Source organism: Panthera pardus, unplaced genomic scaffold (genome assembly GCF_024362965.1).
Source record: "Panthera pardus isolate Hobbes unplaced genomic scaffold, ASM2436296v1 HiC_scaffold_2, whole genome shotgun sequence".
NCBI classification, from domain to species: Eukaryota; Metazoa; Chordata; class Mammalia; order Carnivora; family Felidae; genus Panthera; species Panthera pardus.
In genome coordinates, this window is record NW_026526765.1 from 87858387 (window position 1) to 87930475 (window position 72089).

The window sequence follows — 72089 nt, forward strand, 5'->3', positions numbered from 1 at the left end:
GGATAGTTGTGCCTCACTTTTCTTTACTTTGAAAAAGAATGTATCACACGACAGTTTTTACTGATGATTAGGATTCCGAGATGTCCTAGTAAAATGAAGCGCATGTGTCATACCTCACTCATATCAATCCACAAGGACATTCTAATAACAAGTTTGCATTTACTTATGTTCATAATTATACAGTTAATACTTTACATTGTTTATTTTTTAGCAAATGTCCCATTTTATATAGAATAAATTGTAATCAGCTTATAGTGCTATAATATTAATAACACCAGCAGTTGCATTGGCTCTCCTTCCCACAATACACTCATGCCAGTTTTCGATATTGCTGTTCTTTGCTGCATACACATCGTTGTATGTTTCTCACCAATCAGAATCTTCTCTCTTTTCTATCTCTCTCTCCCTCTCCACCCTTATCTCTCTTCCTTTTCTTCCTCTATTTCCTCCAGCCTTTCCTTTTCCCAGCCCAGTTGCCTGCCTTCCCTGCCCTCAGTTCTTCACTACAGAGGACAGTGAACATATTAAGAACATTCAGTTGTGGTTGGGCTTCTAACCTTGCTCAACTCCAGCATTAGCAAAGGGATTCAGTTTCTTGAATTCATTAATAGTGTTTTGCCACAAAAGGCTTTGTAGTTCTCTCCTGAATATTGAGCCTAGCTTAATAACATTCCATTTATGTTAAAGACACATTTAATCTGTAAATGTGACCTTTAGAAGAATTCTCTTGTTTTTCATTAAAGAAACACTGCATTACAAATATTAATTATTCCTTGATGCCATATTTTAATTAACTAATCATGTGCTATTTGCAGCAATAAAGAGTGTAGTAATGTATGTACGGTAATGCTGTGTAATGCAAGATCGATATCAAAGGATCTGTTGCTGCAGAAAAGACATGTTTTGAGTATCTTCTCTGGATGAGTTTGCTTATATGAAACATTTAGTCTAGAACGATGCTTTGTTTTGCTTTGTTTTTTGTATTTTTAAATGCCAAGGCATGTCTGATTAAAATGCTGAACATATCGTTAGCCCCATCACTAATAAGTGAACGTTCACTGATGCATATTAGCAAGGTCTAGCAATGTGGTGAAATTGTCACTTAAGTGCTGGGAATCTGAACACAGAAAATGACAGGCAATGCCGAAGGTCCGGCTCCAGTGCATGTCTTCACTGTAGCTAGAGTCACTGGAATGGTGAAACCAGTTTAGGTTCAAGGTCGCTGCTGACATTCAGCTGTCATGGCTTCATTGTCTGCAGGCCTTCTCTCCATTGACACATTCAAGAGTACTTTATAGCAACCACAAAGAGCCAGTCAATTGATACCATTACACTTCATGCACACACAAACCACAAGCCTGTTCAGGACTGTTGATACAGTCTAACATTTATTCATTAAGGGATCTATTGAAAATGCAACTTGCCCAGCCCCACTCTTAACAACATAGACTTACTTGTTTAGTCCAAACATTTAGCTACGTCTTTTTCAAGTTTTGCACAGCATTCTCTAATTGAAGTAACATTATCTGCATTTTAATGCTACACCATTTATGTCCAATGAAAGATTACCTGAACAACCCTGCCATTACCACACTAGTTTAAATACGGGCAGTCGTATAGAAAAAATATACACAAAAGATGTAAGCAGGGGGAAAGGGAGATATTTATTTGTTCTGGGAGTGCCACGGAAATCCAATTGCTCAGAAATGAAATAAGAGTCTGGAGTGAAAGGAGGGAAAACCTAAGCTTGGGTCAGGGAAGAGGCAGTGATTAGCTCCATTGTTAGGAGCTCTTTGAGCTTCGTTGGTTGTAAAGAAAAACCCACTAATGAATCTATTGAAGCTTGCCAGAACTTTGTGTGGAAGACAACTTAAGTTATGGTGCTTATCTAAAAAATGGTAGTAAAGCATGTAGATATATAAAACAGCACATATGTCTCTTTATTAACAGCTTGCCCACAAAGACAAAAAAAATTGTTTAAAGGTTGTATGTTCAGCCTTTTTAGCACATATATGTTTAATTCAGTATTCACTGGTCTTAAAAAAATCACCTCAGTGATAAGGAGATATAAGAAAATATATTCAATTTAATAGTTAAAAGACAAGGATCTAGGCAGAAATATAATGTAGCTAATCTTTTCTTGGTGTTCTACCACTGTTTGTAAAGAAAGATGTATTTAAAAGTCAACTTAGCATGCTAGTTCATGTTTGCATATTTTAAATATGCAGAAACCATTTCATTAATGAGCGTGATCAACTGACATTAAAAATAATAGACTTTGGGAAAAAAAGATCAATATGTCTATGTGCTACATTTAGTGAAAAATGTTTATCATGCTTCCATCATATATGGCATCTCCAACATAAAATTGAGTCCATTTTTGCGATTCAATTAATATTAATTCCATATGCCTATTTAATTCTACAAAACACGTTGCAGTGTCTCAAATAAGGCTGGTGTTAAAGTAAGGATTCAGTGAGGTGGCAGTATACTAGGAAAAACAATTGTGGCCAACGCCTTGGTTAAGATCATTGCTAGTACCTGGAAAACCTACAATGTATAACAAGTAGAAGTGGAGCATCTTCTTCCAAAAGTTTTGCCTTAAGTTTTTCCAAATACTTTCAAGTGTTATGTTGGTGAAGCAAAGTTCAAACAATGAGAAAAGATCCTCGTTCTCCCCATGTCCCACCCCTCACTGTCAAACTCATCCAAATTCCATGATTTTTCACCAGAATGAAGTTTGTTACTTGGGAAGCATGACTCTCTGCCTCTGAGAATTTGTTTTATAAGTAAATGAATGTTAGGTCAATGAATTCACTCATTTTTTTCATGATGACCAAAGCATTATTTGGACAAAGCATATTATTTTGGGGCAACAGGAGTAATCACAAGCAGAATTCTTTCTTAGAATACTATGGGTCTTTTTCCTTTTGGCATCTCAGATTTCTGTCTAAGGTCCTGGGAGACTTCTTGTGGAGATTATCTTGTAGTTATCAGAAAGTTGTCTCTTCAAACCCATGTCCATATAAGGGAAAGTACCATTGCCATGGTATTGAGCAACTTTCTTCGGGTCTTTATTAATTATTCAGTGATCAAACTAGGATAAGCAAAGGCTAAATACACACTAGATAAAAATGAGTGATATGTCTCAGGTCCAAACCATCAGGAATCCATTATGTTAATATTGGTTACAAAGACTGTCTCTATTTCTGTAAGATTTCACGTCAGGAATTTTGACTTATTATTGATAGTAGGGCAATGGGAGGATGAGAATTACAAGAGCTATATAAAAAAATTGAAGCGATAAAGGGAAGCAATATTTATAGGATATCTACTACATTACAGATGTTATACTGGGCACTTAACCTATGTTGTTTAGTCTGTACAACAACGCTTTATGTGTGGGGATTATTATTTTTTTATGTTATGAATATGAAGAGAGAAGTTCCAAGATTCTTTAAAACTTACCTGAGGCTACAAAGCAAGTAGTAACGCTGCGATTTAAACTCAAGACTATATTCTCCTGAAGCTTAAATTGCATGAATACTTACTTCAGCCAAAGAACTTTGGTAAAATCTGGCAGATATTACTGATGCCATTTATGGTGAATATTGCCATTCTCCTTCTCCTTTATAATGCCTCACTTTATTTTTTCCAGATTGATTCCCTACAATGAGCTTTTCATTTTGACCTTCTTTTTGTGTCTTTCCTGTGCTCCTAGAGAACATTGAAGGTCGATCATCTTCTTTATGAGACGCCTTCCATATCAGCTTAATAGAAGCAACTTCACTAATAAATGACAATGGTCAGCTTATTTACAACATTTCTACTGGATTTTTTTTCCTCAAGTAAAGAATATGAAGAGAAATCTGTCAGTCCAAAATTCTGGGTCCCTGTAAATATTATATAATCATTCAAGCTCCCTTCCAAAACTTTCATTTATTTTTGTTAATTTAACACTTTTTTTCTAGGAAATTTCTTTTGAGATGAGGAAATAAACTTTATAGTAAGTTACCCTATATTTTCAGATTTTATGTGCAGACATGTAGGTTAAGTTTATAGTCTGTATGACAGTATACTTCTGCATATTTTGTTCCTGTGTGTGTGTGTGTGTGTGTGTGTGTGTGTAAACTTTCAGGCATATCCTACCTAACATCTAACCATTCTCTATTCTCACCACTCTTGTATGGAGGAATTTTTAATATGCTTACAACATATTTCTTCTAGAAAAATAAGACTATTTAAATGCAAAGTTATCTGTAAAATATCTTTTTCCATTTTTTGAGTATTCACTCATTTAAATGACAAAGAAATTATTCCACTTGAAAATTATAAAGGATATAGTGCTTTTGTCATAGACACTTTTACTTTCCCTCATAATGCCTTTTTTTTGTCTGTCCAGGTCTATTTCCAAAAACTATCCTAAATTGGACCTTACTAAAAATGACACCAAATAATAGCAGAAGGCGAGTGGTGAGCAGGACAATTGACTTTCATTTTCAAACTTTGCTAAAACTAGATGTATATTTTTACTTTTCATGATGTACCTTGGTCAAGAACATTTTGAAATTATATTAAATTATCTATTAAAAACCAAAATTATTTTTGGGAAAATCTCCCCCTGTGTAATTTTTATTTTTACTCTTCTCTGCTAGTACATAGTTAAAGCAAATATTATGTGGCATGGTTACTGTCAGTATTTCACCCATTTTGGTGAAAAAAATGTAAGTCTTACAAATAGCTTACAGAAAAATAATAAACTCTTTTAAGAAAGTGAAATATGCTTTTAAGATATGCTTTCAGTTAATTTCTAATCTAGAAGGAGGCTTATTTGGTGGTTGTACCCTATAATTAGGGAGATCAGTAATCAAGACAACTGTGATTTATTTTACTAGGAGAGCTCAGAGACTGAAGACATCTGGCCTAGACCAGTCTGCTGGTAAAATTCAGAATACACCTAAATTTGCTTTTACAGGATTCTCTTCAGAGGAATAGGAGGAGAGGTTATATTCTCTGCATGAGGACAAGTCTACAGTGTCAAAATCAAGTAATATTTGTCTTCTGACAGCAGAACGTTGTATCATATTTCTAAGGACTGTATGCACTTGGGTGAACGTCAATGAATACTAAACACTAATTGGTCTGATACATCCATATGCACATACGCAAATACACATGGTGGCCTGTAATGGTTGAAAAATTACATTTTGCTTCCATGAAGAGATGTGTCACTTTTAGGTCAGAGAGGGATTTTGGAGGGGTAATCTCCCACAATAGAAAACTATCCTGACAATGGTGGTGGTTGAGCGTTGTTTGTTGTTTGGCTTGTTGATGATGCTTAGCCAAGGAGACACTTCCTTTCAGATCCTGTCTTCCAAACCCCAGGGCTCTGTTCTGGGCAGTTCAGCCTAATGGAATTAAGCCTGACACGTTTCAACTCTATTTCTTTATAAAATAAACATAAAACAATGGTCTCGATTTCTAATAAAACTCTTGAAGCATGTGGGACTCCAACTTTCCCTGTTCTTTACACATCTGTAAATAAAGCGCATAAAAGAGGAGCACAACAGGATAAATCAACATAAATTTGAAATCCACTGCAGCATATTAAATGGCGCAGTCTCAGTCAAAGACAGGCTGACCCCACGGCTTCGTGCAGTTTGAAGCTAATTGTTTTCGTCAGGATGGGAACGTCTGGAAGTCCATGGCTGTATCCCACCAGTAAGGCTCCAGTAACTGAGCCGGCCCACAGAGAATGGACCCACTTTGTAGCGACACAGCGGGCTCAGACACCACCTATTCTGCTCTCCAAACTGTCATGCATAACAACTTTATTGTGCTAAATTGAACTTGAAAGCAACCAAAGGCTATGAGAAGGAGAGGCTATGAGAAAAGTGTGCTGTCAGCGCTGGCAAAGGCTGACCTGGAAAGTAGGCTCAGAGACAGGGGAATAAAAGACCAGGCCCCATGAACACCGCATATTGTTTCATTTTAAAGTATGATTCCCATACCAGAGAAAGTAGCAAATGTGATGTAAATTTATTTAAATAGATTCGACTGCTTAAAAGTTTGCCAGCCGCTCTTATCCAACTTTCCCAGCTCTCTGATTCGTTACTTACAGTGGGAATATAATGACATATAGTCATCATTGTAACAGCTTCTTTGCAGGGGCACAATGATGATTAATAGCCAGCAGCAAATTTTCACATGGGCTCTGAAGCACTATGGCATTAAGCAGCCAAACAGTCCCAAATCCCCCTTTTCTGTTCCGCTGAAAAGTCCCCTCCTTGTACCTTGCAGATAGGAACAAAGCCTATCTTAATTCCAATCAGCTTTTCCTCATTCAAAGGGACCTTCTCTTTTTCATAATTGATTCATGTGCATTTTTTAGTGTTTCACTGAGCCGAAGCCACTTTTCTCCTTTTTTCTGTTCTGCCCCCATACCCGCGCCCCTCTTTTTTTTTTTGAGGAGTGGGAAACATTTCAACAACAACAACAACAACAATAACAACAACACCAATAACAACAATAAAAAACAGTTCGTTTTTTCTTCCCCAAATATTTGCTAAATACATTTCTCAATTAGTATTCATTTGTGTTTTACATTTAAAGGGTTTAAGACAAGAATTAACTCCTGGATTACTTCATCCTTGGAAAAGGTTTTAGTTATAAAAAGTATGAGCTCACTGAAATAACTCTGGGTGGGAGCCCCCCAGGGATGCCCTGTTTGGTTGGGGGAGTCTCAAGACCTCTCATTCCCACGAGAGACTCGCAGTTGGAACAAGGACAGACTCCCTCGCTCTGGACAGATCCTTTTTTCCCCTGTGTTGGGAACCATCAGAAAACGGACAAGTGACCAGAGGGGAAGGCAGCAAATGAAAACCTCCTAACCTGCTCTGTCCTCAAGTATCATTTTACCCCAGAGTAATCTCGCATTATAATTATTTGCAGAAGCACTTTTGCTATTTGTAGAAGCGTTCTCTCCCGTCTACACTTTCTGCCTCCTGTGAAAACGACAAAAATGACATCAACCAGTGCTGTCGTAGAAGGGGATTCCCACATGCATACTCATCTGTGTGTCTGTGACAATGCAATGACCACCGTGTGCAGAGTCTTTGTAGTTATACTTTGCATTTTACTTACGGTTCTTAAAATTCTGCCCTCATTTTATAGGGAACAGGGTGACTATATGCCCCTGTTTGTTCAGCACACGCCTCAGTTATGTCTGTTGTTTTTATATAACTATTAGCAGTGCTCTCATTCACTCTCCGTTTGATTTGAGCAGTTTGCAAAAGCCCTACCTTTTTGTTATTAAAACTGTCCCAAATGACACACAAACCGAAAGGCCAGGTTGTCTCTTACCCAGGTGCTGTAGACTGATTTACCGCATTGCAGTTTAGGGGAAAGGATCTGACTTGGAAACCCTGCTGCCCATGTGGCAGCACTGACTTTTGTCTCGCCCACTTTTAAGAGGTCAGCTGACCCTTTACAGCTTCTTTGATACGTAGCAGAAAGGAGGTCATTTGCTGAAATGAAAGACACATTGCAAACCAGATTTTAAGTGTGACACTCTTCTTCAGCTGGGTCACGGTTCTCAGTGTGAACCAGAGCAACACAGTTCGCTGGTCAGATAAAAATACTATGCCATGTTTTTGATTATGACCTTTCTCTTGCTTTGGTGTCTTCAAATGGTTAAATGAAGACTATGTCAGATTGATAGGAGGGATTCTGTTCATCATTTTCACTCTAGTGCTTATAAAAAAAAGTAATGTGAAAGTGGCATCATGTATCTATGTTGCATTTTTCATACAAAAAATCTCATACAGAAAAGTGTATTCTAGTCTTTTGGTTATAGAACCAAAGTGTCTCAGGGAGTGTTAAAAATCCATATGGTAATATTCCTGAAGTCTGGATTTTGTATTTGGATTTCAGAGTTAACAGAGAGATGTGTAACATCTTCTGTGAGCAGAGAAGTCTCTACTCACTGAGCCACCGAAGAGGTTCACAAATGTTGTTTATTACTGAAAGTACATGGAATTGGTGGATTCCTGATATGCTAGTTTCAGAATAACTTAAGTAAGAACCTAAAATTTCTCACTTGCCATCAAGTCACAACCCATAGTCAAATATCAGAAGGACATGCATAGAAGAATTATGACTCTGTTCTAAGTTCTTTTTACAGGAGCACTGTCCTTTAGTGAAACTGTCGTTCTTAGCCAAATTTGGGCCTATCCAATCTTTATGGGTGCACTTTTTTCCCCTTTTAGATAATTCTTTCAGAAATGAAATGAGTGGAGTACATGAATGATGTTTTCTGACGTACTCTTATGTCTTTATTTTCTCATTATCTTACTATTATGAAGAAGTATAACTAAGACTTTGATAAAAACCATCAGTTTTGTTAGATTACGGTGTTGTGTCTGGCTGTGAAACTCCCACCTTCATGAAGGATTTTGCTTTTTGCTGGCTAAGACAGAATTCTTAAATGCAGTGACCTGTGGGACTCTCATATAGGTTGCTTCTTCATCCCTGAAGTTCTCTGATGAATTGCTAGGGACACACAGAGGATGGACCCAACACTGTGCTCATCTTGTGTACTGGCACCATTTGAGGAACTGGATGAAAGTCAGGGTGCCTCTTTAAAACTTTGATTTGAGATTGTAATGCTGCCCGTTGCGTTGCTCACCTTCCTTTAGAATGTCATAAAGTGCTTTTGTGACAGTAGAAAAATCTCTGTATACAAAATATGTAAACTAAGGCCCACTGTCATTACACACGCAGAGCTTACTTCTTTCCTACCCAGACCTAATTCTTCCCGGATGCCTAAGATATTTACTTTATGTACATATACTCCTGACTCTCTAATCTCAAGCCAGTTAAACAAATATGTCATTCCCAGGGTGATTATTTCTTATTACATGATGTGTACATTTAGAAATATAAGATCTCTTAATTGATTTCTATCCTGTTCTTTGATATAATCAAGCTTAAGCCTCTACTCTGCTTTTCCAAGTTTTTCTTTCTTTTACTTGCTAATAAAACTCTGGTTTCTTTTCCAGTTATCATGGAAAAAAGGGCATAGAGAGAGTGAGCACATATCCGTGAAATGAATCATGGTCAGTCTAAATTTTTCATTATAATTCTATTCTCCTTTGCCAGTGTTTGAGTGAGAGATGGGCATGTCCCTCACCACACTAAGGCACATCATAATCAAATTGCTCAAAACCAGTGGTAAATAAAAATTCTTAGAACAGTCAGTGAAGAAAAGTATATTATATAGAGGAAAAGTATAGTATATAGAGGATGACAGTAGATTTCTCTTTGGAAGCAATCCAACAGAGAAAACAGTGAAGCAGCATCTTTGCAATTTGAAGGAAGGAAGGGAGAGAGAGAGAGGAAGGGAGAAAGAAAGGGAGAGAAAGAGAAAAAAGGGAAAGAGAAAGAGAAGAAAGAAAGAGGAAGAAAGAAAGAGAAGTGAAGGAACAAAGTAACAAAGGAATGGAGAAGTCTGTTAACCTAAAATTCTATACCCAGCAAAAATAGCTTTAAAAGATAAAGTTGTTTCAGACATACAAAATGACCTGCAGACCCCACACTACAAGATATGGTAAAGAAATTCCTTAAGGAAGAAAGAAAATAAGTCTACATGGAAATGAAAAGCACTAGAAATGTCTATTTCATGAATATTTTATTTCATTTGTTTTAAGGCTAATTTAAATCTGACAACTGACTTGTATATGCTATCTAAAGAACTCTTAAAACTCAACAGTAAAAAAAAATCAATTAGAAAATGTGCAAAAGATACAAGTAGACATTCTGCTGAAGAAGATACAGAGATGGCAAATAGGCACATGAAAAGATGTTTAATATCCATTAGGGAAATACAAATTAAAACTACAATGAGTACATTGATCAGAATGACTAAAATAATGAAAATAGTGATAGCATCAAATGCTAGATATGGAGAAACTAGATTATTCATACACTGCTGGTGGGAATTTAAAATCGTACAGTAGTAGTTTTTAAAAAGCTAAACATGCTCTTAGCATATGACCCAGCAATCACACACCTGGGCATTTATCCCAGAGTAATGAAAATGTACATCTATACCAAAACTTGTATACAAATGTTCATAGCAGCTTTGTTTGTTAAACCCCAAATTGGAAACAACCCAAATATCTATAACATATGAATTGATAAATAAATTGTGGAATAGTCACAGGAGGGAATAACTATTGTTATGCACAACATTGTTGTGAACTATTGATATGTATAACAACATGGATAATGTCAAAGTACTTATACTGAGGGAAATATGCCATATAAAGAGCACATCTTGTAGGACTTAATTTATATAAAAATCCAGAAGATGCAAACAAATCAACAGTGATAGAAAACAGATTAGTAGTGCCTGGGATTGGGGGGGAAATGAGGGAGGGGGTATTGCCGAGGAGTATGAGAAAGCTTGCAAGAGTGATGGGTAAGTTCATTACCTTGGTGGTGGTGATTGTTTTATGGGTTTATACATTTGTCAAAACATCAAAAAGTTCACTTCAGTTTATTGCACATCCATTATTCTTCAAGAAAAAAAAATATAACAATAGAGGGAGAGTCTGTTCCCCTCTCCCTTTGATTAAGACTGCCTTAACTAAGAAAATATGGCAGATTGAAGGTTGTGTGGTCTCTGAAATTAGGTAAGGAAAGTCCATGCAGCTTCTCCCAGTTTACTTCAAGATGCTCAACTTAAGACTTGCTGATCCACCACGTGGGAAATATGGCTACCCCGAGTGCCCTCTGCTGGGGAGACCACATGGAGAAGACCTGAGACTAGGAACAGATGAAGAGCTGCTCAGCCAGCATCCCTTGGTCAAGCTGTCTCAGCTGCGGCCATGATCTGCTTGTACCTGCAGAAGAGAGATCCCAAACCAGAACCATCCAGCTGAATGCTGAGAGTTAATAAAGGAGTGTTGTTGCTTTTTGTTGTTGACTTTAAGTAAAGTCTGAGCCCAACATGAGGCTTGAACTCAGGACCCGGAGGTCAAGAGTCACGTACTCTACTGATTGAGCCAGCCAGGGGCCCCAGGAGTGTTGTTGCTTTACATTAAGTTTTGTGACAATTTGTTACACAGCAGTAAATGACTAGAATCCTACCTACCCTATATTTTCCATGTTAATAGTATAACTTCCATTCTTTTCAGGAAAGACTATTTTGTGTTAACAAATGACTAAATGTAATTTGTGCTTTATACATTTTTTAAACTTTCCATATAAAGAAATTTGCAGATCAGAAAGAATTGTCATCATATACGTCCTAGCTTTTAGTTTAGAAAAAATAAATAAATAAATAAACCTCATCTGTGAATTAAGAGAACTACTTGTTTCAGTCAAAAACCTTCAAATTTAGTTAAAATCAGTCAATCAATCAGCAGACTACTGAATGTTGGATTTTGTTGAGGATCCAAAAGATACCTGGCTTGTCATGACCTCTAAGCATATATCACCTGGGTGGTGAAGTAAAGCCTTTTTGTGGCAGGATGTGGTAGAAGGTCCTCATGGAGGAGGAAGAATTTGAGCTATAAATGATGTTATAAATTTCAAAATTTTAATGATTTTGAATTACTTCATTTTGTCTCAAAGAAAAATTTATTGTGCGCAATTATCCTACTAATATTAGACATCAGGAAATACAACCTGGGAACTCTTATTTGCTAATCAGGCAATTTCCTCCCACAATTTATCTATTTCCTTCAACTCAGGGTTATTCCTGAATGTATATTTTTCAAACACTTTGTCTGCTTTAATTTGAAATAATCTTAGCAATGGGACAATTGTAATACAGCTAATGGGTAAACAGGGGTGCTGCTTAATGCAGTCACGTTGAGAGGTGATGGATTTGATATAAATAGTAGCTAATAGCATTAACCTGTGTTAGGTCTAGAAAACAATTTACAGTGTTTTTGCGTTCAAAATTTATATACTAGAAATATATATTGGAAATGTCTTTGGTTTGGCTCTCATAAGCTGAGAGTTCCAGTGGTGTGCTGGAGCCTACCTGTACTGGCTTGCATGGGCCAAATGGTATCACCTCTTTTCAACTCCAGCTAGAGTGGGAGTTCTGACACTACAGAAATGGCAAATGTTGTAAGTCAGGCCTCCCTCACCCTGGCTCATCCCACTCCAGAACAGATTGTTAAAATTTATCAGCACAAACCTGGTTAAACTTCCAAGTCTTTGGATAGACATCAGTTTCAGCAGGTTTCTCTGACTAGGAGCAGGTCTGAAAACTGTGTTTGTAGGTGAGGCCAATGCCAAATGAGAGAGGATGAGTATGAGTTACTGGGAAGGAAAAGAAGCAGGTAATAAGTTTTCAAGAAAGTATTTTTTTTTAAGTTCACTTATTTTGAGAGAGAGAGAGAAGGAGAGAGAGAGAGCATGAGTTGGGGAGGGGCAGAGAGAAGGAGAGAGAGAATCCCAAGCAGACTCCACGCTGTTAGCACAGAGCCAAACATGGGTCTTGATCTCACAAACCACAAGATCATGACCTGAGCCAAAATCGAGAGTCAGACACTTAACCAACTGAGCCACCCAGACACCCCTCAAGAAAGTATTTATCACAGTAGTGTGAATTTTTTCTTTTCCAGCTTCTGCGCATCCTTGAGGGACAAAAATGTGACTTCCTGACTTCTCCAAGGGAGGAAAGAGGGAAATAATGGCCAATGAGGTAATGGGAATTCTCACCTTTACTAGTTCCAGAAGCATGACAGAGGTAAGCCTGAAGTTTCTGTATGGGAAGGATTGTGCTGATGAGAGAGAGATTTGACCATCAAGATCCCAAAGGCCTGTCTTGGGAGGTTGTAACACTAGGAAAAATACCAGGTAGTTTGGTGCTAATCCATTTTTTATGTTTCATTTTTTTGAAAATCCCTTTAAAATATAATATGCACATTAATAAACATCAAGGTTTTTATATCATGATTTTAGAAAACAATTTTTAATATAGAAAATTTTACTCTTATTCCTCAAACCACCCCTGTGGTAAGCCATGATAGAAGAAGTATCCATCAGCTTGTGAGATGGTCTGATCCTGCCTACTGGGAAATCGGTGGCCTCAGAAATAAATCCAGACCTACACAGGGTGACATATGATGGAGAGAAAGCACTTAAATTGACATGCTTGTAAAATATGACTTGTAATTTAAGAACAAAAACCACTTTGTGGGAGACTTAAACTAAAAGACAATGAAGTATTTGAGAGAACTGTTGCTATGTGAGACTTTAGGAGGGTGATGGAGATATGGCCGGTTTGCACCATGATCAGAGATAAACACATGTAATAATCACCATATTTGCATTTTGAAAATGTAAAATATGATTCTCATTGTATTGCTCTCCAACCCCCCTTTTTAAATAATGTTTATTTTATTTATTTTGAGAGAGAGAGAGAATGAGAGAGCAGGGGAGGGGCAGAGAGAGAGAGAGAGAATCCCAAGAAGGCTCTATGCTGAGCATGGAGCCCCACACAGAGCTCCATCCCACCACCATGAGATCATGACCAGAGCCAAAATCAAGAGTTGGATGCCTGACTGAACCACCCAGATGCCCCTCTCCAATCCTGTTTTAATTGACTCCCCATTTACCTCTGTTCCCGGGTTGTACTGTAATATGTGTTTTCTGTTGCACTATTGAAATCCAATCATCTCTACACTCTAAAAAGGAACCATATCAGAAGATTACAAACCTTGGCCCTTAAAGTATACACAGTGTAGTAACGGGTGTAAGAGCGAGTATGTGGTTTGCAAACCTTTACAAATAGTTTTCCAGTTGACAGGCCTAGTAGACAACATTAGTCTTCCATGTCTCCTACCTATTTCCACGTGGCGCTTCTCTGGGCTGTTGCCTCCTAATACATGTACTTCCCTACACCTCTGCACTATTTCCTCTTCTCATTGGCATTTATAACTCCCAGGTTTGTATCGTTTATGGATTTCATTCATGTACCATTTACCTTTTTTTCCAAATAATTAAGCTCAAAATTACATTAGAGCTTACTCAAGCTGCTTGCCACTTGGATAAATTATACATCATGGCTCCTCTAGTCAATCACCATCTAGCATTTTCAACATTCTGCAAGTCACTTAGCTTTATTAGTTGTATTCTCTGGCAGCCCTCAGGAGAATGAGGCTTATCCAGGGAATCACAATAAGAAAAACATGCAGCAGTTGATTTTTGTTTTCTTTTAACATTTCAACTTGAATGTGTTTCCGGTGTCTTTTTTGTGAAAAAGAACATTACTATCCTCTTATCCTATGCTAGTCAACACTATTATTTTGGAAACCAGTAAGATGGAAATACTTTCACTTATGTTTAGCTAAGGTTTAATATATAGAGAGACATGTGGAAATCATCTTCTTACATATTGCACCTTTATGAACAGTTCATGTTTTAAAATTCAGGTAGATACTAGTTCTATTAATTATGTTTAAGTTATTTTTCCCCTTATTTCGGACTTGTCTAACTTGTAGTAAATATGGAGTATTTGTTCACTGCTGTATCCCCATTACCTAGAACGTTATCTGACATAGTAGGCACTCCATAAATATTTGCTGAGTGAATATTAATAAAATTGACTAAAAATTTAATAACTATATCATCCTTTTATGATAAATATTGGAATATAAATTTAATGAACATAGAAGCCCTGCTTGTACTTTCTGTTGATCTCTAGTAAGCAAAGTGCCTTGGCAATATAATGTGTGCTCAATAAATGAGTCTTGTCCAGTATTTTTAATAGATATCACCCAAGTAATGTGTCTGTCTATCTTAGTGTGAGCTCCCTGGCAATTTACATAGTCAGTTATCTGAATCACTGTATCATTTCTCCAGATATTCTAGTATATTCAGTATTTAAGGAAAGGTGTATAACATACGTCCTGTGGCTTCAATACTTGGCACACCTTCAACTGTGGAGTATCTGTGTTTAAAACCATAATTTCATAAGTGCAAAGATTCTTAATTACTCTCTTTTCAGTTATTGTGTTCTCATTACAAAAGCAGTACATATTATAGGAAATGTTATTTTCTTATTATAGAAAATTTGTAAATCAGTGATGAAAAGAAAAATCACTCAAATTTTTTCCACTTAAAAATGGCCATTGAAACTGCGGTATCTAACCTTTCAATTATATGTTTGATGTACATGTTTATAGATCCTATCACTATATTACATGTGATTTTGAAACTTGCTTATTCCCATTAATTTAACATGAACATCTTCCTATGTTTTATATATTCCTTATGGAATTATTTGAATGATCAGAATCATCTTTCCTTGAGTCATTGCATGGTTGATTTCTTCTTATTCTTCTTTCTCCCCTTTTTCATCTCCTCCTGAGTGAGGCTTCCTTGATTACCACCACAAGTGGCCATGAGTCCCCACCCCCAGCTTTTTTCTATCATGTGAAGCATGAAATGTGTCTTTATTCATTATTGTACTCCCAGTGCCTAACCAGTGTCTGACATTTGGTTAAATATTTTTGAAAAGAAATGAATAAATGAATGAAGGAAAGGATGAAGAAAAGTCTGCTGATAAGTCCACCATAGTGATATAATGCCCCTACTTTTATACATTAGATTATTTATGTCTCTTTTATTATTATAAATATCAGTTTGACATATTTCCCTGGATAATTTTTCTCTACACATCTATGATTATTTTCTTAGTTTATATTTCTAGAAATAAAATTGCTGGGCTAAGGATAAGCAAAGTGTTAAGATTTTAAGTATTACCAGAAAGTTTGTGACAACTTACACTCATCAACAGTATTTCAAATTGCCACATTAGTCCAGTCGGAAATAGATTTTTGTCATTTTAAAACAACATTATCAGTCAAGAAATTTTACCCCATTTTAAATAAAATGTCTTTGGTTGTTAGATATATCTAATATTTCATTGCATAAGCACACAATTATTTTCATGTGTTTACTGGTCATTGTCATTTCTTCTTTTCCTTTGGTTAATTGTTCATGTACTTGCCAATTTAATATTTTAAGGTTTTCTATGAGTTCATTATATACTAAGAAGTCATTTAATTTCTTTTTATTCATTTTGTAAGTATTTTCAGAGTTCATGGTTTTTCTATCACTTTTGTTTATTGTATTAAAATTTCCATGTGATGTCAACTTGAAAACATTACCCAAAAAGTAGAGATAACATATATATAAATCTATTTGTGCATCCCCCAGCTTCCACAATTATCAATACATGCCTAATCTTGTTTTACCTCCCTACCCTCAGTTCCTCTTTTTACCTCTTCCCAACTCCTGATTATGTTGAAGAACATTATATCATTTAATCTGCAATTATTTCAGTATGTATCTCTAAAAGACTGAGACTGTCCCCCCTTTTTAATTTATTATTGAAATATGGTTGACCTATTTTTTAAAGACTCTTCCTTTTCCATATAGTCTCAAAACTAAAATAATAGTTTATGGTATAAAACAGAAGACTTTCAATTGTTATGTAACTTTAATCTTTTTCCTTAAGGTTTCTGCTTTTGTTGTTATTCTTAGAAAAATTTCCCTTCACGATCTTATAAAAATATATCTAGCTTCCTCTAGGATTTTAATGATAGTCTTTATAGAAAGTTTTGAAAATACAGCTGAATTAATTAAAAAAGAGTTGAATCTCATATGTCATGCATATCACTCTCAATATTATAGTGTAGAATATATTCTATGTATATAGAAATATTTTAAAATGTATTTTTATAAAATTAAACCATATTATTTTTTAAGCTGATAATTTAGTCATCCCATGTCAATGAAAATTGACCAACATTATTTTCTAAAGGTGTATAATATTCAATAGTAAAACTGTATCATAATTTATTTTGCCCAATGTCTTAATGCTGAATATTTAGATGGAGTAAGATTTTTTGACAATGTAAATCATTAATTAGGTTAATTAAATAAATACTGAATCCCTCTGGTATGCCAGACACTATATTGGCACTGAAGATGCAAAGGTGAGAAAACACACACACACATACACACACACACACACACACACACACACACACACACACACGCATGCACACAGTGCAGGTTCCTTTGTGGCATATGGCTTAAAGTAGTCATGAACATTTTTGTTCACATATCTTTGCATTTAAAAAATTGTTTATTTTGGGGGGTAGGGGGGAAGGGCAGAGAGAGAGAATCCAAAGCAGTTTCCACACTCAACATGGAGCCCAATGTGGAGCTTGATCTTATGACCATGAGATCATGACTTGAGCCAAAATCAGGAGTCAGATGCTGAACTGACTGAGCCACCTAGGTGCACATTTTTGTGCCATTTTTAATTGTTTTCTTTGGATAAATTCCTAAAAAATGAAAAATACTTAAAAAAGTAATTTTCATAAAGACTGTTAAATTTTCCTACAGAATGATTTTGACATTCTACATTAAAAAAAATTAATGTTTACTTATTTTTGACACAGAGAGAGATAGAGCATGAGCAGGGGAGGGGCAGAGAGAGAGGGAGACACAGAATCAGAAGCAGGCTCCAGGCTCTGTGCTGACAGAGCCTGATGCAGGGCTTGAACTCACAAACTGCGAGGTCATGACCTGAGCCAAAGTCAGAAGTTCAACCAACTGAGCCACCCAGGCACCCCTTGCCATTCTACATTTTAATCTGCACTATATTAGTGCTAGTGCCAGGTATCATTGCTTTTTTCAATCTTTGGTAATCTGATAGGTGAAAAATGATTTGTCACTGTTATTTTCCTAACACTAAATGGTAAAGTATTCCATTTATTATTAATGATATTAACTACTTGTTCATATGCTTATAAGACCTTTGTATGTCTTCTTTTGTGAATTACCTGTTCATGTTCTTTGCACATTTGTTTCTTATTGAGGTGTCTGCCTTCTTACCTTTCATAGTTTTGTTTTTTCAGTTAAAACATTGAATGTCTCACAGCAATGATTACTTATGGAGGTTATAAATGTAAAACCATTAAAATATTTTGGCATTTGAAGTCTGTAGTACCAATGCAATAATAGTACCAATGCAATTTGGAGACTTTTCTAAATTGCTCAACAGTGTCTACATAAATATCTTTATATGGGAAGACTCAATTGAAGGCACCAATTCATGCATAGGTGAAATGCTTCTTTAGAGTTAAATGTAAAACAATGATAGTTTTGTGTTGGAAGATAGAAGAAATGGTGATTATGGAATTGCTAATGGGTGATAGAGGGTTCTGATTTAAAAATGGTAGTATTGATGAAAAATCATTGCTATCTGTCCGCTGTCATATTATACAAAATGATGTTGAGAACTCAGAATAATTCTTAACGTGTGTATAACAAAAGTCACCAATGCAATTAGCACCCTTGTGGGCAATATCAAGAGAAAAGCTCAAAGATTGAATTATTGTGGATATAAAATACATTTTCACCTGTGACACAAATTGGCTTGGAAACATAGACTTCCTTAGATTAGACTCTCTCTAGTTGGTGAATAGGGAACTGATTTCAATTTCTAGGACCATTAATCTTTTACCTTTTATGGGTACTAAATTATCTTTAAATTAAAACAAACAAACAGTATACCTGTCAGACTGTATCTCAGAATAAACACAGGCTGCCAACAACTTGTAATTAGGACCTCTAACCTGATCTACTTAAATGGCTTTGACAAGTAGAGGAACATAAAACCAATTTTCATTTTCAAAGAGGAAAATAACTTTTAATCAAAAATTTGAAAAAAATGACATACTTTCAATTTTTTTTATAAATAGTATATCACACTGAATTTAACCACATTTTTATACATAAACTGAGTGATTATCTCTTTTGTCTGTGTCACATTTTTTGTTGTATTTGTTTTTATTTTTGTTTTAATGTCTTATACCCAAATTAAAAGTAGTAGTTTGAAGGTGGAAGTACTAACATTTTCAGCACACATGGAATCAGTAACACTACATTTTAAACCATATTAATTGTCAACCTGAATGACTAATGTCTTGAGAATGTTCTCCATGTCCCCTACCCAGCATGCTTTGGTGGAAAGCGGCTTTAACCAATGGTAAGCTACCAACCACATAATTGCTAGCATGAAGGAGGGGCAGAAGTCATCTTAGCTATTGTGGAAAATCTACTAAATTTATTGTTGTTGTTGTTCTGCTCATTTGCACTGGATAGAGGGAGGCCATCTAGATTTTTCCTCTGCTGTCACTTAAAAATATTAAGGAAATAAAGGCTATGGAAGGAAGTCAGTTAAGATAATTTAAGTAGCATGTGATGGGATGGAAAACCTGCCTTAGTCACATACAGCCTGAGTCACATGACACAAAATTCCAGAAGTACTCTGGCTGCATGTACAACTGGATACAAGGATCAAAAGATCTCATTAAGATCCTATTTCTCTTTCCTCGGCTTTTACCTCTTCAGCTGTATTCATAACCAGTCTGTACCCTATTTTCTTTCAGAACTCTTAGCCTTTGCTCTGACAGGACTGGCTTAATTCAGATGTCCATTACTGAATGAGCATTGTGGTTAGGGAAATCCTTGACTGTACCCGGGCCATAGGCTCCAGTCACAGGATCAGAGCAATCAAGCCCCTTGTAGGCGATGTGGAACCAGAGGAGGGGAGGAGAGAATATCCAAATAAGTGGATGTAGAAGGAAAGGGGAATCAATGTTGTGGAGGCAAACCACAACACTACCAACACTACCGTCTGGAGTGTAGAGTTTTCTATTCTTGGACTCTCATTCTTTTGTATTATTGGTGCTCCCCAAAGAAACAGCCATAACCATCAGAATAAATTTAGACAAGCTTTCTTGTCACACACCCACAAAGAAGGAGTCAGAAATACAATGGCAATACTGAGAGGTGAGTTTAAGAGACATGAACATCTAGAAAGAATTTCATGTGTAGTGATGATGTTGTCCAGGTCAACTTAATACCCACCAACCCTTTGTAAAATTTTTCATGCCCAGTAACTTTGGTAAGATATTTTACTTTTCTGAAAGAGTAATGAAACTATCTTGATTGGACATGAATATTACTATTTTTGCAGAACCACCTTCAATAAATTAACTAGGAAAACTGCATATTTTGTCCATGTATTTAAGGAGGATAACATTTGTAAGTGAGAGTGGATTTTTCATTTCTTAAAGATACCCATTTGTAGGTGTAGGATTACTTTTTAAACCATTATACATTGTAAAAGAAGTGCCAAAAAGATTGACTATATCCTCTTTAAAACTTTAAGAGGACACCTTTAAGATTTATCAGTTTCTTACAAAATAGGGAATGTCATCCTAAAATATAGATAACCCCTGGCCAAGAAATGCTGTGTTATCTGCAAGGTGGTCTGCAGTGGCCAAATATCTTAGTACTTATATTTCAGTACTTTTAGCAACCCCTACTTGTTGCTGATGATTAAGATTTTTCATTTTCATGTAATTTTCAAGATAAGAGTTGCAAGATTTTAGATGCCCCAACAGAATGTTTATTATGAGTAAGAGAAGGCAAGTGGCATACAGTAGAAAATTTGGGCCCTTTCTGCTGTGATTATTTCTATTAGTGAGAATTGAGGGGGAAAAAAAGACAAGTAGTTACAGGAAGACTGTTCTTCAAAAACTAATCCTTGAAAAAAAGGAGTTGGGATTTTAGCATTGTTTCCTAAGCCACAAAGAGCTCTGGGTGGGTAAAGTAGGTACGTATGCACTCCTGGAGAATTGAGAGAGGGGCTTTCAAATCAAAACAGAGTTAGATTCCTTCTACAAGCGTTTTTGAATATAAAATTATTATTCCAGATCACTAAAAATAATTGTTTTGACTACTCGTTGCAACAAAGCTGTAACAAAAGTTAAAAATCACACTTCAAACTGATTTTTGCTACCCAGCAGAAATGCTACCCTTTAAAGAGAAACTCAAGAGAATCCTTGTGGAGACCAGAAGAGGTTTTGTGATGCTTCAATATGTCCTAAAAATATAAGTGTTACCTTAGCAGTTATTTTTATTTATTTTTAGCAAATTCATGGTAGATGTTGTGTTAACAATCAGTGCTCTAATCCATCTTTTATTCTTTTCTAGGATAGTGTTATATATTTTTTTGGATTGTCAATAATTTTTTAATAGACATGTCAGTGAATTACTATCATTCTGAGGACTCCCATCCTGGAATTGGTTATTGTGCTTCTCCTCAAATTGTTGTGCTGAACAGTGGAAAATCAAGCACAGATATAAAAATACATTTAAAAATATTTTATTAATTTGATTTTTTTCTTCTTTTTTTTTTAATTTTTTCTTTTAACGTTTATTTATTTTTGAGACAGAGAGAGACAGAGCATGAACAGGGGAGGGTCAGAGAGAGAGGGAGACACATAATCTGAAACGGGCTCCAGGCTCTGAGCTGTCAGCACAGAGCCCGGTGCGGTGCGGGGCTCGAACTCACGGACCGCGAGATCATGACCTGAGCTGAAGTCGGACGCTCAACCGACTGAGCCACCCAGGCGCCCCTCTTCTTTTTTTTTTATTATGACTCAAGTAATGCTTGATAGCATCTTTTCACTTTAAGGATATGGCATAATTTGGGGCCTTAAGTAAAGAAGGAAGAAAAGAACTTGGGGAAAAAGATCATGCCATACTGGGAAGAATACAGGCTGAGAGCCAGATAGACATGTGGGGATCTCAGCTCTGCCATTTGGTAACTTGGGGTAACTTAGCTCTATTGATCCTTGGTTTGCTAATCCTGGAGAACACACTGGTTATGTCTAATTAAAAGGGTACTGTGGGAATTGAACATGCTAGGCTTTGTGACGTGCCTAGCAGAATCACTGGTAGGCCATTGCCAATGACTGCCAGGAGATCATAATAAATGCTAATTATATTATTTTATCATAATACTTATTTTAATTAAATATTTACTCAGAAACCGGGGGCACCTGGGTGACTCAGTCAGTTAAGCATCCAACTTTGGCTCAGGTCATGATCTCACAGCTCATGGGTTCAAGCCCCACAATGGGCTCTATGCTGACAGCTTAGAGCCTGGAGCCTGCTTCATATTCTGTCTCCTTCCCTCTCTGCCCCTCCCCCACTCATGCTTTTTCTCTCTCTCTCAAAACTAAATTTAAAAAAAAAATTAAAAAAACTTACTTAGAAGCTGAACAAAACTTTAATCATGCCAAAAGACAACCTATAATGCATATAAAATATATAATGTACTCTAAATGTATAATTGTTCATACATAATAGACATTTATTTCTAATGCATGTAAATAAAAAATAGGTTTTCCTGTTGATAGGCTAGGTAACTCAGGGACCTGGTTTCCTTTCATCTCTTGGGCTCCTCCATCTTCAAGTCATGACTTCTGAGGATGTCATGCTCATTTGTATAAATATGACATAATGAAAAAACAGAGAAGAAGGTACTTGAAAGGTTTCCATGGGTCTTATCTGGAAGGGCATTTATATTTCCCTGGCCAGAACTCCATCTAACATGGTCGCATCTAACTGCAAGGTGAGATCAGGAATGGAGTCCAACTGCCTGCCCAAAAAGAACGTGATATGTATTTAAGGAACAGTCAGCCAGTCTCTGCCACATCAAGAAATTAACAATTAAAAGGTTAACATGAACAAAATGTAACAAATTTATTATAAATAACTGAACACATTTAAATACTATATTTATAATTTTATAGTGGGTTATATTATATAACTGGAGTAGCAAAAGAAGAATATATACTTAAAATAATTAAATCTTAATGGAAAATGGTGTATTTGAGGAGGTTTATAGAAGAGGAGTGCAGAAAAGTTAGGTGGATATAGTTGGGAAGGTGATGTTGCATTCTGGAGAATAGTCTGGGAATATTCTTGCTCAAGCATTGAGATACCCATCCAAAAATGACCCCTAGAGCTGTGTGCCTACACAAGTGAAAATTCACAGCCTCCACCACAATATCATCATGCATTTTTGGAAACTTTATTATCCATTGGACTGCTTTTGGTATTTGCTTCAAGCCCCAGATGGTAAGCATAGAGGTGAGATAGGGTCGAAAACAGGAAGTTCTGGGGTGCCTGGGTGGCTCAGTTGGTTGAGACTCTGACTCTTCTTGATTTCAGCTCAGGTCATGATCTCAGTCATGAGAGTGAGCCCCACATCAGGCTCTGCACTGAGCAGGGAGCCTGCTTGAGATTCTCTCCCCCTCTCTCTCTGCCCCGCCCCTGCTCACATATGCATTCTCTCTCTCTCTCTCTCTCTCTCTCTCTCTCTCTCTCTCTCTCTCTCTCTCTTCTCAAGGAGGAAAATCGCAGAAAGTTCTAGAAGGAATTTTAAAAACTCAGTTGATTTATTTGGGAGGAACCAATGCAATAGCTCTTACTGATTTGTAGGTTGGCAGGAAGGAACTCAGTTCAATCAGGACATCTTCATATTCTCAACATTAGTTAGAACCTACTAAGAAAATTTATTCAACATGAAAAATTTTAAATGATCCAATTTCCTATTTAGGTTACTTTTTATAATGAAAAGAACAAAGAATTGAGGAGAGACTAAAATAGTGTTTTTATAGACTGGAGAGGCAAAGGCTAAGGGGTTAGATGGCTGAAGCTCATGAAATCATAAAGGATATTGAGTGAATATAGATTATACACTAAATCCAAACATGTGAGAAACAGGTGGAAATTCTTAAAGCTTGAATCTGATAAAGGTAAAACCTATATACCTTCTTTCCTGGTTGTAGTTTGACTAAAATATTTTGAGCAAGTGTCCAAGGTTTTGGACATAGCGGTGTGTTCTCATTTTCTACTTCTATATGAATGTCTCTATTTTATGCTCAGAGAACAAACAGAATTGTAATTTGTATTTTCCAATTAGCATACATGATTTAACGTACTTGGATATATAAATCAATTTCTTTGGGAATTTAGGGGCACACCATCCTGTTGATGTACTCCTCCACACTATGTTCAGTCATTTGGAGGGGCACTGCACCCTACATGAAATACTTCCATTAGCTGCTGACTTCCGAAGCTAATCCTTTTTACATTCCTACTTGATCCTTCTTATGTCAAGAAGAAAGTCTCAGTTTGGTGTTCATCTGTCTTTAATGCCTACCACTTGCTAACTTCCCTTTTAACAGAGAATAGGAGTTCAGTAAACACCTGAATCTATGAAGAACCTGGGGTAGATTTGACAAGACTTCACTGGAGAATGTGAGTCAGTTGAACTCATGTTAGAGAATCTGCAATCCACAGATCCAAGATGTTTCCTATGTTAGTTTACTCAAAAGTAGTGTGTACATGGAAATGTTATAGCATCAAAACCTAAAATATAGGCTTCAAGAAAGGTTAATCTAAATTCATGGATATCAGAAAAATATCAAGAGGTCTCCGGGTGTATCCCTAACCTTTTGAGTTTCACATGATAGAAGACCACTATCACATGACCTGCTCCTTTATGCTCCTAGAAGAGACAGAGTATTGGATGGACCATGGTTCAGACCCACTAGACTAATTCTTGTGCTTTTAAGTAAAATCCTCTGTTTCTTTGAAAAGACCTCTTTTAAATTGCAGATGAAGCTGGACTGGGGAAAGGTGTCCCTAAAGAGAAAGTAGCGTAAGTGCCCATGTTAGTACTATCTTACTGTGTGCACAGGATAAATCTAATGCAGATTGAACTAATCTAAAGTTCAACATCTGTTTCATTCAAAGTGGAACATTTGAAATTCAATGCAAAGAAGGACTTTCAAGCCTGGCTTTTATTCTGTACAACTAATTGCTGTAGTCAGTTTCCAGTTTTTGAGTCCATAAAGCCCCTTACCTAGTCTCAATAAAGGTCCCATAAAGTAGCATTATAATTTGATGAGTGTTTATAGGTTTCATTCTGGTTTAAAAAAGAACCATTGTATATAATTTCATAAATTTTTGAATTTAGTAATATTGAATATCATTAATGTTAAACACCATGGTTAAAATCCTATATTTTGGAGCTGGACAGACTTGGGATACAATTTCACATTTGCTACTTAGTGATTTTAGGTAAGTTGTTTAGACTCTCTAAATTCCAGATTCTTTTTTCTTCCTACAAAATAGGCATATAAATAATATCTATCACACAGGTAACTTTAATGAACTAATGTATTAAACAAAGTAAATAAGCTGTTAGCACAATACCTCATAAACAGTAAGGGGTCAAACATATTAACTGTAATTAATAATCATCATAGTAACAGTTTTATTCAGCACTGATCTTTTGATTTAATAGCTTGTTTAGAGAACACAAACACTCAGGTTAAATGCATGTTTAAAAAGAGTCTCTTGATGTTTACAAACATGCAGATGTTTGGCACAATGGAAATAAAAGTAAAGAAGTAAAAGTAAGAATTTTAATTTTTTTCTGGAAATTTTGATTTTTAACACCCACAACAATGACATTATAAAGTATGTCCATCTTAGTCTTCCTTTACTCACATTTTCTCTGACACACTCTTTAGCTCCCTCTGCCCTAGGCGGTGTTCTGCTCCCCACTCCCCTAAGACAATAGAATGTTTTAAAACTGGAGGGCAGGAGCTCAGGGCTCATCTCTGGGACAACCCCCACTGACTCAACCACCTTTCTTAAGGAGAAACTAAAGCCCAGAGGAGGATGGATCAGTGGTTTGCTCAAGTTCAACTGAGTCTGAATTTTTTTAAATTTGTTTGTTTGTTTATTGAGAGAGAGAGAGAGAGAGAGAGCGAGCAAGCAGCTTAGGAACCGGGGAGAGGAGCAGAGAGAGAATCTCAAGCAGACTCTGGCTATCAGTGCAGAACCCAAAGTGGGGCTCCATCTCACAAACCATGAGATCCTGACCTGAGCAGAAATCAAGAGTCATATGCTTAACCAATTGAGCCACTCAGGAGCCCTCAAGTGAGTCTGAATTTAAACTCTACTTTTCACCCTCATCCCAATGCATCATACTGGTCCCCAAAACTGAGAGGGCTCAGTATTTTTAATAATCACAGTATTTTAATAATCACTGTCAATGATAAAGATATAGGAGTGTATTTTGTTTTTTTAGAATCCGTTAATTTTTTGTAAGCAGTGTTCCTAAGGTAATTTCCAGAAGATATTATATATAAATTATTGTCTATTAATATTTATATCAATTATTTTAATATAAAATTAGTACTAGCACAATAGTATTGTTAATATTATTAACATTTATATTAATTATAACATCTTAACCTTACATGTGTATAATTTTCTTTCTAAGTAAAGAAGTATTTTGGTATCACCAGAGAGCACACCATTTTTACGAAATTCCCAGACAGTATTTAGTTGGGGAAAAAATTCTTAAGATGACATACTAAACCTTAAAGAAATAACCAGCTCAGACCCCAAATTGTGTGGAAAAAAAGTCTCGTTCTGTAGTTCTATGATGCTGGGATTAGGCAAGCAGCTGATGGCTTGATCAGTCAGGGGCTAACCTGAAAACTGCCGACTTCCTGGATGTGAGCCAAAGGTTGCCCTTGGGGTTGAGATAAGCCAGTTAATCTCCTGACTGAAACAACTAGTCTAGACATTGAATTGCTCTGGCCCAGTACTTGTCAGGGATACTGTGGAATGACTACATTCTAATTTTGCCTAGTGTGTAGTCCTGGAAATTACAAGGGTGTTTTAGGCAAGAGTGTGGTATAGTTGCTATAACTTGACTAATTCAGCTGCCAGGCGGATGTTACATAAGGTAGAGTGTTGGGCTTATGTATTTTTTTTTTTTTAGATCAGTTCCAGTCACTAATGGAGAGAAAACAGCTATATAATAGGTCTAGCTTGTTTTATTCATGTGTAAGGATGTAATAAGGAATCTGTAAGCTGGTATTAGCTGTGCTTCTGATCCTCTGAGAGGTTCTTCTGACTGTGAGAATCCTTAAAAGTTGTTGAGAGAGTCATTTGGGATTACTGTATGCTGATGACTTTGAACTGGAAGACACATACAAAATGAAAAGAAGACTTTCTAAAGAGTCAGCACAAAATAAAGGCAGTCATTGGACATTAAGCAGAAATTTGACACAAAATTCTACCGTTACCTGATACTTTGATAAAAGAAATGCTAAAACAGGTTAAGCAGTGAAATGGCTGTTGCGCAGGCCCGGAACTCTTCAAAGCACCCCAACTTCAGCCCAGAGAGCATTGAAGACTCCAACTTCCAGTTGGGTCTTGCTCCATTTTGATATTTGTACCATATCCATTCAATATTAGCCCCTATTTCATTTAAGCTATTTTGGGCTAACAAGATGAACAAAATCAGTTCCTTTCTTTAACGACTTTATGTTCTAGTAAAGATGGTCACATCAAATAAGAAAAGACTATCATCAAGAAAAAGGTGAACAGCCATCATTACATAGTTACTTGGGAATTGAGATCACAGCTGAAATTTAAGACTTGTTTAGAAATCTGTCTCCCTTCATTTTCTTACTTATTCTATATATTCTTCTCATCATCTGCACCTACAGCTACTACTTGTGTTTTATGTACACTACTGTTTTCCTCTCTAGCCCTGTTCTCACATATGCTCTGCTAGCCAAATGTATAATGAATAATTTTTACAAAACTGTCAAGATCTTTGAGCAGAACCCATTGCTTATCATATTTGGATGTAATCCACGTGAGTTGGCTTTACCATATTCCACCTAGCACCAACTTGAACTCTTGTTCTCTGAGATTCCTTCATTTCTCTCAGCTCCATGTCTAATTGACCTCTAAGTTTAATTGCTTCTATCCACTTGACTCATCCTCTGCTACAGATTGGATTCTGGGATGCAGATTCTGCTTCATATCAATTTCTATGGAAGGAAAAGAAAGGAATTAGGATTGGGTAGAGGGTAAAGTTGAGCTGTGATGTGGGCTCTATAGCCTCAGCCATAAAAAGTTGTGGAGATAAGACCAGTCCTAGATGCCAGCAACATAGAATTCCCTGCAGTTCCCTAAATGTATCACATTTATGTCTCCACCATTCTATTCCATTTACATGGAAAGCCCTTTTCTTTCCTTATCTGTCTGCTGAATTCATCCTAATCGTTCTTCAAAGAGTCAACTCAACTTCATTTCCTTTAAATGGCTTTCCTGGGGCACCTGGGTGACTAAGTTGGTTAAGTATCTGACCTGATTTCGGCTCAGGTCATGATCTCAAGATTCAATTTGTGAGTCTGAGCCCCACATTGGGCCCTATACTGACAGCGCAGAGCCTGCATGGGATTCTCCCTCCCCCTCTCTCCCTCTCTGCCCTTCCCCAGCTTGTACTCTCTCCTTCTCTCTCTCTCTCTCCCTCATAAATAGATAAGTAAACATTGAAAAATTAAAAAAAAATCTGTCTTATAAAAAAAGTGTCTTCAACATTTCTGGACAAAGTCAAGCACTTTCATTTCTGTAGGCTCTCGTCGTGAGCTGTAATTATTTTTCATTTGTCTCAATCTCTACAATGTAAAAACTCAAAGGACCAGTATATTATAGATATATAAATTCCATGTATATTATAGATGCACAAATTCATCTTGTATCCCCTATGATTAGCACACTTCCTGGCTCAAAACTGTGTGTTTCATAATGAGAAAGAAAGAAAGAAAGAAAGAAAGAAAGAAAGAAAGAAAGAAAGAAAGAAAAAGAAAGAAAGAAAGAAAGAAAGAAAGAAAGAAAGAAAGAAAGAAAGGCCTTTCTGTACTAACTGTAAACTTTATTCTAACCAACACCAATAATTTCTTTATTGAGGCTTTCTTGAACTCTGTGTCTAATTATTTTGTCAACACAAAAACATTATGATTTGTGAAATTTATTCTTGATATACTTTGGCTTTTGCATGACTTTTGGATCTCTGTGAAAAAAAAAAATCACACGTTCATAATTACCAACCACAACGGTTTGATCCGTGATAAAATGGACCTGCCTGGTAGGGTGTAGGAGTGAGAACCTAAATGGCCTTAGGCTAAGCTCACAAGAGAAGTGCTGGCAGTAGTTATTCAGAGGCATTTGGGCCAGTTAGGGGCAGTCAGTATGAGGCTGACCCATAAGGAGGCAAGAAATGTATATGTCAGCAGGTGACTGGAATAGGGTATTGGGGAAGGGAGAGGACAAGGGCTGTTTGATGACTCCTTGTGGCAAAGCAGAGGGATTCAGGCCATCAGCCTGATGAAGGCTGATCCATCAGAATGAAGGCTTCTTCCAGGAGATCCAGCCATAAGTAGTGGACACCCATTCACAGCTACTGGCACTCAGAGGTTGTGGACAACCCTTGGGAGACCTAGTGTGAGGAATGCATCCAACTACTAGTTTTGGAGGTGCCAGGATTAAAGCAGAGAACCAAGCAGGAAATTGGAGCAGCAGGAGGGAGACGCGGGATATTGGGACAGGGCTGTATGGCAGAGGCTTTGCTACCGTGGACAGAACGGGAGTTTATTACGGAAAGGAGAAGCAGCATAACAGTGGGTCTGGCAAGAGGGTTGACTTGATGTGGAGGTACTGAATGAAGCCTCTGTTGTCTCCTCAGGTACGGGTTTGGGAGCTATTTGACAAAGGCTTGATGCTATAGTTTGTAAGAATGACCTTCAGTACTAGAGAGATAATGGACAATAAATCACACTTCATTTTAGTCAAGATCCAAGGAAACTATAGTGTCAAAAGTTTCTTCCACTAGTAACCATGAATTATCAAGATATACTCAAAGGTCTAGTTAAGGAATTTATTTTGTGACTGCATTGAAAACAAACTCCTCAAATAGCTCCATCCTTACTGTGCTGTGACCTGTATACTCCTAACGGTTCAGAAGAGTGAAGAAAGAAACGCTGGAAGAGAATGTGTTTAAAAATACACATTTAACCTGTTCCTCAAAGCCATACCTAAGGTGAGAAAGGTGCTGCAAGAATGTAGGAGGAGGGCTCAGGCTGACTTCTAAAGGAGGAAGAAAAAGCATACCTTGTCTAAAATGAAAGCAAAATGTAGTGATGTGGTGATATTTTATGTTCACAACTAGGTCATAACTGGGGGACTGCATTTCTAATGAGGTAGTGGTCAGGCTAGGCTGGGAGCAGGGAGAGGAAGAGCAAGGCCTCTCCCTGTGTACTCATTCCACCTGGGACCAAGTAACCACGGAAATGTGCCGCTTATCAGGAAGAATGGGTGCATGAGGTTGGGTCCAGCGGTGGGCAGGAGGGAAAATCAAGAACAGAGAATGACTTCCTGTGTCATCTTTGGCCTTTGTATAGTAGGCTGCTTATATTTGTCTTCTAGAATAGAGATTATTTTTATTGATCATGGAATGGCTATGTGATGTGTCATCTTGGTTGAACTCCCTTCTCAGAATTCCCTTTTGAGTTTGCTTCTGGTTCATGGGGGCTTCGAGGAAGATTGTTTCACATGACTTGGAGAGCGCAAGAAAGGCAGCAGCCATTTTGTAGCGTGTACACATCTTCTTGCAGGTATTCTGCCAAATACTAATTTTGGTGTGTGTTGAAGGAGTTTCCAGATGTAATTAAAGCCCCAAGTCAGTTGATTTTGAGTTAATCAAAAGGGAGAATACCCCGGGTGGTACTGACTTAATCTGGTGCAAGTTTAAAGAGGGGCTACGCCATCCTTGATGTGCAGAGGCTCCAGGTAGCAGATAGGAAGGAAAACTGTAAGATGGTTGCACATTTACTTGGTTGGAATGAAGTAGCAGCTGGCCTACAAATGCCTTCCCTTTCCCGTGATCTTCCTTCAGTTTCTCTGACTTCTGAGTCAGCATATGTTTAGCTCCATGGTTAAGGCCCCTGATTCTGCACAATACCCTTGTCACCAAGTTCAGAGGCAGCAAGAATAGATGTTTTAGTCTATACCTGTTGGGTTTGAGCCTCTTTGTAATCTTCATTCCTGCCTGCCTGTGTACTTTGGGCTCTAGCATTTGATGTAGAGACAACCTTGCAGAGATTGCTTAGTCTGGAATTCCCTGTAATAAGTCCACACACACACACACACACACACACACACACACACACACAGATATGTATCTGTACAAATATGTATATATGTATGCATTTATACATGTATAATTATACCAAATATAAAATGTATATAAAAACATATGCTGCTTTTGTTTCTCTGCTCTCTCTGGGTTGGTACAGTACCATATTTTTACCTTATTTTTGTATGTTACCTTACAGTTTACCAAGCATCTCCACATATTCCATGTTTTAGATTTCAATTTTGTGATTAATTCTAATATACCAAGAAATGAAAGAAAAAATACAGAGAATTTAGCAAAGATTTGGTATTGCCCATTATTACACATTTTGAGGTGGGAGTGAAATGGGTAGGGAAATCTGGGTGCAGAGAGATCTTAAAGAAGTAACAGATCTACAAATTCAAAAAATAATACAAAACCTATGCAACAGGTATTCTGTATTCTCTCATGTATTGCTTAGATATAACAGTTCCAATTTAATCAACAGTAGGCATTATGTCCCAGGCTGGCCACTCTCTAGAAATATTTAATCTCTTGAACAATGAAAGTCACTATTGAAAAGGTTATGTACATATACATATATTTATACAGACACAAATATTTTTTCCCCTGTAACAACAAAAGGTATGGAATACTGGAACAAAGTGATAATTTTGGAAATAACAGTAAGCTTATAACTGAATAGGCATCAAACACCGATATTTAACTCTTCATTGTTTTTCTTCTCTTTCAGGCTTTATGAAAACCGAGAAAGCCACTGTCCATGCAGAGTGGAAATAACATTGTAATCCCACTTGGATCAGTCTTAATGAGGACCACTAATTGCAAAACAACTTTCCCCACCATGGTTGAGGGAGGGCCCATGGGAAGAGGGCATCTGATTTAAGCAGGAAGAGGAGGGTCCTCCCTCAGGATATTATGCCTGCATCGCCATGCCTTCCCACGTGGTAAAGCCGTGAGAGAGGGGTTGATAGTGGTCCACACCATGTCTTCCATAGTGCGCAAGAAAGTCTGCAGTAAGAGCCAATAAAGTGACACCACAGGGAGAGGAAAGAAAAGGGCCAGTGAAGGGGGAAACCTGCTAGTTTCGTGGGAGGTTCCAGCTGTCTCTAAGACCCTGACTCTCCTGAGGGTAGCTAAATTTTGGATTATTATAAATTGCATTTTAAAGAGCAGATGAAGAGCCCTGGGGAATAAGGATGGGTGCAGTGTTCTCCCTCTTTCTTTTAAGATTCTTGCATTCCAGGGTGCAAAGTTGAGTCAGAGTCAGGTTTGCTCAGGGGCCAGAACTTGAATCTCTATGGCCGGCAGAGATGTAAGTGGAATGGAACAGTTCTGGGGATTAATCTTTTTGCAGACTGGATGGGCCCACAGAACTGGAAGTGAGACCTGAGGTGTACTTGCTGTAAAGTTGAACATTTCTTTTCTTGAAAAGTAAGGGTAAAAATGGGGGGAAGTCATGAAAGGAGGAAGTATTTTGAGAAAATTTTAAATGCCCCCTATTATTTTGTAGTTGTGGGACTTGGGTTTAATTTGAATCTGTAAACTCTCAGAGGGCATCTGTAGGCATTTAGAAAAGGGTGGTTAATTTGCAGCAGATACTAGCTTTTGTGCAAAGGCAGAAAGATGTACTGTAACATATGATGCAGATCACTTTAGAGTAATTGAACCATGGCTTTTGCATGCTTTCGATCCGAAGCTTATCTCCATCTGAAGCCTGTAGAAAGTCTTTTCCCATTTACATAACAGGGCAAGAGATTATTACAACTAAAATTAGATCCATGAATTGCTATGCACAGTGCTTTGTAGCATAATCAAATTATGATAAAATAGCCTTTATTTCTCTATTGCTATATAATATAGTTAGGTTCTTTAGTAATTTGTTTGGAAGTAAAGGAGTGGCTGTGCGATCTTATTACAGTAAAGTATCGCTGATTTTTGGCCAAATTGACAACCTTGCTTGATTGTTTTTTAGAGATGTTTATTTGAAGAATGGGAAGGATCCTGATAAGGTCTAATTTGTTTTCCTTTCTTTACCCCTGCCCTTGCCTTTTAAAAAAAATATGGGCCACAGCTCATGAGTTCTTCCTGCTTACCCTTATCACTTAACCTGATAATACCATCCCGAGAAAGTGGTTCCTGTTCATTTGATATTACCAGATAAAGTCAAAAGCCTTATGCCTTCCCAGCACTGAAGATTCCTTAGCTGTTTTCTCTCAGATTCTGAACAGGGCAAATCACAAGAACCTTGTTGCTTAAATTATTATTGTTTAGATGTAAATATGGGAGGGGAGGGAAAACAACCAAATTGTTGAGAAAATAAATGAGGAAGTAGGGGAGAGGGGAAGGTGGAAATTAAGACTGAGTAACAGCAAAAAATGATCAGAAAGAAGAGAAGAGGAAATAGATCACAAGGATATGGGTATGAGGGAAAAGGAGGATAGAGAGACAGCAAAACATAATCCAATGGAAGCCTGTAACATGGTGTAAGAGCAGATTTCCATACCATTTTGAGGCTCTGAAAGTTTCCTGATGACTCTATTCAGCAGAACCCCCACTCCCGCCCCATTCTATATTACTGTTAATGCTAAAGGTAGCAGTAGCTGCAGAGGTGGCATTTTCCTCTAATTTAATTTTCAGTTACTGAACTCAGTTACTGACTCTTTACAGCCTGAGGGAAGACGAGCCTTTGTTAAAGCAGTGGCCGTTCACTTTCACTTTTCTTTTCAACCTCATTAGATTTCCTGAGGTTTAGTTCTAGACCTAAAGCACTGCACTGTGGCAAAACTATGTAAAATAACGTTTTTGGTGAAAAGCAACACCTGCAAAAATGTCACACAAATTTCAAGTTCAGTGGTATCTAGTGATGTCACCGAGTGAAATCCTTGTGCAGAAAATGCAAGTAATAGGGTATTAAATTTGTTATAGCCTGTGACTTCCTTCATGGCATCGTGTGGTGCAATGATGAGCCAGAAAGGCTTCTTGTCTGGTGGCACCTTTGTATGTGTGCTCAGTGGGTAGCACAGCCACATGGGCATTAGCCCCATTGAGGTAGGATTTGAAAGGGAGTTGCTAATCTCAGTCTACATTGGGTGTCAGAATTCTGATTTAACCCATGTAGGATGAGCCATTCCCCGTGTACAGGGAGATTCATTACAAAAATGGCATTTTTGATTCCTTGAAAATGACTAAATCCTAGAATGAGAATGTATGATTGATTGTGAACAATAATGTAAATTATCTATAAAGGTTATATAATGATTCTGTGATCTGTCTCTAGTTACATGTCTTTCAGGGCATTGTTGCTGTGCTGGCCCAATGTGTGGCCCCTGGGTTGGTGCCCTGTCCCAGATGGGCAGGCACCACCAGAAAGGTTTTATTGCCTCAGGACTCCCTTTGCTACACACAGAGTCTCTGTTCCTCTGGTCTTTGTGACAGTTGTTTTCTCTCCTCTGGTGGGATGTAGATATTTTAAAGCCACCTAAATGAGAGAAGTCCCTCCTTTGAGGAGTGTAAATCTAACTGGATCCACCATTTGCTCAGTGCCATGGCACTGTCTGGGTAGCACCACTGAACTTTCTGTAAGCAGCAGTAACTTGAAGTGTACTGCAGACAACTTCTGCTATATCACGTACACTTGCTTTACTTGAGATACCAGTTGTGCAAGAAAAATTCTAACGAATAATGATATTTAAGAGTTACTAACAAAAAACTTAGCTTGCCAGATGACTAAAATGTTCTATATTTTATTCTCAATTAAAGACGTGATGAAATAAAGTGAGATGTATTTGATAGTAGGAAATGTGTCAGATTTCATTTGGGCTTGTTGTAGAGTAGTATTTTACAGACTCTTGAAAAACATACAGTAAGCAGGGAGCCTGCGTGGCTCAGTTGGTTAAGCATCTGACTCTTGATTTCAGCTCAGGTCACAATCCCAGGGTCATGGGACTGAGCCCCACATTGGGCTCTGTGCTGAGCATGGAACTTGCTTAAGATTCTCTCTCTCTCTCTCTCTCTCTCTCTAAGATAACATATATATAGGTATACATATACATATATATATATATACATACAAATATATACACATACGTATATATACATACAAATATACATGTATATTTACATATATATACATAACATGTATTTCTTAATATAATACATATATATTAAGAAATACATTTTATGTCATGACCCATTTACTGAAATTTATACAGGTCTTCCTAAGAAATCATGTGATGTGTTTTGCCTGTTTCACGTCTGTCCTGTTGTATTTATTTCATTTAAAAATGCTAGTTAGAACCCACTACCTTTATTTCATTACCCAGCAATAGGTAGTGACAATTTGTAAACACTTTTTCTAGGATTTGGAGGAAAAGAAGCAAAAAGGGTAGGAAAAAGTTCAACTTAATGGAAATTAAGTAGTAGACATGTGAGTATAGATTCTAAACACACACTAGGTGTTTTGTTCTGGTTGTTTTAAGCATTGAATTTAACTTCTGATTATTATTTTAAAAGATCTTGATGGTAACTTGTTACACTGCCTTTAATATGAGATTTCAGACCAGTTTGTATGGAAACATAGCATTAAGGCTCTGTATGATTATTATCTTATTTAACCTTCAAAATAACACTAAGAGAGAAATCATTTATCACATGAAGAAGCTGAGGTTAAAAGTTAGGCAGTTTGCATATTTGGAACCTTTCTTGCTTCTTGAGATAGGCCTGAATTGCAATATACGTTTCCTCTTAGGACTGCCTTTGCTGCAGCCCAAAGGGTTTGGACTGTCATGTTTTCATTTTCATTGCTTCCATGTATTTTTTAAAATTTCTTTTTTAATTTCCTGATTAACCCATTCATTCTTTAGTAGGATGTTCTTTAACTTCCATGTATTTGAAGGCTTTCCAAATTTTTCTTGTGGTTAACTTCAAGTTTTGTAGTGTTGTGATAAAAAAAAAATGCATGGTATGATCTCAGTCTTTTTGCACTTGTTGAGGGCTGAGACAGGAAGCTATCAAAATCCTAGAAGAGAACACAGACAGCAACCTCTTTGACTGTGGCCACAGCAACTTCTTACCAGACACATAGCTGAAGACAAGGGAAAAAAAGCAAACATGAACTATTGGGACTTCATCAAGATAAAAAGCTTCTGCATAGTGAAAGAAACAATCAACAAAACTAAAAGGCAGCCTATGGAAAGGGAGAAGATATTTGCAAATGACGAATCTAATAAAGAGTAGCCAAAATCTATACAGAACTTACCAAACTGAGTACCACCCCCAAAAAAAGCAACCTAGTTAAGAAATGGGCAGAAGACATGAATAGACATTTTTCCAAAGAGGATATCTAGATGGCAAACAGACACGTGAAAAGATGCTCAAAATCACTCATCATCAGGGAAATACAAATTAAAACCATGATGAGATACCACCTCACACCTGTCAGAATGGCTAAAATCAACACAAGAAACAACAGGTGTTGATGAGGATGCAGAGAAAGGGGAACCCTCTTGCATTGCTGGTGGGAATGCAAACTCGTCCAGCCACTCTGGAAAACAGTATGGAGGTTCCTCAAAAAATTGCAAATAGAACTGCCTTCCAATCCAGCAATTGCAGTATTAGGTATTTTCCCAAAGGATACAAAAATACAAATTTGAAGGGGTACATGCTGCCCAATATTTATAGCAGCATTATCAAACAATAGCCAAATATGGAGAGAGCCCAATGTCCATCAACTGATGAATGAAGACGTGGTGTATACACACACACACACACACACACACACACACACACAATGGACTATTACTCAGCCATCAAAAGTAATGAAACCTTGCCATTTTGCAACGAGCTAGAATGTATTATGCTAAGTGAAATGACTCAGTCAGAGATAGACAAATACCATATGATTTCACTCATATGTGGAATTTAAGAAACAAAACAGATGAACATATGGCAAGGGGTAGAAAAAGAAAAGGAAGAGAAGCAAACCACACGAGACTCTTAACAACAAAGAACAAACTGAGGTTTGATGGAGGGAGGTGGGTGGGAGAGGGGCTAGATGGGTATTAAGGAAGGCACTTGTGATGATCACTGGGTGTTGTATGTGAATGATGAATCAGTGAATTCTATTCCTGAAACCAAAATTGCACTGTATATTAACTAACTAAAATAGAAATTAATGAAATAACACTTGTCAAAGTTAAAAAAAAAGTGTTAGGCAATTTGCTCCAGGTAATGGTAGAATTAGTAAATAGTTGACCAAAATTTTTCCCAAGTGCTGTGATTGCCCTCCTGCACACAGGTCCTTTGCTGGTGGTGGGGGTATGTGGATTGGAGGGCTATCAGAATTACTATCTTCCCATGGAGATGGAGATGGACTAAAGGAAAAGAAAAGGTTGATCTTTAGTATTCTAAATAGACCTCACCTCTATACGTCTAAACTTTTTCATACCATAAGTTTGTTTATATAACTTTTAACTAATGACTCAAAATGTTACAGGCAGATTGAAAAGTATACCCATTAGTCATGAAAATTTTACAAGTTAAGTAAAAGCACAATTTATTATCTCTAAAGACAAAATAAAACTTTGGAGGTATTACTCTTTCTAATAAGCTGTCCATCAGGTAAGCAAGGCATTATATTGAGAATAAGATGGGAATAAATGACACCCCCTTCTCATTCCCTAGCTCTCTAGTGACCCAGTTGTTGGACTGGAGCTGTTGTCTATAGTTAACAGCCTCAAGTCAAGGAAATTGGGCCTAAGGTAAGGTGTATATGGTAGATAGGTGAATGAATGCACACAAAAAATTCTATCCATTTATAAAACATACAAGGACACAAACTGAGATATAAGACATGAAAAAAATATTTCATTTGCCTAAGAACTAGGTTATAAGCACATAAAAGAAATTTAGAATAGGATAGCTTAAAAGTTGCAATACAACTTAAAAATATAATTAAGTAGATTAAATAAGTACCTTTTTTAGAGTTAAAAGTTAAGTTAAAAGGTTTAACAATGGACATTGAATATGATGGAATTAATTTTTAGAAGAAGGAAGAGGAACGGCTTTGAAAACCAGAGGGCCTGAATTTCACAGATTCTTACAACCAGCAGTACTTAAAACCTGGAATTAAAAAAAAAAAAAAAAAAAAAAAAAAACAATTGGCAAGCTAGGCTCTGGAAGAACCACAAGGGCAAGAGAAAACTGAGTCCCCATACTTAAAGAGACAGTACAACAAATAACCCAGCAGAGATACAGCATAGAATCAGACTTTGAAAGCCAGCTGGAGCATACAAGAGGGAGGGTTATTTACTAATCTCAGAGCAAGTCCTGGAGGGGGACAGAAGTTGCTGGAGACCTCCAGGAACAAAGGGACTGGCAGGTGCTATTTCCCTCCCACACCCCCTAGGGCAAACATATGGGCACCTACGGGACCCAATACCTAACTTCCTAGCACTGCTGCCCTGCCTTTCCACACTGTGCTTCCACCAATCCACCCCTCCCAACAGCCTGCCTCAGTCCAGGGGGCTGCAGAACCCCTCCTGCAGAGGACCAGCTGTACTCAAAGCTAGCTAGCACTGCTGCCCCACCCTACTGCCCCCATGCTGGGCTTTGTAGATCCACTATCTCCAATACACCTTTGGCTAGAGTACATACAGGGCAGTGTCACAGGCCTGGCAGTGTGCAAGCAGCTGCTATAGTGACCAGCACCACTTCAAAGTGATTCCTGCCCCCAAAGAAGGAAAGATAACCACACACCAGTCAGATGGAGGCCTCAGCAGTGGACTGGAAGCAGACACTAGTTTGACAGCAGGTCCTGCCCACCAATGAAAACTTCTCAGGGGATAACACAGGAAAAGTACACTCCGGTTTGGTGCTACTGCATTCTGGCAAATGCCTGTTCTGATTCAACTCAAGCCCAAGGTGGCCCAGATTGGCCCACTGACACCACTGGAACCAAATATTGCACACGACAAGCAAAGAGCCATTGCAAATGACTGGTCTAAAGGAAAAAAGTGGCTCAGCCACAACAGCAGGGTGCATATATTACACATTGGAGACACCAAGTGCCAGATTCTGATGAACAGGAGACACTGCACAGCAGGACAGTACAGGGCCTCTTCTTCATAAGGACATTACTTTCAAGTGCAGATATATCTATTTTTCCTAACACACACAAACAGACACAGAGAGTTAGACAAAATGAGGAAGCAGAGGAATATGTCCCAAAAGAAAGAAAAGAACAAAATTGCAGCAAGAGATCTAAGTGAAATGGAGATACATAATATGCCTAATAGACAATTTAAAGTAATGATTATAAAGATATTTACTGGACTTGAGAAAGGGGTGAAAGACATCAGTGAGACCCTTAACAATGAGATAAAAGAGAACCAATCAGAGATGAAGAACACAATAAATGAAATTAAAAATACACTAGATGGAATAAATAGTAGATAAGATAAAACAGAAGAATGAATCAGTGAGCTAGAGGACAGAGTAATGGAGAGTAATCAGGCTGAGCAGATGAGTGAAAAAATAATTATGCAAAATGAGAATAGACTTAGGGAACTCAATGCCACCATCAAGCATAGTATTCTCATTAGAGGGATCTCAGAAGAAAAGGAGAGAGAAAAGGGGCCAGAAAACTTATTTGAAGAAATACTAGCTAAAATCTTCCCTAATCTGGGGAAAGAATCAGAAATCCAGATCAGGAAGCACAGAGATCCTCCAACAAAATCAACCCAAAGAGGCCCACACTAAAACACAGTAATTAAGATGGGAAAAAGTGGTGATAAGAGAGGAATTTTAAAACAGCAAGAGAAAAAAAAGAAATTACATACAAGGGAATCAACAGATTTTTTAGCAGAAACTTTGCAGCCCAGGGGAGAGTGGCACGATATATTCAAAATGCTGAAAGGAAAAAATCTGCAGCGAATACTTTATCCAACAAGGCTATCATTCAGAATAGAAGGACAGATAATGAGTTTCCAGACAAACATAAGTTAAAGGAATTCATGACCACTAAATCAGTCTTACAAGAAAAGTTAATGGGGACTCTTTGAGTGGAAAGGAAAGACCATAAGCAAGAGTAAGGAAAGTAGGAAGCACAAAATCAGTAAAAACAAGTACATCTGTAAAAATCAGATTCACAAAATGAAAGGATATAAAGTATGTTACCATATTCCTAAAACGTGGAGAGGAGAGGAATAAAGAATGGGTTCAATCTTAAGCAACCATCAACTTAATATAGACTGCTATATGCAGAAGATGTTATATGCAAACTGAATAGTCACCAGAAATCAAAAACCAGTAATAGATATGCAAAATTAAAGAGAAAGAAATCCATGTATGTAACTAAAGAAAGTCAACTAATCTTGAGAGAAGAGTGCAAAAGAAGAAAGGAATGGAGGAAAACTGCAAAAACAACCATAAAACAAGTAACAAAATGACAATAAATGCATACCTATCAATGATTACTTTGAAGGTAAATGGACCCAACTCTCCGATCAAAAGACATAGGGTGATAGAATGGATGGAAAACAAGACCCATCTATATGCTGCCTACAAGAGACTTATTTCACACCTAAAGACATATGCAGATTGAAAGTGAAGGAGTGGAGAAGCATTTATCATGCAAATGGATGTGAAAAAAAAAAGCCAGAGTAGCAAAACTTATATTGGACAAAATAGACTTTTTTTTTTTAACTTGTATTTATTTTTGAGACAGAGAGAGATAGAGCATGAACGGGGGAGGGCCAGAGAGAGAGGGAGACACAGAATCTGAAACAGGCTCCAGGCTCTGAGCTGTCAGCACAGAGCCTGACGCAGGGCTCGAACTCATGGGCCACGAGATCATGACCTGAGTTCGCCGAACTCAGACGCTTAACCGACTGAGCCACCCAGGCGCCCCCAAAATAGACTTTAAAACAAAGACTGTAGCAAGAGACAAAGAAGGACACTATATAGTCATAAAGGGAACAATCCAACAATAACAATTGTAAATATTTATGCAGCCATGATGGGAGCATCCAAATACTTAAAGCAGTTAATAACAAACATAAAGGAAGTAATCAATAGTAATAAATAATAGGAGAATTTAACACCCCTAAAAAACCAATAGAACAGATTAATGAAACGAGGAGTTGGTTATTTGAAAAGATCAACAAAATTGATAAACCTTTAGCCAGACTCAAAAAAAAAAAAAAAAAAAAAAAAGAGAGAGAGAGAGAGAGAGGACTCAAAACCAGAAAGAGGAGAAATAACTGACACCACAGAAACACAAAGGATTATAAGAGAATATTTTGAAAATTATATGCCAGAAAATTGGACAACCTAGAAGAAATGGATGAATTCCTAAAAACATACAACCTCCCAAATTTGAATCAGGAAGAAATAGAAAAATTTGAACAGACCAATGACCACCAATGAAAATTGGATCAATAATCCCCAAACTCCCAACAAACCAAAGTCCAGGATCAGATGCTTCACGGGTGAATTCTACCAAAAATTTAAAGATAAGTTAGTACCTATTCTCAAACTATTCCAAAAAATAGAAAAGGAAGAAAAATTTGGAAATTCATTCTACAAGGCCTGCATTACCCTGATATCAAAACTAGATAAAGAAAAGAAGAGAACTACAGAACAATATCTCTGATGAACATAGATACAAAAATCCTCAACAAAATACTGGCAAACCAAACCCAACAATACATTTAAAAAAATTATTCACCACGATTAGGGATACCTGGATGACTCAGTCAGTTAAGCATCTGACTCATGATTTCATTTCAGGTCATGATCCCAGGGTTATGGGATCAGACCTCCTTTGGGCTCCATGCTGAGTGTGGAGCCCGCTTAAGATTCTCTCCCTTCCTCCCTCTTCCCCTCTCTCCTGCTCATGTTTTCTCTCTCTCTCTCTCAAATAAAATTAAAAAAATCATTTACCATGGTCAAGTGGGATTTATTCTTGGGATGCAAGTATGTCTCAATATTTGGAAATCAACGAATGTAATACATCACATCAATAAGAGAAAGGCATGTGATCATTTCTATAGATGCAGAAAAATTATTTGACAAAATACAACATCCATTCATGATAAAAACCCTCAACAGAGTGGGTTTAAAGGGAAGATACTTCAACATAATAAAGGCCGTATATGAAAAACCCACAGCTAATATCATACTCAATGGTGAAAAACAGAACTTTCCCCCTAAGATCAGGAACAAGACAAGAGTGTCCTCTCTCACCACTTTTATTCAACATAGTACTGGAAGTCCTAGCCACAGCAATCAGAATGAAAAAAGGAATAAAAGGCATCCAAGTTAGTAAGGAAGAAGTAAAACTTTCACTACTTGCAGATGACATGATATGATATATTGAGAACCCTAAAGATTTCACCAAAAACTACTAGAACTGATAAATGAATTTAATAAAGTCCAGGATACAAAATTAGTGTACAGAAATCTGTTGCATTTCTATTCACTAATGATGCAAAAAAAGAGAATTAAGAAAGCAATCCCATTTACAATTGCACAGAAAATAATAAAACACCTTGATGAAAGAAATTGAAGATGACACAAACACATAGAAAGATATTCCATGCCCATGGATTGGAAGAACAAATATTGTTAAAATATTTAACAAATATTGTTAAAATGGTAGTATTACTCAAAGCAATGTACAGATTTAATGCAATTCCTATCAAAATACCAGCAGCATTTTTCCTAGAACTAAAAAAAAAAAAAAAAAAAAAAAAAAAAAAAAAAAATCCTAAAATTTGTATGGAATGACAAAAACCCTGAAGAGTCAAAACAATCTTGATAACGAAAAATAAAGTTGGGGCGCCTGGGTGGTTCAGTCAGTTAAGTGTCCAACTTCTGCTCAGGTCATGATCTCGTGGTTTGTGGGTTTGAGCCCCACATCGGGCTCTGTGCTGACAGCTCAGAGCCTGGAACCTGCTTCGGATTCTGTGTCTTGCTCTCTCTGCCTCTCCCCTGCTCACGCTCTGTCTATCTCTGTCTCAAAATAAATAAAACATTAAAAAAAAATTTTTTTTAAGAAAAAGTTGGAGGCATCACAATTCAAGATTTCAAGTTATACTACAAGGCTGTAGTAATCAAAACAGTATGGTACTGGCACAAAAATAGACACATGGATCAATAAAACAGGATAGAAAAACCAGAAACAGGGGTGCCTGTGTGGCCTAGCTGGTTAAGCAGCCGACTTTGGCTCAGGTCATGATCTTGCAGTCCGTGAGTTTGAGCCCCGCGTTGGGCTCTGTGCTGACAGCTCAGAGCCTGGAGCCTGTTTCAGATTCTGTGTCTCCCTCTCTCTGACCCTCCCCCATTCATGCTCTGTCTCTCTCTGTCTCAAAAATAAATAAACATTAAAAAAAATTTAAAAAAAAAGAAAAAGAAAAACTGGAAACAAACCACAATTATAAGATACATTAATCTTCAACAAAAGAGGCAAGAATATGCAATGAGAAAAAAGCAGTCTCTTCAACAAATGGTGTTGAGAAAACTGGACAGCTACATGCAGAAGAATGAAACTGGACCACTTTATTTCACCGTACACAAATAATGGTCAAAATGGATTAAAGACCTAAATGTAAGATGTGAAACCATAAAAATCCTAGAAGAGAGCATAGGCAGTAATTTCTCGGATATCAGCCATAGCAACATTTTTCTAGATATGTCTCCTGAAGCAAGGGAAATGAAAGCAAAAGTAAATTATTGAGACTACATCAAAATAAAAAGCTTCTGTACAGCAAAGGAAACAGTCAACAAAAGACAACAAAACTAAAAGACAACCTACTGAATGGGAGAAGATATTGCAAATGATATATCTGATAAAGGGTTAATATCAAAAATTTATAAAGAACTTACAAAACTCAACACCCAAAAAATAATCCAATTAAAAAATCAGCAGAAGACATGAACAGATACTTCTTCAAAGAAGACATCCAGATGGCCAACAGACACATGAAAAGATACTCAACAGCACTCATCATCAGGAAAATGCACATCAAAACCACAATGAGATATCACCTCACACCTGTCAGAATAGCTAAAATAAAAAAACACAAGTAACAAGTACTGGCAAGGATGTGGAGAAAAAGGAACCCTCATGCACTGTTAGTTGGAATGCAAACTGGTGCAGCCACTGTGGAAAAACAGTATGGCGGTTCCTCAAAAAATTAAAAATAGAACTACTCTACAGTCCAATAATCCCACTCTGGGTATTTACCCAAAGAATACAAAAGCACTGATTCTAAAGGATACATGCACCCTTATGTTCATTGCAGCATTATTTAAAATAGCCAAATTATGGAAGCAACCCAATGTCCATTGACAGATGAATGGATAAAGAAGATATAGATATAGACATAGATATAGATATAGATAGACATATAGATACACACACAATGGAATATTATTCAGCCATAAAAAATGAAATCTTGCTATCTGCAACCACATGGATGGAGCTAGCGAGTATAATGCCCAGTGAAATGTCAGGGAAAGACAAATATGATTTCACTCAATACATGGAATATAAGAAGCCAAACAAAAGATCAAAGGGAAAAAGAGAGAGAGATAAATCAAGAAACAAACTCAACTGCAGAGAACAAACTGATGGTTACAAGAACGAGGCGGGTGGAAGGATGGGTGAAATAGGTGAAGGAGATTAAGAATACACTTACTGTTTTGGCAGCATCTGAGAGAATGAAGACCATTCTCATGAATCAAACGACTGACATTCCAGAAAATGCTGACATCACTCTTAAGGGACCCACTGTTTTGTAAAGGGTCCTAGAGGAACCCTGTGAAGGGACTTCAGTCACATCATTGTAGAGCTCGGTGTTCTTGGAAAGAAAAAGAGAAGGCTCCAAGTTGACAAATGGTGGGGAAATAGAAAAGAATTGGCTATTGTTGTTTGCACCATCTATAGTCATGCACAGAACATGATGAAGGGTGTTACACTAGGTTTCCATTACAAGAGGTCTGTGTATGTCACTTCCCCCATCAATGCTGTTATTCAGGAGAATGGTTCTCTTATTGAAATTTGTAATTTCTTGGGTGAAAAATACATCCACAGGGTTCAGATGAAACCAGGTATTGCTGGTTCAGTATCTCAAGCCCAAAAAGAAGAGTTAATTCTTGAAGGAAATGACATTGAACTTGTATCAAACTCAGCTGCTTCGATTCACAAAGTCACAGCAGTTAAAAACAAGGATATCAGAAAATTTGGGGATGATATCTATGTTTTTTTTCTTTTTTTAATTTTCTTTTTAATTTTTTTAAAATTTACATCCAAAGTAATTAGCATATAGTGAAACAATGATTTCCGGAGTAGATTCCTTAATGCCCCTTAACCATTTAGCCCATTCCCCCTCCCACAACCCCTCCAGCAACCCTCAGTTTGTTCTCCATATTTATGAGTCTCTTCTGTTTTGTCCCCCTCCCTGTTTTATATTATTTTTGTTTCCCTTCCCTTATGTTCATCTGTTTTGTCTCTTAAAGTCTTCATATGAGTGAAGTCATATGATTTGTGTCTTTCTCTGACTGACTAATTTCACTTAGCATAATACCCTCCAGTTCCATCCACGTAGTTGCAAGTAGCAAGATATCATTCTTTTTGAGCCTTGTGATACATTTTTTTTTTCAGTTTACTTATTTATTTTGAGAGAGACAGAGACTGTGCAAGTGAAGGAGGAGCAGAGAGAGAGGGTAAGAGAGGATCCCAAGCAGGCTCCATGCTGCCAGTGCAGGGCCACATGCGGGATTTGAGCTCACAAAACCATGAGATCATGACTTGAGCCAAAACTGAGAGATGCTTAACTGAGCCACCCAGCTGCCCCAAGACTTAGTGATATTTAAAAGATGCAATGAGGGGCGCCTGGGTGGCTCAGTCGGTTAAGCAGTCGACTTCAGCTCAGGTCATGATCTCGCACTCCGTGAGTTCGAGCCCCGCGTCAGGCTCTGTGCTGACAGCTCAGAGCCTGGAGCCTGTTTCAGATTCTGTGTCTCCCTCTCTCTGACCCTCCCCATTCATGCTCTGTCTCTCTCTGTCTCAAAAATAAATAAACGTTAAAAAAAAATAAAAGATGCAATGAAAGCTGTATTGATTTGGGGGGGAAAAGAATATACTTATCGTGATGAGCCCTGAGTAATGTATAGAATTGTTGAATTACTATAATGTACACCTGAAACTAATATAACAATGTATATTAAGTATACTTGAATTAAAATTAAAACGTTAAAAAAGTAGATGTATTTCATTGATATGTTGTATTTTAAAATGAAAAAACAAAATACAGTATCTACTAAATGCATCTGCCCCAAAAGTTGACATTGAAAATATAGCTATAAATATGAAATAAAAATGGAATTTAAAAAAAGGAGGAGAGGGAGAAGCCCAGGAAGAAGAAGAAAAGAAAAAATATTAAGGATTATTATTGGGTGATTTTGTAATCATTTTGAAATTCAAAATGTTTTTAAATTGAATTTTCTGTGTCTTAGGTCTTTTAAAGATTACACCATATTTGCAGTCAACTGATAATATATGGATTTTTTTGGTATGAGGTTTCTAATGTATTAATATTCTTTACTTTTTAGATAAAAAACTCGAATGCATGATTAGGGGAATATATTTTACATTTTGATGAAAGAATAAATTATGTGGACTGAATGAAACTTTGGGGGCTCATGACTTAAGTATTATTTAAAAGTCTTCTCTAGAATTACTTTAATTGGTTATGAGTTCTCAGAAATAAAGTATAGCCTTGAAAATATAATCACTAAGCTATCAATTTTAAATATTTATTTTAATTATTTAAAGAAAAACTGATCTCTTTGTCTCAAAATCCTTCACTTAAGCAGAAGCACTCCTATTTTATATGCTAGGTACAATAGCAGGTAGGTGTGGTGGACATCACTGCTACTCCACAGTCTTTCCAACTCTCCTCCCCTTCTGGCACGTGAAATCATTGTTTTTCTACCTCCTTGAAGTTAGGTGCAGTCATGTGTCTTGCTTTGGCTAATGTGCAGAAGAGAAGTGCACCACTTGTAGGTGGCATTAAAGAGCCTGTTCATTACTCTTTATGTTTTCTCTTCCTTTTTTTTTTGTGTTGACCTAGGAGGGTGCATGTTTGATAGAGTAAATGCTTCAGACAGTCATCCATAGAAGACAGGTTTCCAGGACCTGCAGACTTAGGGTGAGCAAGAAATAAAGTTTGTTCCATTTTTCACGAAGACTTGAGAGTTGTTTGTTACTACAGCATAATCAAGACCCTCTGATTATAGTTGGTAAATCAAAAAAGGTGGTTAAAACAAAGAATATTAAACATACTGCATATGTAATTCTAATTAGTTTTAGTTTATAATAAGTAGGTGTGTATAAAATAATAAATATTTTTGTTGTTGTTAACCAACAGCTTTCCTTTGAATATGAATTTGTCAACCTGAGTTCCATGCTGTCTTTTGCTCATTACCACATAGATCATGCTTTGTATGTGATTTTTCCCTGGAACAAAGAGGTAAGGACCCGGGAGATGCATTCTGAGTGAATACTCTCCTGGCTTTTTACGTTGACCCCTTGCAAACATTTTGCACTTGTCTCTCTCCTTTACGGTTTAGGTAAAGGGGATTAAGAGGTACAAACTTCCAGTTATAAAATAAATAAGTCATGAGGATGAAAATACAGCATAGAAAACATAGGTAATAATATTGTAATAACATTGTGTGGTGACAGATGGTAACTACACCTATCATTGTGAGAATTATGTAATGTATAGAATTGTCAAATCACTGTGTTTTACACCTGAAACTAATATAACATTGTATGTCAACTATACTTCAATTAAAAAAAAAAACCCAGACACTTAAAAATATAAGCCTACTTTGACGGCATTTTTTACAGAGACTTACCTTTATCAAGTCTTTCTAAAACACTCTCCTTAGTTTTCATATGAATATCTGTCATTTTCACACTCTTGTTCATCAATATATGTGGTATTTAATGAAATTGTTTAACTTTAATAACAAGTATTAATGGTAGAAAATATTAGGAATCAACACAACTGTTTCTTAACAAGCACATAATTCATTCAGCTAGAGTAGAAGACTAAAGAATACTAGAGAATAACCTACTGATCATGAGTTTTGCTGCAGAGAGCACCAGTCCAGGCTTTACATTGGAGCCTAGAGAATCAGTATATTGGACACAAATCTGGTACATCTCAGGAATTCTAAATGACCTTCTTCCTTCTCCCTCTTAGGTGGCACCCACTCACACTAAGGTACCTTTCGTCTTGGGAAAGAAACTGAAGAGGTTTTCTCGTAGTCTGGCAGGAAATAGTGGAGCGAAAGTTCTAACTTAGACAGACTGATTCCTAACCAGGGTGAGAGAGGACAGGAAAATACTGAAATGGAGTTTGAGGCACATGATAGAAATAAGACAGCCTGGGTAGGAATGCTGATGCCAGATCAGAGGCTCTCTAAACAATTGCTCAGAAATTAAGCAGCCTCCAGGTAAAGTAAATCAGAGTGTAAACCTGCTCCTTTTGAAAGAGGAGCTATTTCTGCTTTTTATAATAATTTCTGCAGATGGCTGGAGTTTTCAAATGTTATTTCATTTATCCAGCCATTCAACAAATATTTAATAAATACCTGCTGGGCCATGGGAGATTTTAGGCACTGTGGATATACAGATATAATTAAGGTAAAGCCCAAACATTAAGAAATTTATTAGACTGATAGAGAAGACTGACAAGTACTCAAAAAACTAGAATAAAATAACAATAAACATGGGGTGTGAGCAGCACAGAGGAGTGTATCAAATGCCTTGCCTGCGGCTAGAGGAGTGGAGAGACATCCCAGAGACAATGAAGAAGAGTAGAGTCCTGAGCACTGGACATCATTTTTCTAGGAGACAAGGGGAGGAAAGGACATTTTAGGCAGAAGGAATAGCACACAGCAGGAAATGGAATCATGAGTATAGTGCATTCCAGAAACAGCTGTTAACATGGTAGATTTAGAGTATGGCCAGAAGAACCATATAATTCACCCACAAAACCAGGATGATACTTCTGAGAGTGAAATGGGGGTGCTTTTCATAATTGCTCTGGGACAACAGGAACAAACAGGCACTGTCCCAGGTAAACTAGGATGTTTGGTCACCCCAAGGGAGGAGGCTACAGAATGGGAAGGGTTTAGGAATCACTTAGACTTGAATTTGAAACAAGTCTTGGATGGTCAGAGGCAGAGTGACTGTGTTCAGTCAGTTATTTGGCTGACAATTTCCTCTCATCTGTAAAATGGAAATAATTTCTTCCTTGTAGGTTTGTGCTATGACTGTATGCGATAACACATATAATGCAGCTAATATAAGCTAGATTATACTATGTGCCCAATAAATGTTTCCCCGGTGTCTACACTACCCCCACCATAGGACAGAGAAGGAGGATGAGGCTGGAGGGTTAGGCAAGTATTAGATTTCCATAGATCTTTTATATCATGCTAAGGAGTTTAAATTTAACCTGGAAAAAATAAGCAGAGGATTTATCCAATCATATTTGTGCTTTAGAAATTTGAGTCTGGCTGCAATGTTTAAGATATATAGCAAGGCAGTGAGTCATACTGAGGAGCTCCTGATGACCTCTGGCACTACAAAACTTTGAGATCTTCATATTTTTGGAGGAGACTTAACCTCTGCAGATGTTGGAAAATGGGGGTGGGTACAGCCTATCACTGTCTGGAGGAGTGGGAGGGAGAGCCAGCAATGGTGGTTTAGAATGGGAAGTTCTGACAACTCCCTAAAATCAGGTTCTCAGTGTAGTTCCAGACCTGCAGCATCCGGGAACTTGAATTTGCTAGAAAAGCAAATTCTAAACACTAAGTAGACCTACTGAATCAGCAAGTTGGCAGTGGGGGGGGGGGGGGGTCCAATGATCTGTGTTTTAAACAGCCTGCTGGGATATTCGGATAGATATGAAAGTTTGGTAAATCCAATTCAAAGTATCCTGCAAGGCTAAAAATTAAATAGGAGATCGAGGTCTGTGAATCAAGAATAGTAATGAATATGTCCCTAAACTAAGGGAGAAACAGAGGTAGGCATTGAAGCCAAAATATAAAGCCAGGGATTTGGAGTACCAGGGAGATAAAAAGAAGGCACCCCTAATTGAGAAAATAAATAAGCAGTTGAGATGGTCTTTGGGAAACACCTGGAATAAGTATTATAGCTTATTTTAGTTTCCTGCTGTAACAAAGCACCACAAACAGGGTGGCTTGAACAACAGAAAATTATTCTCTTATACCTCTGGAGGCTGGAAGCCAGAAACCAAGGGCTGCCTGGGTGGCCTGGTTAAGCATCCGACTTCGGCTCAGGTCATGATCATGACGTCGCGATTCTGCGTCGGGCTCTGTGCTGACAGCTCAGAGCCCGGAGCCTGCTTCAGATCTGTGCCTCCCTCTCTCTGCCCCTCCCCTGCTCAAGCTCTGTCTCTCTGACTCTCTCTCTCAAAAATAAATAAACATTAAAAAAGTTAAAATAAAAAAAAAGAAGCCAGAAACCAAGGTGTCAGGAGGGCTATGCTGTCTCTGAAGCTCTAGGTAGAACCCTTCCCTGCCTCGTTCTAGTTTCTGGTGGTGCTCCACCCTTGGTGCTCCATGACTTGCAGGTGCAACACTCTGACCATGGCCTTCTCTGTGTGTGTCTCTCCCTCCACGTCTCTTCTTACAGCTCACAGTCATCTTGGATTGGAGTCCATTCTGAAAACCTCATCTTAACTAATTACATCTGCAGCATTACTATTTCCAAATCAAGTCACATTCTGAGATACTAGGAATTAACACTTAAACATATTTTGGAGGCAGAACTAGGACATAAACCAGCCCATAACCCATAAACCAGCTCTTATAAGCTGGCACTGCATAGTTTGGGTCCCCTGAGAATGACCCTGAAACAGAGATTCGTGTTTAAATAGTTTATTTGGCAAGTCCAAGAAAATACCTTAGAGAAGTGGGAAGGTGGGGCAGGGAAAAAGAAGGCATTCAAGAAAGTGTGTGGGCAACTGGGGCTTAATCTGTTAGAGAACTCTGGGAAACATATAGAACCTATGCCTCGAACACAAAACAAAACCCATGCCTCAGAGGGGACTCAGGTGTTTTTATAGCCCCAGATGAGGGTACTCAGGGGTGCCATGAACTCTTAGGCATTTCCAATCTGCTACAAGCAAAGGAAGAATATGTCTTACTGGCCAGGAAAGCCCTTAGGTAAAGAGATGCTGGCAGTTGTCAGTCAGGCCAACATACGCAGAAATGGTCAAGACTGAGGGCGGAAGTAACAGAGGCATCTGCTATAAGTGGAAGGTCTGGCTTTAGAAAAGTAGGATAAAATAAGGAAATAAATAAATGCAAACCTCACACATAAGTCAGCAAATTAATGGGTCAGGAAGTCTATACAATATAAAATGGCCAATTTGACTTTTAAAATTTCTCACTGAGTTGAGTTGATTTTGTTTACTCTAAACCAAAGCTTTATAGCCACGGAACTGTAAAACAACAACAACAACAACAACAACAACAACAAACAAAATAGGGAAGGAAGGAAGGAAGGGAGAAAGATTTTATATGATTTTAATTATTGTAAAATTACTGATGAGACTATTTGGAGCTTTTCAAGATAGTTCATTTTTCCAGGGTTGGGAGAATTAAACAACAACAACAACAAAAGGAAAAGTAGGGAGAGATTCTCACAGCTTCCTACACCTCAGAAGGACACACCTGGACAGAGAGAATCTAAATAACCTGCCCATGATCGTTCAATGAAGTATAGAAATGTCTGGAAACAACGTTTTCTGCTTTGGCTTCTTTTTTGCTTCTTTAGCTCCTCAGCGGTGTCTAACTTATCTGGAAGACCAATATAAACTGAACTGGTATATGGTGCTCTTTTCTAAAGTGGCACAGTAGATTTCTTAGTATTAAGGGTTTTTTTTAAGTTTATTTATTTATTTTGAAAGAGAGAGAGAGCACTAGTGTACATGCATGTGTGAGCCAGGGGTGGGGTGGGGGGAAGAGTAAGGGGGGGGGGAGAGTTGGAGAGAGAGAGAGAGAGAGAGAGAGAGAGAGAAAGAGGACAATCTCAAGCAGGCTCTGCAATGTCAGTGGGGCTCCATCTCATAACCGTGAGATCGTGACCTGAGCCGAAATCAAGAGGCAGATGCTCAGCGGACTGAGACACAGGCGCCTATTAATGTTTATTTTTAAGGTGGACACCTCACATTTTTACATAGGTAGAAGTTAATGCCACCATTATCTTATTTAAAAAAAGGAAACTGAAGCTCAGAGTTTTTTTGCTTAAGGTCATACAGCAAGTTTTTAATAGAATCAGGATTACAATTCAAGATTTTTTTTTCTCTTTTATCTGCATTCTTTTCAACTAAATACAACTATTTTCTGGTTATTTAGGATATATATATACATTATGATCCAGCCATGGAGATTGCTTTCATAAAATATACTTCACTGGGGTTAGAGGCACTCCAACATAATTTGACCTTCTCATATTTGAACTGGGTGCCAGGAAAGTGGCAAATGTCAAAAAAAGTGTTTTTCTTCTTCACATATTGTGCTTTGTAACTCAAACATTTTGCATACAGAATGATGTTTCTTACCAATATAGTAATAAAAAATCCAGTGTGGTTAAATCATAATAACTTCAAATGATAACATAATTGAAGTTGTATGCAAAAAAGTTTAGCTGTTTCAACACCAGAATAGCTAGCTGGTCCTGGAATAGTCAACGGAGGAAAGAGAATCCAATTATTACGTTCCCAACATAGTATTTAATGGAGAATCAAAGCTTTATAGGCTCATAATTTATAATCATCTCATGCAAAAAAAAAATCATGAAAATTATACTTGTGAGAAAATTTCAGTAAAGTTATACAAATAGATACAGATTTTATATTTTCTTTTGGCAATGATTAAAGTTAGAAGGAAAATTTTGTGTGAATCTCTAGATTCTTATAGATACAGTTTCAAATCCTGTCTCCCACCTATTAGTAGGTGGGATTGTCCTGTGTTTTGTCATCTGTATTCTCAAACTGTCCTGTGTTTTGTCATCTGTATTCTCAAACTTTTATCCCCATCTGCTAATGTAATGCCTGCCATACATTAAATGCCATTAAAAACTCATACTCTAAATAAAACTACTTGTAAGGATTATCAAGATAAATGACAAAGTCTGATATATTAAGTAGATACTCAATAAAAAATATTTTTATTCCCAGTCATGGTATGTGTTCTTTGTGCTATAGTATGGTACATGTTGGGAGAACTATGGAAAGACAGAGACTTTGGAATTAGACACACTGGGATTTATAAATCACAAATGTGCTACTTTGCAATGTAGTGACTATGGACACATAAATTAACTTCTCACAAACTCAGTTGTTTCTTCTCTACAATAAAAAACAGGAACAGTAAGCCTTCAATGTTGAGAATCAAATTAGCTTATGGATATATGTGGTTCTTTGATTTTAGTTTTTTTCATTTCTAAAATGGGAATTCCGGGGCGCCTGGGTGGCTCCGTCAATTAAACGCCGACTTTGGCTCAGGTCATGATCTCGCGGTCCATGAGTTCAAGCCCCACATCCGGCTCTGTGCTGACATCTCAGAGCCTGGAATCTGCTTCAGATTCTGCGTCTCCCTTTCTCTGCTCCTTCCCCACTTGTGCTCTGTCTCTCTCTGTCTCTCAAAAATAAATAAACATTAAAATAAAATAAAATAAAATGGGAATTCCATTCTTTACTATCTTAAAATGTTATGAAGGCCAATTTAAATAATGTATTTGAAAGTGAGTTTTTTGGAAGTCTAATTATTATAAAAATGTTAATTTTTATCACTAAAATTTTATTAAAATTATTAAATATTGTATCATTATTATCACTAAAATCTTTAAAATTAAAATATAATCTAAACATAATTTCTGATGAATAGTAATTTCTCCTATGAAGTGTATGCTTAACTTCCAAATTTAATCAGATCATGGAGTTGTTGAATATTATACCTTATGATTCAATATTTAAAACTTATTTGTAAGGGGCACACTGGGTGGCTCAGTCAGTTAATCGTCCAACTCTTGGTTTCAGCTCAGGCCATGATCTTCCGGTTCATGGGTTTGAGCCCCAAATGTGTAGAGCCTGCCTGGGATTCTCTCTCGCTCCCTCTCTGCCCCTTCCCCCCACCCTGTGGTCATGTCTTCTCTCTTTCTCACTCTCTCTCTTAAATATAAAAAAATTTAAAACTTTTTTGTGAATATTTAAGTTTCTAGCAAACCAAATATATCTATCTGCTAATGATTATTAACATTATGATTTTATTTTTATTTAAAACATTTTTTTTAACGTTTATTTATTTTTGAGACAGAGAGAGACAGAGCATGAACGGGGGAGGGTCAGAGAGAGGGAGACACAGAATCTGAAACAGGCTCTAGGCTCTAGGCTGTCAGCACAGAGCCCGACGCGGGGCTCGAACTCACAGACTGCGAGATCGTGACCTGAGCCAAAGTCGGCCACTTAACCGACTGAGCCACCCAGGCACCACTATTTTTATTTTTAAAAGTTTCCTTTAATCAGTCAGCTCTACTCTATGTTAAATAATGATTTAATTGGTAAAGTGCCATTTTACATTACTTTTTAAGGTCTCACTGCTTTTTGAAATCATAACAGTGTAAAATGTTTTCCTGTAATGAAATTAACAAATTAGAAATATTGATTAATTCCAGTGGCTGAAGCCCCACAGGTAATTTCTGAATTGCAAGGTCCCTGCCCTGATGACACTTATATATGAAGTAAGATAAAAGACAGACGAGACTAACGTTGTCAGCAAAATATACATAAAGGAATGTAGACTAGTGGGATATTAAAGCAAAGAGGGTAGGAAAGGGTGGCGGGTGGGTAGTGGGCTGTGTAAAAAAGGAGAGCTGGGAATGGCCTGGCATGTTCAGAGACTTGGGCCTTGGAAGTTATAGTCAGGCAATGGTGATGAGAAGAAACAGGAAATAAGTTGCTTGTGGGAGTCCGTGTTTCCCAGGCTTAAGAGGCAATGAATAGACACTTAGGATTTTTAGCTGAAGAATTACCAACTAAAAGTGAAGTTCTGGGGGATTAACTTATCAGTGGCTTCTAGAGCTGAATAGAGTGGAGAAAGAGAACAGCTTCAAGGAATGTCAATAATTTGGGTATGACCTGAGTATGATGACAGTCATGGATTAAAGGTCAAGAAGCGAGTTACTACAGAATATTAAAACCTGTACTTATCAGGTGATCCAACAGGAATATAAGTTTGTCAGACAGAGGAGAAAGTTTGGAATTTCTTTGAGGGTGGCGGCTCGAGTGGGTAAAGGCATTGTGGATGATGTGACCCACTCCGGTATAGAATCGTGTCTAATCTCATGGGGCATCAAATTATAATAGTCTTTAACAGACTAGGGCTGGAGTCGCAAAAGTGGACTAGTTCTGTGAAGGAGAAAGCATGGGCTTGTACAGCTAACCCTGGTTTCAGATATGGAGCTCAGGGAAACAGACTTGGTGTGCCATAAATTTCCCCTTGATATTGTAGTCCCCTTGTATTGAAAGCTTTTCTCTAAGAGCCCCTCTTGTTCAAATTACCAGGTAAACTTTCTAGTTATGAAAGTCATTTCTAGCTATTTCAACCTTCACACGTCAACCAACACACTTATACTCTGTTAAGTTGAACACCAAGAAAAGTTGTCGTTTTTCACATTTATTGTAACGGAATGTTCTTTGCAATGCTTTAGCTATGGCCACCTAAATGTCAACATTGTTAACAACACTGTCTCTAAATTAGATACCTCCGGGAAAGCTCTTTTAGTTGGAAGACTTTGCATGTTATAATACTTCCTATATTTGAATGTATTATTAATAAGAGGTAGCTAGCTTCCAAAGTATATGTACTTCCAGCCTCAGAAAGATATTTCCATTATTTTCATCATCTGGGTTTAAATTCAGCTTTGTATTTAAAAGTTTTATGATTGCTTCGGAAAATGAGTGAACACAACCCAAAAGAATTTTAGGATTTTAGTGTTTAAAATACCTTTTGCCAGTCTCGGAGTTGATTTTAATAAAAACACAACTGCAGACAATTGTCTATATTAAAAACATTAAAAAACATCCAGCTGTGTCCAGCTGTTTTGTCAGTTTAAGGGATCAGGATTTCTTCTTCCCTGCAAAAATGGAGCTTTGGGTTTGGGGCTTTATCCCCCTATGCTCCTATGGTATCTCTTTCTCATGGTATCCACTTTAGAAAGTTATGTGAGAAGATTTTGGGGCCATGTGTTTGTGTGGTGCAAGGCAATTGAGAATATGGGTTCCTTTTTTCCCTTCGGCTTTACACAAGTCATTTACATATTGAGCTCCCACAGTCATCTCCATTAGTCTTCCTCACTTCCTCTCAGTGCCTCCTCCAGGTGGGTTCTTAAGTCACTTAGGAAAATATTTCCTATCGTTAGCTGTGTTCCCCTTTCAGACATCCAAAAGCTACTGGACAAGAAGCAGTTCTTTTGTGCCTATTGAATTTCTTAAAAAAACAAAACAAAACAAAACAAAAAAACCCTTCTTACCTTTTTTTGTCATTGAGCTAGGAGTCCAAGAGAAATTTATTTGTGCTCTCAAAGTCATACGATTCTTTAAAGTTATGATTGTTCACAGGAGCCTAGGCAGCTCAGTTGGTTAAGCGTCAGACTCTTGGTTTTGGCTCAGGTTATGATCTCACGGTTTGTGGGTTGGAGTGTTGCATCTGGGTCTGCACTGTCAGTGCTTGGGACTTTGTCTCCCTCTCTCTCTGCCCCTCCCTTGCTCATGCTCTCTCTCTCTCTCTCTCTCTCTCTCTCTCTCAAAGTAAATAAATAAACTTTTAAAAGATAAAAAAATAATATTATGATTATTTAAAGTTATGTGCATTCTTCGTTAGCAGCTCACATTTACAGTTTCTGGTATTATTGTTATCCCAATAACAATGTTAGAATAAAAATTTGCACGTGTAAAACCTAATACTTTTCAGTTGTTCAGGCATTGAGAATAGGATTTCTTACCCACACTCATACAAACATCCACAACGAGTAGCAACTAATCCAAGTTTTAGGAACTCAGTAAGGATTTATTTCCCAAATAAAAATAAATGAGTGGTTGCTGATTTTCTTCCTTTTTACATACGTGGACAGACTTTAAGATATATAATTGAAATAGAATCTATATTTAAAGTTAACATAACAAAATACTATATCTCTACTCTCTATGTATCTATTTCAACATGTACATTTACTTGCAGCTATAAATACATATACACGTGTTTTGTATCCAAACATATTTAATTTATTAGCACTGAATTGATTCCCCCAGTCTTCCCAGTATTCAGGCAGCAACATGGTTTAAAGATTAATTATAGTTTGCTTGATATCGAAAACTGAACACTTAACTGAAATTTAGAATTAGAGTTACATCTAGAGTCTTCATTGATGTCTCCTTTCTAATTACGGCAAAATGTAAATTGCAAGATAACAACTGAATGTTTCATTCTGTCGTGCTTCACATTGCCTCAATAGTATGTGTGCTGAGTTGGTATAAGAGCGTTGATAAATATTAGCCAATAACTTGTCCAGCTGCTAATGTAAAGCATCTGCTCAAGTGCAAAACTCTCCTTCCTGGAAGTAAAAACGTGCAGGTAGGCTGGGCAGGTGAAATTTCTGCAACAGCAGCGCCCTTCAGGCCCAGGCAGCAGGAGGACACTGCAGAGAATGCCTCGCTCTTCCATTAGAATTGCTTTGGAGCTTATCCAAAAATGAAGACAATTGATCAATACTGCCCTAAACAATTATTTTTAACAAGAATATTGTAAATTTTCAATCTAAAAATGACATGTAAAGTATGTATCTGCATTCTGATTCTCCTCAAGCACTCTTACGTGCTACTGGCCTCAACGATGAAAAAACAGGAATTGATTCATAACATCACTGTGTATTGGAGCAGCCAAAAGAAGTTGCTAAATCCAGTCCCAAATTAAATTAATGGAACAATTTTTCTAAAGTACGTTCTTGATCACTGGAGATTGCACCCATGCGAGATCACTCGCATGATTTGAGTCCTTTACGTGCACTTGAACTTGAGAACCTCTGCAGGAGTTTTTGCCAGTCCCGGAAGGTTTGCGACTTTTCAGCACCGTGCTGTAGAATGTCTCCTTCTCCACCTATAATAATTACTGTTATTTTCAAGCTATTGTAAATTGAGCACGGCATCATTTATTTGATCAAGCTCTCCTGGCTTGTGTCACTTTAGCCCATTGTTCTCTCTGGCAGGTAAGTCTAATCCTATAGCTTTTTAACTTCAAGCCTAAAAGAGGAAAGCAGCACAGCCTGCCATGGCCAAGACATAAATGAATCTAGTTCATCTAACTCAAAGTGCCATGTTGCCTTTAGCATAATCCAAGTCACGAATGCTACCTTGTGTTCCTGGGCTTCCCTTCTATTTAGAGTAACTTTCAATTTCACACACTAACACTCTGTGCCAAAATCGAGTCTGTGACTGAATCGTGGAAAAAATGTAATTATTGCTTAGTTAGGTGCCTGCTCCATTGGATGGCCATGAGTCACTTTTGTCCTCTTCTTTCTTTCATTCTTTCTTTCCTTTTTTTGTCACGAGGCTCCTGTCCTTTAGATTCCTTCTCTCTGTGTAAAGGGCAAAGTCTCTCTAGACTGTTCCCACAGTGTCCTCAGTCCAATAGGTTACAAAGGTACTAACACACACACACACACACACACACACACACACACACACACACACACAAAAAGTGGTACCCTTGGGAAAATCCATTTCTTCTGGGGTTGTTCCTGTTCCAATGAATGCGGACTTCTTTGAGCTGACAAATACGTTTAGCAACATCTCCGTACAAATGAGTACAGGTTATTTCATTCAGAGTCCAGGGAAAAAGCCTTCCCTTCCTGGATATGCATGAGGTGATGAATACACTCTTTTGGAACAAGGAAGCTTTATTTAAAAGACTCTTTGTATGCTGCTGAGTACCCTAATGAGCTATCCAGGGTGGTGCATCAGTGTGGGAGCCATCAGAGAAGGCCCCTACTCTCTGTTCACTAGCCCTGCTCTCCTTTGTTGTTGACTCACCAGTACTCGTCACTCCCCTGACTGAGTAGAAGAAAAAAAGTGACTTTCATTGTATAGCCCAAACCACCAAAGTCATCAGTTTTATATATGGCAAACACTGGACATAGGAACCTGATCTCTTACTGCTTACGCCTATGAGGGATCTCTCCTGGTAGGGATTTTGCGACTCCAAAAACAGATGCAGAAAATCTCAGTCTGAAAGCGTGAGGGACATGCTTGTGTGTGAAGTTCACCCTGTTTAATGAACCTTACACCACCGGTGAATCTGTTTAGATACAGTTGGCCAGAATGGATCTATACAAATAAAGTGAATAGTTAAGACAATGATCTAGATCACTTGGGCCCCAACTGCCTATTTCAGGAGTCATTGCAGAGTTTGCGTTAGAAAGATAATGCCTCAATTCTTCACTTCATGTGACATTTGCAGATTTGGTTTTAATGGAAATGTTTTCTTATCCTAATAGTCATGGACTTAAATTCACACTGCAGTTTGTTTATTTGAGACACAATTTATAATCACACATCTCTAAATTTACAATATTTTAGTAACATAGAGCCTGTGGAGAAAAAATAATCCAAAATTAAATCAGCTTCTAGATGAAGGTGAAATAAGTCTCTTGCTTCAAATATACAGATATTTAAGGTCAGGTGTGAGGGGTTTTTTTTTTCCACCCAATTTATGTCAATTGTTGCCTTCAGTCCCCATTTGCCTTTTTGTGTATAATAATGATCTAACCTGGTACCATGCTCCAAAACACTACTACATCTACAGACACCCAAGAAATATGTATCTGAGGCCACACGAGTACAGATAATGTATTTTTGTAGAATGTCATTTGTGCCAAAGTATCATGAAACCCTGCGTGGTTGATTTGATTACAAGAAAGACAAGTAAGCATGTTACCCTGTTTCCTTCAGCTGGCAGCTGCCGATGTGGGCAATTCCAGGCAGAGAGTATCCTCAGTCCTTGAACATAATTTTACTCATGGAACTGAGAAGCTCAGTGACTTTGTGTGACACTCAACCATGCCTTCATGTTTTTGTTCCCCCTGCCTATATAATACGTTTCCTTTTAAGTGACAGGCTGAAAACTTGTGGCAGAGAGTAGAAATGAGTGAGAAAAGTTGTCTACAGGTAAACCCAAAAACTCACAACACAATTCTCATACTTTTGAAAAAGAAAATTACAGTTCTTCTCTCAAAATTAGGCAGCCAGGGTGAATTGCAGAATGTTTTATAATATACACCTAAAACCTGTACCTTCTGAGACAAGAAGAAAAAAGCCTGTTTCCTCTGGCCCATTAGCAGCTACTCGAATTTTGGCACTCTGTTCTGTTTGTTTTTAATTGAAACCTCAGTTATAATGAACCCATTGTGAGTAAGGGTGGAATGCCACTATCTGAACGCAGATCAGTTTGCCTGGAGTTTAAATGCAGGAGTATATTATGAAAGAGCAAATATCACATGCAGCTGACACCTTCCATACTAGTCCTTAGTAACCACGTGTCCACTATATAAAATTGGAGTTGGTGATTTAGATCTCTGTACTTAAAAAGGCAGCTCCCAAAACAAATGAAAATAGCGTTTGAGGGTGCAGTGATGGAAGCAATATGGAAATCGGCTAAGAAAGTAAACTCCTGTTGTGTATTCCTGTGCTTGTGTCCAAGGTGCTAATTACACTAAAGACAAGAATTAACAGGGAGAAAATATAGACGAGAAAGAGCTGTGACACCTAATTGTATTTACATAGATAAAGAGAGACTAGATGGGAAAAGAAAAGAAACAATGAGGAAAAAGTTCTCCATTTAGTCTCTAATTAGTTAAGAAACATTTAAATTAATAACACAATCTGAGTAATGCAGCTTATGCGGCATATATCACATTTTCAATTAATTCTTGAAATAGTTACTGGTGTCCTACTTTGTTTCAATTTTGGTAAATTGGCTTACAGTCACTTTTTGATGGGTGTCCCATAAAGTAAAAATTAGTAGCATCTCATCTGCCATTAACTACTCTTCTTGTAGCAAAACAATGTTAACATCTATAAAAGAAAAGACTTAAAATAAATACTGAAAGTGGCCCTATTGATTTATAAGTTTAACAATGGCATCAGAGGGGAAGAGAGGGGAATAAGTTTTATTAGCTTCCTTGTATAGACCTGTAGTAGAAAACCCCTTGATTGTCCATGTTTGATATAAAAGTGGTCACTCGGTGTTCATTATTCCTCATTGATATGATATAATCGTCATCTCTGGTATTTTGGAGTTCAGAGGAAAGGTCTGAGATTATAGTACTGCCTTTAAATGGCTAGCTTTTGTGCTAGAATTATGTAAAAATTTGCAATCTGCTGATTACGCTATTAGGGAGCTGCAGCCTCATTGACCTGATGTCATAGTTACCTTCGGAATTCTTAATGTCTCAAGGCAGACTATTACATGATCAAGGCCTGTACTTCTGAAAATTCTCTCATTTGATTGTGGCTGGATATCTTTGTGTGTGCGTGCACGCATGTACGTGCGTGCATTTAATTTTGAGTGATTCGGAAAAAAAACACTTTTGTGTGACCTACTTTTAAAAAGCCGTGATCTTTCAGCCTAGTGAGTCCAGCTACGTTTTTGTCTTTGTTTGTTATTTTGTATGCCTTCCCATGAAAAGTAGCCACTAAACCATGCATAGGTAACGGTTACAGAGGACCAGATATAAGCTAAATGGTGGTCATGTGTAACACTCAGGCAAATGATCTTGACACAGGAAAGTGAATTGAAGAAGTAGTTAGAAAAACCATCAGTTTATTTCTAAGTTTTCTTTCCTAAAAGGAAGTATTACGACTCAAGTATAAAAGCATATTTTTGTTAAATTGATGAAAAGTGAATCAGAAATATTTCTTTTGATTTACAACTCTGTCATCAATGCATGCAAGTCCATGAGTACATTCTTTTAAAATTTTTCCTCTGAGGACTGGCTAATTATCTGTTACTCAACACCCTTTGCCCCCATTTTTGCATTAATTTGTCTGTCCTAACAATATACCAGTATGGTTTAATCATATACATTTAACCTACTCAGCCTTTTGTGAAGGACATATTTATGTCTCAGAAAACCAAAATGATTCCACTTTGTTCTGACAGAATAACCTCCATTTCCTTCAACTGCCTGTTTTTAGGTGATATTCTTAGCAAGGGATTTTATTTACTAAATGACATTTCTGCTAACCTGGAAAGGAAGATCTCCATTCTTCAGATACTATCATTACCAAGCTTTAAAAAGACTTGATTGTACCATGTTAGGAAAACAGTGTCAGATTTTCCAACAAACTTTCTCCCCCTGTAATAACGGAGCATAAAAATGAACTTCAAGGGATTGAAATGACTACAAGGCAAATTAATGCAATCAAGTCTTTAGTAACAACTCTGTCCATATCTGTTAAATATTTTCAAACTATTCTAAAAAAAACACACCCAGAAGGCAAACTAACAGTGAATAGAAACAAAATGGTCAGCAGCGTGTGTCGCATGTTATTTGAATGGAAAGTAATTTATCGCGTCTGAAATAAAAGCTGTTTATTCTTGTGTTTCACTGTCTGTAACAATCTTTACCATTTATCTGTGAAAAAGTGAGAAACTGTACCGTTATTAGCATATGAATACTTGACACATCAAATTGGCTGTACAATAACAGAAGGACATTTGCTATTGGTGTATGCACACAGACAAAGCAGCCATTTTGAAAAAAAAATGGAATGGTGTGGGTGGTTTAACCCTTTACTTATCCTAGGTTTCCCACTCCTGATTTTGACTGGAACAGTTTGGCAGTTAGAATCAGAATATTTTTATAACAAAAAAAAGTAATCAGGGGCCATTATGCTTACGATAATTATATTGATGCATTCACTCTACTAGAAAAAATAGAGCAGAATGACAATAAAGGAATTTGAGAGAGAGAGATTGTGGTGTGGTGTGTGTGTGTGTGTGTGTGTGTGTGTACATGCACGCGCAGGGTGGGGGAAGGGAGTGGAGTCTGGCAGTGTATAGCGGGTACAGAAATGAAACAATGCCTACGTACAGTTTTATTTCATGGCAACAACATAGTGGTCCTTGGGTCAGAGGTGTGAAACTATTTCTCAAAGAAGCTGCATACATAATTGAGGCCCTCTGAAGGGTTCCCAGTTGAAGTTGCCAGGCTACATTCATTTCAAAAGCAGAGCCATTTGTTATCAAATTTAAATTAACTCTGTGCACACTGAACTTGAATTTTAGAGCCCTGCTTACTTACAATTCTTAAAATAGTTGAGAAAGGAGAAAACACGGATCTGGGAAATAGAAATAAGACGGTCCCCTCAAGGAACTGCGGTAGTTCTCATGGAGGCCTGCAGTGTAACAATCTTTCACAGATTAAATTGAGAAGATCTATTTGGAATGATGAGAAACAAATCTGTATTTTCACATGCCATTTTTGTAGACTCAGGTTTATTGCAGAATCTTTACATTTGCACATATGCATTTCAGCGAGGTTTTTACCTTTGTTAGGGTACTAACCCCATTCCCTCCTTCCACCCCCCAGATTAATTATTCTTCACTGTGAGAATTAGAGTAGGATAATTTATAAAATTGTACAATACTCAGACTCTTTGAATATAATATACCAGCTTCCATTCTTCTCTGTAATGGAATACAGTTATTCTTTTCCTAATCTGCATGGCTTTATGCATATTTGAAACAAAGTTTGCAAAACTCACTAGTTGAGTTTTTTGGGCAACTTTTCAAATTGTTGATACATTCATTCAAACAAAAAACTAAAAAAGCCCAGTGGAATGTGTAAAATGTCCTGCTTTGGGATCTTTCTGTAACTACACAGAGGAGAAACTTGCCCCAAAAACAATGTGTGCAAGGTTTTTTTCACAGGATGCACACAGACCTAATAACCCATTAGTCTGTGGCAAAAATGTTTACAGTTTAAGCTATCTCAATTATCAGAATTTTTTCCATCACATTCAAGTTGGCAAAATTAATTTTGGGACAAACTTTTATTCCTGCTAAGTTTAATACATAGAACTAAGCCGTCCATTCTAAATAATCCATGTATTTTTCCTCTCTTTTGAAATACAAACGTAAAGGTTTTAATCGCCATCCCCTCATCCTTATAAGACACTGATTTGTTATAATCAAGCACCCTGTTTTCATTGTTACAGTGAAACTTTAACTTTTTAGTCTGAATGCATAGTAAACTTTGCTTTCAAGGAAATAACAAACACAAAAATGAAAAATCATTAAAGGCTGTGATGTTAAATGTAGTCTTCCTAATACCTGCTTGAAAGACCCCTATAAGCATAAAGAACATGTTTTATTCCCATTATAAAAATTAGTACTTGTAAAGTACTATGATAGCCATAGAAAACAGAAGCTGATCATTCTAATGACAATGTTCACGATACAAGAATAATTGATATGTAATATGAAAGTAAAGAAAAAAGGGCATTATGCAATTTTAAATTACTCTAAAAATTATTGAATGAGCACATACAGAAAGTGGATATTAGTCTAGCTTCTTTCCTTCCACTGATATGTGTCATTTTAAAGCCACAAACCATTTGCTTATTTAAAGTTCTCTGCGGCCGATAATACTACAAGGTTAGTATGTCCTACCAAGTGCTCTTTGAGAATCTTGTTTACTTACTGGCCGTAGTCATGTTCCATGCTTATGTATCCATGACAACACAGCAACATAGCAGAACAGTGCTAATTTTATTTCCTTCCTCCCTCCTTTCTTTCTTTCTTTCTTTCTTTCTTTCTTTCTTTCTTCTTTCTTTCTTTCTTTCTTTCTTTCTTTCTTTCTTTCTTTCTTTCTTTCCTTTTATTTTTTCCCCAACTGCAATATGAGATTAAAAGTAAGAAGCTAAGGGGCACCTGAGTGGCTATGTCTGTTGACTGTCCAACTTTGGCTCAGGTCATGATCTCGCGGTTCATGGGTTCAAGCCCCACGTCGGGCTTCGTTGTGACAGCTCAGAACCTGGAGCCTGTTTCAAATTCTGTGTCCCCCTCTCACTCTGCTCCTTCCCCACGTGCCCTCTGTCTCTCTCTCTCTCTCTGTCTCTCTCTCTCTCAAAAATAAACATTACATTTTTTTTTAACAAAGTAAGAAGCTAAGTCTTATAAAATAGCAAAAGCTTTTCGAAAGTTAAACTTTATGGGAACACATAACAGTTGCTTGTGGTGACACATTTCTATTATTTCAAGCCTCTACTTCTGTCTACCCATTGACCATAATAGTACCAAATGGTAGAAAAATTAGAATAGATAAAACTTTGCAAATTCTCTTAGATTTTTTTATAATACAGATAATGTGATTTGCCTGTGTCAAGACTGAATAATTAGCAATATCAATTTTGTATCCAGGCTTGTATACTTTTGTCTTTTTTGAATGCTCCAAATTATTTCTCTAATGTAAAATTCTTTTAAATGAAAGTGTTTTCCACTCCAGGGGACTATCAATGTATTTGTGTCTTAACATTTAGAAGTTCTTTACTACCAACAGTTTGCACTATTGATATATTAGGTTTTTATTAGAATATTTTAATGAATATGCATAACAGAAACTTTTGAAAAATAAAGTACACATTTTCTTCTTTCCACCTGGTTTTTGTTTTTGCTTGTTGAAAGGGTAAGCTTATTATTCTACAGAATTATCTTAAAATTTAAAGTTATCTCAGTGAATCTAAATACTATGTAAATAACCACCCCCTTTGATGGTTAGAATTACTCACTGGGTCTAACAAGATTATATTGTATTTGAGGTTCTATTTTGGACTTTTTCAAAATATGCTAGCTTTTTCTAAGTCCAAAATTAAAATTTAAGTTCAAATGGTTATTAATGTTTCATTTGATAATTTTATCATAGAAATTTTATCATCATAGAAATAAACTTGAAGATGACCAGATACAAAATACCCCAAGTCTAAAGGTTCATCTATTTGGTACCCTTGTTATTTTGACACTCGATATCTTCAGAAATTACCCAGTAGTAGAAAAACTACTCTGATATGACTGAAAATGTTCTCATCACCATTCACTACAATAGAAATTAAGTTTTAAAAGCACAATGAAAAATAATTCTCTTTTCCTTCCCCTTTCTCTTCTTTCTCTCCCTTACTCTCTCCCATCTTTTACTTCTTTCTCAATCTGTTTCCTGCTTGTTTCTCCTTTCTGGAGTCTCTTATGCTAAGCCAGTGAACTCACACACATCATGCTCTGAAGAAACTGTGGCACACATATGGCAGTGAACTGGCTTGGTAAACATATGTCTTCACGGGCATTGGATGTCTTGCCAGGAATGAGATATTCCATTTTGGGGAATGAGGGTGGGAAATGCTTAACCACCTACAGATGTTTTGCAGCAAAAGCTAAAGAATTGCAGTCAAAGAGCTGCAAAATGTGTAATTTGGAATTTTTCCAGGTTTCTTTTTTTAATAAGAAAAAAGTTAACAGCTTTCCTATTCATCTCTTTTGAGAAAATTTACAGTCGTTTCCCAGTTCTGCCCCATTCTGAAGTAAGGACAAAAGGCTGAAACCGAAGCTGTCCATCTGCTCCATAACAGTAATGTTATAATGGGTGCTGTCCATTTTTATGCTATTGCTCATGTGTGCCCAGGGGACTGGAACTATTTAATTCACTGATTTCACAGCTCTGTTGTGTGTCACAAAAGGTTAAAAAAAATCCAACACACTTTTTAGCACCCTGTTTACAAGGATTCCCTGTAAATCTAACTGAAGTAACAGATTCCCACCCTGCCCCCCATGCCAGCCCCCCTATTTTTCCTTCTAATTTAGTGCATTCAGATCACAGGTAATAGATGGAACTCACACCATTGACTCGTCCTTTACAAAAAGTGGATATTTCAAATCTGCTGTGAATGTTACTTTCAAATGCTCACAAATTCCAGAAGTAGATTTGAAAAGAAAGATGTTTGTCTTTAAGATCTTGGGATTAAACAACTCTGTTTTCCCAGAAGTCCAAGAATTAATGCTCTAGATTAGCAGAGAGTTAATGAAAACCTGCAGAGGAAGACTGACGACTTCTATTCCTCTCCACTGGGCAGGAGGCTGAGCAGTCCCACACACAGCTGGTGTGTGCTGGTGTTTTGCCAAGGCCGTAATGAATCCTGTGCGCTCTGGGGCATTTTCTTGGAGAGACAGAGGTGGCAGGGCAGTACCCACTTGGGTCCATTCCGTGGTCCTCTCAGAGCCAGGGTATGGGATGTTAAAAGAGAAAACATGGACGTGAAGTCAAGGATATCTCTCCCTATTCCCACCAAAAAGAGCCTCAATGAAAATGCTTCAGAATATCATATACTTCCTGCAGCCCATTTGTGAGAATACGTTTCTTTATTATTTTTGATAGTTAAAATATTAGCTGTAGATAATGTACCATCTAGATGCAGTTGTCCCTTTCATTTTTTGTATCGTTAACCCAACTCACTTTCGACGATGGCAACTATGAAGGTACCTGTATAGATTCTTGGGAAAGCTAGTTTGTGAGTGAACAAGTGTAAAGAGCAGTTGGGTTCCCATCGTATGCCATTTAAAAATACAGGTAAAAATCAAATTTCTTCATTTTGTTTTTCAGTAATGACAGCAAAGATTTATTTTGTGTTCATAGGTTATATGAAAGTAATCGATGCTGCAGGCACCTGAAAATTAGAAATTAGAAGTGCTCTCTGACTTTAGAAAAATTCCCTAACATAGTATGTTTGTCTGTTAACACTTTGCAAATTCACTTTGTTCATTCCTTCATTCCTTTTTATGTTATCCAAACATTTTTTGAGAATCTACCGTGTGTTAAGCCCTGATTCAGAGAGACATTAACAGGTATTTCAATAGACGGGTTCTGTTGTTAAATAGGTTTAGGAAACACTGCCTACTATATTTCCCTTCTTTGAGCTATAATAGACATCTTCATGTACCAGGAAGGCCTCTTCCGCTCAAGTGGATCTGAGAAATCCTTTACTTTATTCATATTTTCCCATAAATATTGGAACCTTTGTTTCCTCTAAGCCCTCTTTCCAATACAAAACAAAGTAATACCAGCTGGAATCCTACAGTACCGAAAGTGGTAGTTTGGCCACCATCCGCGTTACACAGAGAACAGTGCAGCAGTTAGGACTATTCTTGTTTCATTCATTTCCAATGGAAATTCTAGTAGTCTTGTTAACCAGACAAACGTTACTAGGAAAGCAAGGCTGTTATGCTTCCGGAACACGGGTTCCTTAAAGAATCAAAGTTCTGGATTGCCAAGGCAATTTCTTTTTGCTTCAAATATATCTTTCTTATAGGCAATATAAATAGAATTAAACTAGTGTACAATGCTTCTATTTATTTTCCTGTAGAATAAACTCATTACAGTCAGTGTATTAGAAAGTCTAGAATCCTAAAACTATGGGGCACATTGAGGGAGAGAACAGTATAAATGACTGAACTGATTTTTACATGTAAGTAATTTCATAAACCGATTCAACCAGGTAGACAAAGGTAAAGTTTATTTCTTGAAAAAATTGTTATGATATTTTCTGCTAAGACACATTCTTTCAACAACATAGTAAATCTCTCTTGAAAATGCAGAGATGTATTAAATTGTTAGAACTTGAGGTTTGGGCAATGAATTAAAAAAAAAAGTCCTAAATAAGTCTAGTCAATACATCTAGATACAGGCTAAGATAATCGTATACTACCAGTCTTTTATTTTAAATTTGAAAGTTTTGTTTTTACTCTATAATAGCTAATGTTACAACGAAATATGTCTTCTTTGTGGAGAGCTACTTTTTCTGGACCACACAAATGAGTGCTCAGGATAAGTGACAGTTTGGTCTGTCAATTCAATTTATGATGCTATGCTGTAAGGAAATTAAAATATATATTTAATAGAACGTGACAGTAACAATGATATTCTACAGATCTATGCCATTTATGAAAAAAGAGGGATCCAACTAAAGAAGTTTATGAATCTCCAAGAAATAAAAAAGGATCTCATCAGAGAACTATTACTATTCTCTTTCTGATATTCTACTGAAAGTGAAACACATTCACCAATTTTCCAAAGGCAATTTCTTTTCACTTCAAATAAATCTTCCTTATAGGCAATATAAATAGAATTAAACTAGTTTATAATGTTTCCATTTGTTTTCCTGCAGAATAAACTCATTACAGTTAGTCTATTAGAAAATGATATTAAAGGATTTAATTGCCTGTGCATATTAAATATGCTTAAAATTTATGAAAATAAACATTTAGAAATTGAATAAATATTTTGCAATAATATAAATGTGAATGTGGATTTACTACAAATCCATAAGGTTGTGTGGATACACAGAACAATAACATACAGTATGTACCTCTATGAGATACGTGAAAATTCTAGAGTATAGAATCTAGACCAAACAAGGGCAAAAATCCATTCTGGATAAGGCATGTGGGATTGCTAATAGATCATAAATAACAATTCGGTTTACTTAGACAATATCTTTGTATAAAATGTCACATTTATGAGAATGAGAGGAAATTTACAACAACAGACATGGTGTTCTGTTAACCTGCACACTCATCCCCAAGAGAGAATGTGTGCTTGAATATGTGTCTTCACACTTTCAGAATAACATGTATCAGACTTGCCTGACTGACAGCTGCCAATTATTAGAAGTTTCTGTGAAATGAAGAATCGAGTTTACAATATAACGCTAATTAGGAACAAACAAAACTAATGATTAAGTAAACTTAATCAAGTCCCAAAGTCCTGGAGGTGCTATGAAACCTATCCTTGCCTTAGTTCTGGTTTCTCAAAAGCTTCTGGAAGGATCCTTTCAGGTTTTAGATTTTATTGCCAGGCAAAGAGTAAGAAGGAAGACCCGAAACCATTTTTGAAGACAGGTAAGCACTTTTATGCAAACTTTGTGTTTATTCTCACACAACATCCATGCAGGACTGTTTAATACATTTTTGAGAATGGAACAAAGCTGCCAGAATGAAATGAGTCCAATTTAAAAGAATAAATCCAGGCTTAACTTTGTAAGGCATTTTTTTTTTTTTTTCAAAACAGGTTTCTTCAGTTTGAGTGGGAAAATGAGTGATTAGCAGAACTGGAATTTTCTGTGTATACGGTGTACTAAAGAAAAAGTTAAGGAAGAAACTTTAAAAAATATATACTTGGGGAAATTTTGGACTACAAAAGGAAATCTCAGTTAGAATGGAGTTGGGAGGCAGGCAAGGGGAACTCTCACACCCTACCACCCTCCCACAATTGCAGACCCAACAAGAAGAGAAAGGACCTTGCATATGGACAGAACTTGACTCTCCCAGCCTGAGGATGGAAGATTTCTTCCTCCCCTGGCAACAGCCTAGCCAATGGGAGACAGTTAGAGCTCCACCAATGAGAAGCCACTATACTTAGAACTCCCAGCTTACTCCAATGGACTTTTTGCTTATAATTGTCCTGCCCAACTTCCCCTTTCCCCTGTGAAAGAGTGTTCCTCTTTTATGCTTTGGTGTAGTTTGCTTTTCCTGGATCTTTATGCTCTGTTGCTCTTTTAGAAGCCAGTAAAATAACTGGCAGTTTTATTTTTAAAGTTAACATTACTTAGCGATCAGAGGTAGGATGCAGAGAAGAGCCCCAAAAGATTCGGGGCTAGTGAGTAAACAGGTGCTGCTACCCACAGAGCTGATGGGACTCACTGCCTTCTTCCTGGCCTTGGGGTTAGACGGTAAGTTTTCTCCTGGATTTTGAGTTTCATGCTTTATGTCTGAGCTCTCCAGGCTTTATGCGGTGTTGGTTTGAACACCTTCATTTTTTTTTTTTTCTTTTTCTTTTAATCTGTAAGAGTACTCATCTGGCTTTCTGTCTGACTCCTTTTCAGAGCTGGACTGTTCCTTCTGGAACTATGCTGGACTTCGGTCTGATTCCTTCTGGAACCAGGCTGTTCCTGTAGAAACTGTGTTCTTAGTGAGTGTTTCCTTTTGGTCTAGAGAAAAACCGCTAATAAGTCAAAATGATTTGAGGGCACCGCTCTCCACTGTTTTATGTTTAAAAGCTATGGTCCCTCCACATGCACAATGAAAACTAAGTGGACTGACTTAACCAAAAGTACTTGAGAACTTCATTGGCCAACGTGGGGAATTTTCAATCTCTCCAAACTTGTTTTGCTCGAAATTAACTTGGAAGCTGCAGCTTCAAAACAAAAAATCTGAATGGGATGCCCATTTTAAATGGTACTTTGAAGCTTCCAGATGTTTTTTGGATTCTACGTTTGCCTTTTTGCAAAATAGTGTTTCTAAAGTAACTGAGGCAAACAATCCAAAGAAGTCACAATGGCTTCTGAGGTCTCCGTCCCCCCCTCCCCCATCTTCTTTATCTGCAGACACTGGCAGCCACCTTGTGCTCAGGCCCCACCTTTGGTGCCATCTTTTTCTCTTCTCTCTGCTTTTCCCCCATCTCCTCCGTACCCACCAGGCCCCCATTCTAATGCTTTTGTCAAATTTCCCTTTTACTCTGAAACTCCCTTTACACCCTCTGCTCCTGAACCTATTAAAACCACCCCTTTAAAGTTAAGTGTTCTGAGAATCTTAATAAAAACCCAAGTTTCTTATGTTCCCTGGACTAAGGACAAATTGCAAACCATAGTTAAAAAGTTTCTTAAAGTGGCTGAGGACCCCCATGATCTTGCTGAAGAATTTAACATAGTTATTCAAGCTTATTAAGCTGGTTTCTCAGATTTATATCAATTAGTCGTCGTGCTTATTGGTGTGGGCCAGGACAAACATTGGATGAAATTAGCCCAATGGGAGCATCCTCAAAGGAATTTAGAGAAACAGACCCCTTACTTTTGTCAAGAGACTAGAAACCTTGCTGGAAATCTCCACCACGCATTACAGTAGC

The 72089-nt window shown here is 37.2% G+C and overlaps 1 protein-coding gene and 1 long non-coding RNA gene across 2 annotated transcripts; both read left to right on the forward strand.

Annotated features, from left to right (window-relative positions):
* Nucleotides 1–3727: 3727 nt before the first annotated feature.
* On the forward strand, nt 3728–32140 carry LOC109274886 (uncharacterized). Its single transcript, XR_008423807.1, has 4 exons — nt 3728–3848; nt 4976–5097; nt 12642–12766; nt 31710–32140. It is a non-coding gene; the product is annotated as an uncharacterized LOC109274886 (long non-coding RNA).
* Nucleotides 32141–42997: 10857 nt separating this feature from the next.
* Nucleotides 42998–45836, forward strand: LOC128778362 (60S ribosomal protein L9-like). Its single transcript, XM_053907648.1, is given in 2 exon segments — nt 42998–44774; nt 44777–45836. Coding segments are annotated over 2 exon segments (606 nt in total). The 5' UTR covers nt 42998–44701; the 3' UTR covers nt 45310–45836.
* Nucleotides 45837–72089: the final 26253 nt, after the last annotated feature.